Here is a 72,089-nt window from a genome sequence, read left to right as displayed (position 1 = left end):
CTACTCTCCTGGTGGGTGAGATACCCTATTTAGTGTGTATTTCACTCTCTCCTCAAGTCAAATTTAATGGGAATAAGGTTGACCCATTCCCTTTTGCCTTCCTATTTTTCCCCTCCATTGTAACGATTTTCCCTTGCCTCTTCTGTATGAGATAGTTTACCCCAATCTGTCTCTCCCCATATTCTCTCATTATATTCCTCTCACCTCTTAATTTCACCTTTTAAGTATCATTCCTTCCTGTTAAATTGGTCCTGTGCCCTCTATGTATACCTGTAAACATATATACACACATATACATATGTATTCATATGCCCATAAAGACATTTATATATATATATATATATATTTCTCTTCCCTTCAACTACTGAGAAAAGTTTCATAAGTTACAATTATTATTTTTCCATGTAGGAATGTTAATAGTTCAACTTTGATAAGTTCCTTATGATTTCTTTTCCCTGTTTACCTTCTCATGCTTCTCTGGCATTCCATTGTATCTGAATGTCAAATTTTCTATTCAACTCTGGTTTTTTCAGCAAGAATGCTTGAAAGTCCTCTATTCCACTGAATGACCATATTTTCCCCTGAAATACGATACTCAGTTTTGCTGGGTAGGTGACTCTTGGTTTTAATCCCAGCTCCTTTGCCCTCCAGAATATCATATTCCAAGCCCTTCGATCCCTCAGTGTAGAAGCTGCCAGATCCTGGGTTATCCGATTGTGTTTCCACAATATTCAAATTGTTTCTTCCTGGCTGCTTGTAATATTCTCTCCTTAATCTGGGAATTCTGGAACCTGGCTATCATATTCCTAGGAGTTTTCTTTTTGGGATCTTTTTCAGGAGGTGATTGGTGGATTCTTTCAACCTCTATTTTGCCCTCTGGTACTAAAACATCAGGGCAGTTTTCTTTGAGAACTTCCTGGAGGATGATTTCTAGGTTCTTCCTTTGGTCATGGCTTTCAGGTAGTCCAATAATTTTTAAATTATCTCTCCTGGATCTATTTTCCAGGTCAATGGTTTTTTTCCCATGAGATATTTCACATTGCCTTCTATTCTTTCATTTGTTTGGATCTTTTTAACAGCATCTTGATTTCTCATAAAGTCATTAGCTTCCGTTTGCTCCAATCTAATTCTGAAGCCATGATTCTCCTCATTAAGGTTTTGAGATTCTTTTTCCATCTGGCAAATTCAACTTTTTAAGGCATTCTTCTCCTCATTGCCTTTTTGAGCCTCCTTTGCCATTTGAGTCAGTCTGTTTTTTAAGGTATTATTTTCCTCAGTCAGGCTGTTGACTCTCATTTCATAATTTTCTTGCATTGTTCTCATTTCTCTTCCCAATTTTTCTTCCACTTCTCTTATCTGCTTCTTAAGGTCCTCTATGGCCTGTAACCAGCTTGTATTTTCCTTTGAAGCTTTTGGTGCAGGAGTTCTGACTTCACTGTTTTCCTCCTATTCTATGCTTTGCTTCTTTTTGTCCCCAAAATAGGAGTGTAATGTTGGAATCTTCTGTCTGCTTCGTTTCCTTTGCCTGCTTATTTTGCCACTCTATTACTTGACTTTTGGGCTTTTTGCCACAGTAGGACTCAGCCACCAGACAGGGGAGCTTTTGTCCCAAACACTGGGGTTTTCTCAGCTGCTGGAGGTATTAGATGGGTGCCATATCTGATGTCTCCACATGCTCTGGCAAGCTGGACACACACCCCAGGACCTCCACCCAAGACTGCAATCCAGATCCATGAAAGTTAAAGCAAGAGCCATTACCCCTCAGACTGGTGCTTGGTCCCCCTACACTCTGCAGGCCAGGAGCTGAAGCTGCCACGTGGCACTGGCTGGCTGTGCCAGTGGCTCAGCGGCCTCTCGCCTCGGGGGTAAAAGCCATGCACTCCCACTTACTGGTCGCAAAGTCCAGACTGCAGTGACCTCTCACTTTGTCCTTCGCATCTATGTGTTGATAAATCTGGAAATGGCCACAGCTGCTGCTTATCTGGAGTCCCTCTGGCTGTGGCTGGTTAGGCCCATCCTGGGGCTAGGCTTGGCTCCTAGAGTGTTGTGCTGGATTCCTGCCAGCCTGCTGGGATGTCCTCAGCAGGAGATTAGCTTCTCTGTGTTATTTTGTGGGTTCTGCAGCTCCAAATTTTGTGTAGAATCCCCTTTTTACATGGATTGGGGAAGGTGGAAGCCCAGCAATTGATGTTTTTCCAATTAGTTAGATCTGACTTTATTTGTGTGAAAAGTGTTTTGTAGTTGTGTTCATATAGGTCCTGGGTTTGTTTTGGCAGGTAGATTCCCAAATATTTTATAATGTCTATAGTAACTTTAAATGGGATTTCTCTTTCTATCTCTTGCTGTTGGATTTCATTAGAAATATACAGGAATGCCAAGGATTTATGTCGGTTTATTTTATAACCTGCAACTTTGCCAAATTTATTTATTGTCTCAAGTAGTTTTTTACTTGATTCTTTAGGATTCTCTAAGTATATCATTATATCATCTGCAAAGAGTGATAACATGGTCTCTTCTTTGCCTTATTTGATTCCTTTGATTTCTTTTCCTTCTATAATTACTACTGCTAACATTTCTTTTTTTTAAGCAATCAGGATTAAGTAACTTGCTCAAGGTTACATGGCCAGTTATTTGTGTGTGTGTGTGTGTGTGTGTGTGTGTGTGTGTGTGTGTGTTAAGTATCTGAGCCCTGAACTGATCCCAGGTCTCCCGACTCTGGGGCCCATGCTCTTACTCACTGTGCCACCTGACCCCCCAACTGCTAACATTTCTAGTACCAGATTAAATAAGAGGGGTGATAATGTACACCCTTGTTTCACCCCTGATCTTACTGGAAATGTTTCTAGCTTATCTCCATTACATATAATACTTGCTGATGGCTTTAAATAGATGCTACCTATTATTTTAAGAAAGGCTCCATTTATTTCTATACTTTCTAGTGTTTTTAATAGGAATGGATGTTGTATTTTGTCAAAAGCCTTTTCTGCATTTATTGAGATAATTATGTGTTTTCTGCTAGTTTTATTGTTGATGTGGTCAATTATACTGATAGTTTTCCTAGTATTAAACCATCCTTACATTTCTAGAATAAATTGTACCTGATCAAAGTGTATTATTTTTGTGATAAGTTGCTGAAGTCTTTTTGCTAATATTTTATCTAAAATTTTTGCATCTAAATTCATGAGGGAGATTGGTCTATAATTTTCTTTCTCCATTTTATCTCTTCTTGATTTAGGTAGCAGTACCATATTTGTGTCATAAAAAGAATTTGGAAGGACTCCTTCATTAATTTTCCCAAATAGTTTGTAGAGTATTGGAATCAATTGTTCTTTAAATGTTTGATAGAATTCACTAGTAAATCCATCTGGCCCTGGAGATTTTTTCCTAGGGAGTTCACTGATGGCTTGTTCAATTTCTTTTTCTGAGATGGGGTTATTTAAGTAATTTACTTTCTCTTCAGTTAATCTGGGCAACTTATATTTTTGTAAATATTCATCCATTTCACTAAGATTGTCAAATTTATGTGCATACAATTTGGCAACATAATTCCTAATTATGTTTTAATTTCCTCTTCATTGGAGGTAGATTCACCCTTTTCATTTTTTATACTCATAATTTGGTGCATATATGTTAAGTAATAATATTGCTTCATTCTCAATGGTGCCTTTTAGCAGGATATAGTTTCCTTCCTTATCTCTTTTAATTAGATCTATTTTTGCTTTTGCTTTATCTGAGATAAGGATTGCTACCCCTGCTTTTTTTACTTTAGCTGAGGCATGATATATTTTACTTCAGCCTACTTTTACCCTGTGTATACCCCCCTGTTTCAGATGTGTTTCTTATAAACAGCATATTGTAGGATTATGGTTTTAAATCCATTCTGCTATCTGCCTCTGTTTTATGGGAGAGTTCATCCCATTCATGTGGAACTCAATGTTTTGAAAACAAATGTTAAAAAAATGTTTTTAGTTGCAACTAGGAAATAATATATACATGCAATGGGGTGTAAAAATCCATCTTGCCCTACAAGAAAGTAAATGGGTAAGGAGGTAAAGATGGTGGGGTGGGATAGGGGGAGTTATAAGAGAACATAGACTGGGGGAAGGGGTATTCAGTATGCTTGCCATCTTGGGGTTGGAGGTAGGGGAGAGATGGGAAGAAAATTTGTAACTCAAAATCTTGTGGAAATGAATGTTGGAAACTAAAAATAAACAAATTCAAGAAAATAAAAAAAATTTATAAATCAATGTATCCCAAAATGTCAAAGTCTGATACCTAATGCATTACTTTTTCCAGATTACATATCTACATTTTAAAAGGTGTCTAAGGACCTAATTGAAAGGAGTGAAGGAATGATAATAATTTTAGATAGCAACAGCTCCTCTGTGGAGTGAGGGGCATTTTGAATCCTTTCAAACTGGATCTTGTGAATGACCAACTATACAGTCTTTAACCAACAGCTGAACCCTCACATCTAGTTTTTAATAAATTACGAAGTTTCTCCTCAATTTGTTGTGACATTTCAGTCTAACCACCCATTTCTTCTTTAGCTCCTAGCTCCTGGTCAGAATATTGCCATTTTGGGTTGTTTCTTTCCTGTTTGTTGAGGTAGAGGCAAGAAAGGAATTCTGAGAGCAGACTATTTGAGAAATATTTCCATATTCCACTTTCTGAATATACTGTCTTTTGTCTGGCAGACTGTACCCATTAAATGTTCTAATTTGGAAGGGGTAATCAAGGATCTCCATAATCCAAAAGGAACAATTTCCTAGCTGTGCAGAAGACTAATAAACCTCCATCCTCAAGACAAAAGTAATTTTACAAAACTGTGTGAGGTTTCCCTTGAGAGGAATGTTTTACAAAGCCCACTGGTCACATAGCTATGCTGTTGAACTGCACTGTCTTTAATCTGTGTCAACAGGGAGAAGAATTGTAAAATTTTCTGCTAAAAGAAATAAGACCTAATTAAAACTCCCAAAACATACAGTAAACTTCACTCTACCCAATGGTCATTAACATAGGCAATGGCTTCTGGCTCCTACCTCTTAAAACTTTACTACCCCATGGTGTTTCCTCCAATCCGTTGACACTGAAATTCCAGAATTCTTTTGCTCCTTAGGGTTTGAGTCTTTGTGTATAGATATTGTAGAATTATCATCCTTCTGGGGCTGTGTGTTGAGTGCCTCTGGATCCATAGTATTTCTTCATCACTGTTTTCCTTGTTATTAATTTTTCTAGCCCTACTTCAACACTGGATCTTTTCATCAGGCCAAGCTCTGTGGAGCTAGAAGGAACTCTAGGGTATTGTTTGGTCCAAGTCAGTATTGCATGGGATCCTTTCATTGTTTCCTCTATTTCCTGAGAGCAGTGTTCTTGAAAGACCTCAGAGGTGGCTCAGACCAGTAAGCTAAGCTGTTATCATATGATCCCAGAAACTCCCTGTTTGTTATTATACACTTAGTCTATACAAACTTTTGACCTCACAGTACCAGGTCAGGTTGCTGTAGGCTCTACACCTCCCAGCTTCTGTCTTCCTACTTCTACAGTGCCCCACTTCAGACTCCAGGTTTCCCAACTTATCTGTGGTCCCTTCACTCTTAGGCTTCTGTGTTCCCCATCTTGGGCTAGGCTTTTGTTGGACCTCTTTCCTACTGCCCAAAGACTTCTAGCTATTTTTTAGCATGAACCTAAGCTGGAAAAATATATTTGCTATTGTTTTCCATAGATTTATTGATCATTGATTGAGCTAGTAATTATTTTCCATTCTTTCTAGGTTAGTTGTATGAGAAATCTGGTCTGCTTTCATTCACTCTGCCATCTTAGGGAGATTGATCAGAAAAGGCATTTAATCAGCAGATCTCTGGAACCAAGATTATACATTGAATCTGAAAGCTGATCTCTTTTAGATTTGTTTTGATTTACATTATTGTGCTTACTGGCACATTTTTCACTTAGTTCTGCTTTTTTCACTCTTCTTTTTTTCACTTTTTCATTCGGCTAAAATACTACTGAGTCATTCCCCAATAGATAAATGTTCAAAGGATATAAAGCATGTAGTAGTTCCTAAAGGAAGAAGTCTGAACTATCAGTCATATGAAAGAAAATTCTCCAAATTACTACTAATTAGAGAAATGAAAATTAAAATAATTATGATGTTCCAACTCACACCCCATCAGTCTGTCAAATATGTCAAAAAAGGAAATTAACAATTGATGGAGAACTGATAGGAAATTGATAGGAAAGCAAACACATTCATGTACTGTGAATTGGTCTGACTATTCAAGAATCAATTTAGAACAATGTCCCCCCAAAGTCACTAAAGTATTTGTATACCTTTTGACCCAGAGATACCAGTACTAAGGTATACCATCAAAGAAATGAAAGAAAGAGGGAAATAATACATTTTGTATATAAATATTCACAGAATATCTCTTTATTACAATAAAGAACTAGAAATTATGGGAATACCTATCAAATGGGAAATGGTTAAACATATGGTATGTGAATGTTATTGAATATTATTATAGCATAAGAAATGATGAAAGGAATAGTTTCTGAGAAAGCTGACTCATGAAATAATGAAGAGTGAAATGAACTAAGATAGGAGAAAAATGTACAATAACAACATTGTAAAAAGCAAAATAACTTTGAAAGACTTAAGAATGCTAATCAATGTAGAACCACTATTCCAGAGGTTCTATAATAAAGTATGCTTTCTTCCTCCCTTGCATAGAAGTAATGGATTAAAGGCACATAATATGATATATTTTTCAAATCCAGCAATGTAGGAATTGGTTTTGCTGGATTTTTTTTTATTATTACAGGGTTTTGTTTTTTGTTTTTCACCAATCTGGGAGATGGGGAATTAGAAGGGAAAACAGTATGATAGCCAATAGAAAAAAAGGGGGAAAAGAGGTCATTGAAGTATTTTTATGTGGATAAAAAAGAACAGAAAGAAGGCAAAAGGAAACATAAACTTAAGAGCTTTGGAAGCTATATGTGGAATTTATTCTATACTAAAAGAAGGAAATAGCCGTGTATAATCAAGCTCTACAATTTCTAGTAAAAATCCTATTTGTTTTCTTTTGTATACAGAAATATTATTTTTATTTTGTGTTTAAGTTCAGAATACATTTTTTTTTGCTTTTTTTTTTTTTTTGGAGGGGGGAGGGAAAGGCAATTGGGGTTAAGTGACTTGCCCAAGGTTACACGGCTAGTAAGTGTTAAGTGTCTGAGGTCATATTTGAATTCAGGTCCTCCTGACTCCAGGGCCAGTGCTCTATTCACTGTGCCACCTAGCCACCCCTAGAATATATTTTTAAAAGAAAATATACCTATAGTAAAGAGAAACTTGCTAGTTCACAAAGAAGCTTACTTCACTGTGTGATAACTCAAATTGGTAAGAAATTTTTTCATATATCACATTTTTGATATTCTGCATTTCCCAACTTCATTTCATGTCTCATAGGTCTGCCCTCTGAGACCAAGCAAAACAAATAGAATTCATCTTCCTGATTCCAGTCCTTCAAATTCTAAGATAGCTACCATGCCCCTCCCCCAAATCTAATCTTCCCCAGATGGAACATCTCAGTTTTTCAGCTAGTCCTCAAATAGCATGATCTCAAGATTCTATATTATCCTGTTTCCCCTCATCTGATGTAGGAAAGAAGAGAAGGATATATCTGAATTGATCATCCACCTATTCTGAATTGATTGTTCCAAAAGTGTCAATGAATATACATTAGGTCACACTCTAACCCAATCCCCCCTGGAGACAAGTGGTACATACTTATAAAATGGCCGATTGGACTGTAGGTACAGACAGTGACTGAAGTACTTATGAAATATTAAGAAACAGACTGACACGTGTAGGAAGTAAAGTCACCATCATATACCTAAATACAGAAACAAAAAATTGTTAAGGCTTATGGTGTTATACCATTCTAGTGTGCCATATATCCCTTGATTGAGGCACCTAAGCCATCTAGCTATCTATACCTCATTTGCATTAGCATGAATAAAATAAGAAAGGTTAGATTTCTTGCCTTATCTTTACTCATCTTTACTCATCCAGTTTCTCCTGCATCCTCACCCTAATCTCCATCACTGTTGATTGAAATTTTCATCATCTTTTGAGGTCCAATTAAAAATCCAAGAAGTCCTCCAAGAAACTTTCCTTGGTCATCTCAGCCAGAAGTTCTCTCTTCCCCCCTATTCTTGTACACTTCTTTTTTGTGCCACTCTTATTACTCTTAATATGCTGCGTTGGATTACAATATTTTCTGCATCCATTTCTACTTACCCTTTTACATAATAACATTCTTTGAGGTCAGAGACTATTTTAACTATCCATTTCTCCCTCACATTGCCTTGCCTATGGTAGAAACTCAATAAAAGGGAGGGAGGGAGGAACGGAGGAGGGATTTGTGATAACCATTTTTCATTTACCCAATATAAGTAACTCTTTAAGTCAGCTGAATGGCTAGTAGTTGAAAGCTGATGTAATTATTTTTGTTTTCTATTTGCACCTTCTCCTGGGAGTAGAAATCTAAAAAATTAATGGTCTATATAAATGCTGTTAAATTGTGTTGAAGTAAATTCAAACTGGAAAACCTTTTAACTTTATATTTAAGTATTTTGAGCTCCTAAAAGGTAAATAGGCCACTCTCTTCAGTGTCTATCTGTAACAGTACCTAAAGAAATAGTCATTATCCCTGTATAGCTGTTTCCATGTACTCTTGACAGAGGTCTGTAACTTGATCAAACTACCAGTTTTCCCTAGATCAGACAACTGAATGTAGCCAAGAAATCCTAGGTGACTTTCACCACATATTTTTCCTCTCTTCAGTTTCCTACATAGTGCTAATTCATTATTGAACTGGACATATTAAATGAAAAATACAAAAACAAAACACCACCCTGGTGATAGCACAATTGACAATAATGATGATAATACCTTATATTTAGCTAGCACTTTAAGGCTTATTTGATCCTTTCAACAATCCTGCAGAGATAAGAAATGCAAGTATCATTACCTCTATTTTACAAATGAAGGAATAGGGTTCAAGACTAATAATAATCATTCACAGTCACATGTCTATTAGTGGGGCCAGGTTTTCTAATGCCCATTCCATTGTTCTATTTTACCATGTTTCCTCTACTTAAATTAAATCTGTAAATTCTCGAATGACTAAAGACCTTTTTAACAAATGTATTTCATACATTACTACAAACTCACAGAGATCACTGGAAGTTAACAAGAATCACTCTGGCATAGAGATGATTAAATTATTCAATTTGAAGATGGATATGCCTTTAAAAAAAAGAGTAGAATCAAACACAACATCTGTTAATAAAACAACTTCACCCTGCAGATTAAATAGATCCATAAGTAGTCACTGATTGAAGAGAAAGTTTGGCAATTTCCAAGAAATTGCAGGTGATATATGCAATTAAAATAAGTAATTCAGGCATGAAGTTTTAAAAAATTAATTATCTAATAACTACAGAATATAGTAGTCTTATTAAGTACTTCCAAATACTTTTAAGCACTATTAAATTCTGTGACATTTTCTCTAGAACCTCAATTGGCAATTTGTTTTGCAACCATCTAAGAGAGGCAGAATGAGACATTGCATAGAGGGCTGGCATTGGAGGTGAGAAGACATGGATTCAAGTCCTGACTTGTATATACTAACAGTATGACCATGGGCAAATCACTTAACTTCCCAGTGTCCCAAAGAAATCTCTTGAGGTTATAAGCTAGAGAAGAGGTGATGAACTGTATTAATATAAGAAGTTTCCATACCAGGAGTTCCCTCTACAAAAGAATGAGCAATTCTTTACAATAATAATAATAGCAATAAAATGTGCACTTAGCAAGGTGCCTGTTACATAGGTATTTAATAAATGTTTATTGACTATTTATGTCTTATCTCTATGTTAGACTTTAAGCTAGGCAAGAACTGAGGCTTGTCCAAACTTTGTATCTCTCTCTGGATGGACCTAGCCTGATGTTTTAAATACAGTAGACCACTTAAGAAAATTTTATTGAATGAATAAATGGGTACATGAACAACTTTCTACTATTGAGGATGCTGGTGCTGATGGCTTTTACTTCCTATTGGTGTGACTACAAATTGGGACAGTCTGGCACCAAATATCCCAGACTGTCCCATATTGCATATTTCCATATTGCATATAGGAAAGTTTGCCCTGTTGTTGCTTTTGTTTAGTTCATGGCTAGAGCTATCTGCAGAGCCTGTCACTGATCCCATTTCTGCGTTTTAGGCTGAATCTGCCTGACTGCAACACAGTCGGTTGAAAAAGGAAAGGAAACATGCAGTCAAGTGTCCATGTATACTGCTATATGTTGTCAACTTGTTGTTTAGTCGTTTTTAGTCATGTCAGACCCCATTTGGTGTTTTCTTGACAGATATTAGAGTGTTTTGCCATTTCCTTCTTCATCTCATTTGACAGAAGAGGAAACTGAGGCTAACAAGGTTAAGTGACTTGCCCAGGATCACATGGATAGTGTCTGAGGTCAGATTTGAACTCAGAAAGAGGAGTGGTCTTGCTTCTAGGCCTGGCACTCTACTATACTACTGAGTTGCAATTTGTCAACTTGATATGTTATCAATGACTTGACTGATTTATTGTCTGGGTCTCATATTTCTGGTCTGAAGTCTATACCTAAAAAGAACTCTTCCAGCCCATGCTGGTTATGTGTGTATGCATGTATTTATGTATGCATGTGTGTATGCATACACACATTTATATACATTACATATACATAATGTATACATTAGCTAGTATTTATATAGTGCTTTAAGGTTTGAAAAACATTTAATCTTTACAATGACTATAAGGTAGGAGCTACTATTATGCACATTTTACAGATAAGGAAACTAAGGATAAAAGAGGTTAAGTGACTTATCAAAGAACATGCAGCTAGTAAGTGTCTGAGGCAGGATTTGAACCCAATTCTTCCTTACTTTAAGATGATGATCAAGAATCATTAGCTATATATCTGATTTATGTTCTTCCTCAGGGAGCCTTTACAGTTAGTCAACTTACAGTGTCTACTATGTGCCAAGCCCTGTGCTAAGTGCTGGAGATACAAAAAGAGGCAAAAAAAACCCAGCCCTTGGCCTCAAGAAGCTTATAATCTAATGGATATCAGTGAATTACAGAATTTCAATGTTGGAAATAATGTTGGAGGCCACCTGGTCCAACCTGCACATAAAGAGGAATTCCTCTACAGCATAACCAGCAGTCCTCATCTGGCTTTTGCTTAAAGATGTCCAGAGAGGAAAGTCAAAGTCGGAAATCACCTCCTTTAGAGGCAGCCTGGTTCGTTTGTGGATAATCTGAATTATTCCTTACTTAGAGCCTCAATCTATTATACCCATCATTCCCATCTACTTTTCTGACTATGCCAAAAATAAGTAGGATTTAGATAAAGAGGCTTGAGGAAGAAGGGTTTCCAGAACAGGGAAACAAGATGAATTGGTCCATAGCTGGAATAAATAGGTTTCCTAATGCTTGTCTTTGAAATGGCAATAGTTAATGTAACAGGGCAGCTATGTGGCATCTGGGGCCTGGAGTCAGAAGGAGCTAAGTTAAAATCAGGCCTCAGATACTTACTAGCTGTGTGACCCTGGGCAAGTCACTTAACCCTGTTTGCTTCACTTTCTTCATCTGTAAAATGAGCTGAAGAAGGAAATGGCAAACCACTCTAGCATCTTTGCCAAGAAAACTCAAAATGGGGTCACTGACTGAAATGAATGAAAAACAATATATTAGAGAAATCCACAGTACTCATATCATAATTTATCATAGACAGTCTTCAACAATTTAGTTAATTTGTTTTTCTATTATTGTTATGTAACTTTTCTTTTTCATTTCTAGACTTATTTATTTTAATGTTTAAACTCACATTAGATTTTATGAGCTGTTGAACAGTGGCAAATTATTTCTCTCACAGAGCTATAACCACATATTACCAAGAGAGAATAAATAATATAATAGAACTCAATAATACACCACCATTTTATCAATTATGCAATAAAAACAAATTATCACATATCCAAATATTACAAGTTACATAGCTCAAAAGGCAAAGTACTGAGCTACTCACTTCATATCAGCAACCTATTTTCCCCCCTGAAGAGGGGAAGAGTGGAGAAAGAGAGTAAAAAAGCCAAATTAGTTTTGACAAAAGTTAATATGCAACTTCCAACAGGTACATTAAAGCAAATTACAAGATTCTCAGAAATTATATGATTAAGAATTGCTTTAACTGCAATACCAAAACATCTCTAATTTAAAAAAAAATTGCTAAAGTAGCAATCATACACACTGGAAGGCAATTGCTACATAGGCCTTTTCTTTAATACTGAAAGAAAGGAAAAAAAAACCTTCAGATTATTCTCTGCAGTTTCCAGGATGTGCTGGGTGTTTAGATACCCACACTCTCTAAATTTCCTATTTGCTGATAAGATCCTGGTATTAGGTAAAGGATTTGATTAGGATTTGGAACTCAGTACTGAAGAGAAGTCCAATTGATGCAAGTGATAAACAAGAAATTCCAATAGCTGAATAGCAAAAATCTTTTACTGTGTCCAAAAATGCTGTTAATAAACCAAAGACAAAAGTTGCGTTTCTGACAAGCTATGCCAGGCCTATGATATGATGTACTGAGGGCCTGGCCAATAGAGCCTCACCCTCATAGGTGTGCTTCATCTATGGCCAGCCCTTTTGGAAGAGGCTGGAGAACTTTCTTCTAGAAAGGCTTGAGGATGTCTAATGGAAGGGGAAGAAAATAGAAATTTATTAAGCATCTACTATATGCCAAGCACTGTATTAAGTATTCTAGAAATATTATGTTATTTGATACTGGGAGGTAAGCATTTATTAAAATTCCCATTTTAGAGTTGAAGAAACACAGAAAAACAGAGGTTCAGTGATTTCTCCAGGGTCACACAATTAGCGAAGTATCTGAAGTTGAATTTGAATTCAGGTCTTCCTGACTCCAGGACCCAGCAGCGCCACCTAGCTATCCTGATTCCTTATTTGGAGCACATGTAGATAGTTTGTAACTTGTTCCATTTATAGAACCCTAGTAAGGGCAATTAGATGGTGTAGTGCCTCAGTCAGGATCTTCAGAAACTTCCTAGCTGTGTGTCCCTGGGCAAGTCACTCACCTTCTGTCTCAGTTTCCTCATCTGTAAAATGGGGCTAATAATAGTATTTACCTTCTAGCTTGTTATGAAAATTAAATGAAATAATAGCTGTAAAGTGTCTGGCACATACTTAGCATTACACAAATGTTGTTCTTATTATAACTAGCCATGTGATGAAGAGATGGATTGTTGTATTGATTGGCTGCCAAACTGGAATTGGGCTGCATTCAAAAAGATGCTAACTAGCCAAGGCAAGGCTTTCTTTGTTCTTTCAGGCTAACTGTGTTCAAATGAAGAGGCCAGAACTGCCTAAAATCCTCAAAGGGAGAGAAGGCACAGACCTTTATTTTCCTGCTGGGGCTGCTCTCCTGTGACCTGTGAACACATAATCCTGTAACTGCTTCTGTCTATTTTGTCTTTCTCCCCCTGTTTTTAATTGAAGTATTGAAGATGGATAAGATCTTGTGAGCTTCCAAAGGTTGAACTGATGAGTCACCAGAGGTTGGGAACCAGAATTCCGTTCCAGATTTTATGGCCATCCCTGAAAATAGAAGTGTCAAGTAACCTCTTTGGGTCAGTATAGACTGAAGGCAGCCAAGAGGATTGTGATTCATCCATCAGCTAGGTTTTATTTGGAGGTGAACTCAGTGGGATTAACGTTTGTATAGCAGCTGAGTTAAGTTTAAGACACAGGTGATATATGAGTAGAGCATGCCCCCCAGATGTTGGGGAGAAAACATTAATACTTCTGCTCTTACTGTATCTTCAAAGTAAATATCCCTTTGTAAAAGCTCATTAATTTTAACTAGATAAATGAAACTGGAGCACTAATTATTGGTGATTTACATTGTAGAGAACACACCAGAATAAGGGTTTGAATCAATAGCATTGGGAAAAAAAACCACACCCTTCCTTCTCCCTGCCCCTCATGTGGGCCTCTACAATCAAAAGGGGAAGATGTAGCTTTTGGGGAGGAACTTGACTCTTCAGTAAGAGTGGGCTTAGGGAAGTGGAACTTTAGATTCTATAATGGCTACACAAATAGATGTGTACTACCCTGGGGTGGTCACTACAGTACAGTAATCAACACCCATATTGTGTCAGAAAGAAGTCTGTTAACAACAACAACACTTTCTCTGTTTTGGCTTGCTCATTCTAACCCTTTCTCACACTTACAGGTTAGGGTACCCAAATACACATACCTACATCACTACAACATTACTACTTTCTTTTTTTTTCTAAGCAATTGGGGTTAAGTAACTTGCTCAAGGTTACACGGTCAGTTATTTTGTGTGGGTGTTAAGTATCTGAGGCCGGAACCGATTCTGGGTCTCCCAACTCCGGGGCTGGCATTCACTGCGCCACCTGGCTGCCCCACTACTTTCAAACTGTCTAGAGTCCTAAGGGTAACCTTTTTGATGGGAAATACAGTTCTACATACCACTCTGGCACTTGAGCCCCTATGCAGTGCATTTTTACATAAATAATCAACCATTCATAGATAACACAACCACAAAGTTCACCAAAGCAGCTCACCAGTATACCAGAGCAACTTCAAAGGCCCCTCTGCTTTTCCTTCTCCAGCCAAAAATGGTGGTAATAGAAAGCAACAAGTCATTATGTGAAGAGTTAATCTTCCTCCTAGGTGGTGCTGTCAAAGGAGCTCTTGGCCAATGGGTGGGTTGGGGGGGGGGGGGTCCTAATCACTCACTGACCAATCAGGAGTCACTGAGTTGAAGCTTTCCATGGTTACCTGCTTCTAAACTGATGAAAGCTTTGAAAGAGCATCTTTTTCAGTGCCCCCCCCCACTATATCTTTGGGGTTAAGGGTTGGGTGTGGAGAGTTCCTCCATTCTTGGTTATTATCTTGTTCTTATCTATTCTACCTCAATGACCCTCTGTCTGTGATTCACCTTTCATTTAAAAAGTCACAACTCCTCAAATTTCTCCTTTGGAATCAGTAGGCAGTGTTTAAATGTTTTTATAATTTTTAAAAGTTTTACCCTTTTTTGACATAAAATAGCATATACAAATTAGCTATGGTACCCACCATATTTACAGCTCTGAAGTCGTCAGTATGGTCTATGTCTTTGGTATGATTTAAACTGTTTCTTTATACTTATGTTTCTCTATTTTTAAGTAAATAAAAGATCTTTCTCTGCTTCTTTATAAAATTAGACTGTTCTTGCATGAGCAAGGCATCACTCTCATATAATTCACAAAGATTCACAAAGAGTCTTTATGTTTTACACCACAGGCCTTTTCCTCTCCAAAACTGTCTAAAAGCCATTTGAAATCTGTGTTTCTTCAAACATATATATTAGCAGTGCATTTTAAAAGGATATTCTTTTTCTAATCCTACTGAGCATCAAAATGTTCATTCAAAACAGTGGCAATATGTCACATCCTTTGATGATATAAATCCCTCCTTTACAAAAAATAAAAGATTCTGTCACTTTCAATAACTACACTGCTCCATTTATTTTTAAAAGTAGCTTTATTCTACAAAAGCTTCATTAGATTTGTTCAACAAACCTACACATTAGATAGTATGAACAATTTTATCATAGATTCTTTCTCTAATTTCTGTTTCCCAGGCAATAATATAGGCAAGCAGTCCAGCTTTACTGAATGCAACATGTCTTTCTGTGTCCTTGTGAATCTTTGAAGTATAGCAATATTTTAGGAGGATACTTTTCCAAACAAATGAGTTGCTTGCTGTTAAAGGTTCCCAGACATTTTTGCCCTATGTCTTATGCACTGCATTATACTTCATACTTCAATTAACACAAGGGTAGTGACCAGGGAGATTACCCAGGCATCTGCAAAACGGTGAACAGCAATGAAACAACCAGCTCCTTTACAACGTTTATTTTTTACTAAGTTCAACAAGTAATGGACACTCTGGTCAGATTGCAGTGCTCCATCATCGAAAGCTCATTCTAGAAACTGGTTGTCTTCTTTCTCCACTGAAGCCACGTCCTAAGTAGCTTCACATAATTTTATCCTTTTAATTTTCTCCATAAATTTAAGATTGCACTGGGTTGGACTGTACATAATAAGAAAAAACTCGTGTTTTTGTTAGATAATTTCCACAGAAGCTGAGCAGTTCATTTAAGTCATCTCAATTCAATTTTTTTTCAACCTTCAATATAGTTATTAAAGGATTTAAAATTTTGAATATAGAAGTAACATAAAGAAACTGGTTTTCTCTATATTCAACTAGAAATTCTTAGTCCTATAAGTATAAATATGAGGACAATGAGAAATGTAATGACCTTCCCAACAAGCAGACATTCTTCAATCCAGTAATACTGAGGCGAAGAGTCAGCTCACAGAAGTTTATTCCCATCCAGGTAAGACTCTTGTAAAATGTTTTGCCAATTTTAGTTCAATATTTCATGTCCAGGTTAATGTGGTGGTGGTAGAGTGGGGGTGGGGGCTGCAAGGGGGATGTCATTGGAAGTCATTTTATGTTAACATTTTGTCTTTTTGCTTCTCTATCTACACCCCAGTAGAGACCATATCTTTACTCATGATTCTATCTCTACAGGGCCCAGCAGAGTGTTCCTTATGCACATCAGTTAATCAATAAGTATTTGTTGAGGCAGTTAGGTAGTACAGTGGATAGAGTAGGGGGACTGAAGTCAGGAAGACTCCTTTTCCTGAGTTCAAATCTGGCCTGAAACACTTACCAGCTGTGTGACTCTGGGCAAGTAATTTAAACCCTGCTTGCCTCAGTTTCCTCATCTGAGAAATGAATTAGAAGAGGAAATAGTAAATCAGGCTAGTGCCTTTGCCAAGAAAACCTCGAATGGGGTCATAAAGAGTCAGACATGACTGAACAACAACAAAATATTTGTTGACTGATTGAAAGCCTTTTATATTAAACCCTAAAAGGTGAGACTATTTTTGATCTTCAGTTACCTTCTTACCTTTGCTGTTCTCAACATCTGGTAATAGATGTAATGTTAAAGGATGGTAGATGGATATGATTAACTGACAAACCTCTATCTTTTTGACATGGATCTTTCCCTATTGATCAAGAAAAGCACCAGAAACCCAAGTGGAATTTTTTTGTTGTTGTTGTTCAGGAAAAATCCCATTTGGCATCGATATACTATGTGTGGGTTCTCTGCCAAAGTACTCATTTCCTGTCTATCAAAAGGGAAATGGCTGGTATATAATTGTAATTGAGTACTATTATGCTATATAAATGACAAGCAGAATTATTTTAGAAAAAACCTGGAAAATTTATGTGAACTAATGTAAAGTGAAATGAGCAGAATCAGGAGGACATTGTAGACAGTAAAAGCAATATTGTATGATGATCAAATGTGAACGACTTAGCTATTCTCAGCAACACAGTGATCCAAGATAATTCCAAAGGACTCTGGATGGAAAAATGTTACCTACCTCGAGAGAAAGAACTGATAGAATCTGAATGCAGATCAAAGCATAATATTTTTCACTTTATTTTTTTCATGGCTTTTTTTTGGAGGGGGTAGAAGGGGTTATGTTTTCTTTCACAACATGACTGATATGGAAATATGTTTTGTATGATTGTACATGTATAATCTATGTCAAATTGCTTACCATCTCAGAAAAGGATAAGGAGAGGGAGGGAGGAAAAGAATTCAGAACTTAAGACTTTAAAAAAAGAATGTTAAAAATTGTTTATATAGGTAATTAGGAAAAAAATAAAATAGAAAAGAAAGACAAGCAAATCATACATATTAAGGACATGCAGTTTCAAATACAATATTTTTTGTTTCATTATATATTAAAATGTCCATTTTATTTAGTGCTTGTTAGGCTCAGAATAAAAATATTTTTTTAAATGTACTCCCTTTAAACATCACTATCTCTATGAAAAACTAGGATATTTATTGAAGAATATTTTTACTTGTACCACTTGGAATTATGAAAACAACACAAGGTAGTTCATAGGAATAAAAAAAAAACACTTTAGGAAAGGAAAGATTTATGACTTTAATAAGGCCTTCTGAATCCCAGGATTTAGTGCCAAACTGGGTTTTAGCAAACAAGGCCAGCTCCCAAAGCAAGTTATTTAAAAGGGAGAAAATATCAAAATTTAATTCTTCAAAGAGCTCTCAGTTTTCTTGGGGGATACTTAATGATTTATAAGTGAAATCAATTTCTTCTTCTGCCCCACTAGTATTATTAGATTATACTGTTTGACAGTGCCCAAGAAAAACAATATGTTTTCTTCCAGTTTTCTGATTTTTCCATTCAAATAACCTCTAAACTCCTTTGCTTCCCAGGATGGAGACAATCCATTAACAAGCATTTATTAATCACTTACTCAGTGCCAGGAACTGTGCTAAGTTTTGACATGCAAGGAAAAAACAGAAACAAAAAGCCAGTCCCTGCCCTAAAGGAGTTTCCATTCTGTAGGAAGAGAGGACATATATAAATCAGAGCACATAAGATGAGGACAGAGTAATTAGAAAGTAACCTTTAGAAGGGGATGACAGTAGCAAGTGAAGGGACAAGGAAAGGTCTCCTGGAGAAAGCAACTCTGAAGCTGAATTTTAAAGGAAGCCAAGGATTCTAAGTGATAGAAGGTGGTGGGAAGAGCATTCCATGCATTAGGAATAGCTGCTGCAGAAGCTCAGTGATAGGAGATAAACAGGTGCTGGAACTAGCTCATACCAAAGTCCAGTGATAAAATTCTCAGTGGGAGCATCTCAGAAATCAACAAATGCTGTAAATCAAGGCTTGGTTTATTGTTTTGTTGTCTAGACTTAAGAAAGTCATGGAGAAAATGTTAATAATGCAGATCAAATTTTAAAATGTGCTGTGCATCCTATTTTTTTCTCTTAGAGAACCAATTGTTAAACATTTGTCAGGGTATTCCTGAGATAGCAAGTTGACAGAAAAAAAATTGCAAAACAAATACCAAATGTAATATGGACTGTCACTCCCTAAAATGATCCAAATAAAGCCAGAATTTCAGTAATGTCCTTACATTCCTACTTTTAAGATATTTACTCTTGATTAGGTTAAACTGAACCACACCTTAAGTCCCCCACCCAGAGATTTTACCTCATAAAGGAACCTAGCTCAGCTTCTAATGTTCTTGCCCCCTTCCATTGGGATTCATAGCATGAAGGGCAAAACAGGCAGAATGAAGAGGTTTTCCTTGCCCAGATTGCCAAAGGCCACTGGGGTCTCATGACTAGGCCTTGCTACCTCCATACTTCCTCCCCCCCTCTCTTCCTAATAGGTACAAGAAGCTTTTGAATGGGTGGTGTAGTTGGAAAATCCATTGTGCTCTGCACTCATGGGACATCCCCCAGGGTGGCAGCTTTGCTACCCTGTTTTCTCAATTAAAGGTGCTTTACTCCTCAACTTATAGCTCTGATTTATTTCAGGACTTGATAATGTGATAAAGAAGAAACAGTCAGCATGCTCAACCATCAAGTTTATGAAGGGGAGTAGAATGTGAAATTATTAGAAAAGTAGAAATAGGTCAGGTTGTGAAGCATTTTAAATGCCAAAGGACACTACCCTGAAAAGAGAGACAGACAGACATAGAGACAGAGACAAAGTGATAGAGATAGATGGAGAGAGGCAGAGAGAGACAGAGAGAGAGAGACACAGAGAGAGAGAGACAGAAACAGACAAAAAGGGAGACAGAGAGGGGGGAGAGAGGAAGAGAGGAAGAAGGACTGAACAAGAGAGAGATGACAAAGTGAGGTTTCAAACTCCTGTGAACTTTGTAGTACTTTGGAAGTTCCCCATGGTTTTATCGGCATCAGGGAATCATGTTGTTGTTCTCTGGGAGTGGGATAAAAATGAATTAATCTATTGGAGCTTTCATTGGAACAACAATACAGATGAAGCAAAAATATGGTGAATTATAAACTCTCAGAACTGGACAGGGCCTTAGAGATCATCAAATACAATCAGAGATATTCTAGTAAATGTTTAACAACTGACCTTCCAGGAAAAAAAAAAAAATACCCATGACACACTTTAAAAATGAATCTGAATCATTAATATTTTTTCCATAATGTTCTAAGTCTAGGCAATCAACAAAATAACAAATCAAGCCCTAATTTGTAGTGTTTGCTGATTTCTGATACAAATACTCACACTGAAAATTTAGCAATCTGTCCTCTGGTTTGAGCCGGCCTCAACAGACCCTTGAGCACAACCCATACCTATAACAATTCCTGACAAGTGGGCAGCACCTGTGTTTTTATTACTTTTCATGGTCAGGGCCACTCTTATGACATAGGACAGCACCATGGAAGAGATAAATTAGACACCCTTTAGAATTAACCACTCATTTACATTTCGGGTGTCCATTTCTCTTAGTAGTACCACTCAGTAAAAACTAGTAATGTGGAACCCAGAATGTACTTTATATATATGCAAACAATGAGGCATTAGGGGAGGAAAGTTCCAATAAAGAGAAGACTAGGGCTTCAATCACAGGTACTTGTGACCTTGTGCAAGGTCACACATCTGGGACCTTAGTTTCTTCATCTATAAAATGAAATGGTTTGATTAGATGATTCCTGACATCCTTTCTAGCTCTCAGTCTGTGCCCTTACTGTATAGCAGTACAAAGCCAGTCTGTTACTGACATTTTCATGTCCAAGAAAGGAATTTTGGCCAGGAAGGTAAAGTTTTTGGCCTTGCACAGATTAATTTGTATGCTGATCCTGAGAGGATCTTGGGAGCAAATTAGATTTCATAACTCAGCTTCCACACAGTTTCTTTGGGTTTAATTTGACTGAGCTGCCTAAACCAGGTTTTGGAAGCATGGAATCTCCATGAGGAGTTAAATGAATTTCTAACCCTAAGACAGATAGTTGCCTGTGACAAAGGACTATGATAGAGTCCTAGACAAAGGCAGTTTTTAAAAGAATAGGTTTAATATTAGGCTAGGGACACTTTGCCTGCCTTTTGCTCAGCAGCCGTTGGTTGAATATGATGGCTTATAGCCTCAGATACTATTAAAATAGAATCAGCCCAACCTTCTCAGGCAGATACTTTTTAGTCACTATGAGAGTCAGGATGATGAGCCAATATCCCAAAGAAAGTGATTGTGGAGAAAACATTGGGAAACAATAAATATAGACAACATGGTGAGGAGGACCAAATATGCAATTCCTAGTAAGGGCAGAAGAGGATAATACCCAGACAGGTCCAGTGTGGGAAGAAAATGCACTCTCCAGAAGACATCTATAGCTTTCCAGCACTGCAGATACAAGTTGTCCTTCCATGTGCATTCCCAGGACATGTATTCCCTGTATGTGTCACCCTTACATAAATACCCTCACCACAAACATTCCCTAAGTACGCACCTCTAGGCACAAGTGTCTTGACCCTTCCACATATGTCCTTCCATGTCTACATGTTGGCAACACATGCCCCATACATCTGTCCTACCTAGGTCTGTCTATTCTGCCCTTTAATATATGTGTACTTGTGAGAAGTGTGTCTTTTCTCCCCTTATGGGGGAGTGTTTTATTGCTCTTTTTTGTTTATTTTTACTAAGCCTTTGCTTTAAATTAATTATGCTCTCTGCATTAATAGTAAAAATAAGACTATCTGCTATTAGATGGTATCCCAGGTGTTTTTTGTTTGTTTGTTTACCTGTTTTACAATACTGTCTATGATATTGTGAAATTTCTCAGAGACCTTCAGACATGGATACTATAAGTAACTCATATATGTCCTCAATATACTGATGAAAACAAGCCCCATCTCACAAAGAAGCAAAGCTTACTTTTAAAAGAAGGCCCCCAGTAGGCCTCCTTTAAGGAGAAAGGCCAAATCAAGAGTCCTCCAGTTTCTTTTTAGATGTCAGAAGGCTCTCCTAGGATTGGTTATCATTGGTGCTGTCCTTGTGTCACCTGCTATGCCATGCCTTACAAACCTTGTGGATCCTGGCTTTCCCTGTCCATGCTACCTTATGACTTGTCATGCTCTCACCTACTTTATGACTCTGACCTTGACTGCTCCTGTGCTACTGAGACAGAAAGACGGCACTGTGGTAGAGCATTGAATCTGGACATAGGAAGGCCAGAGGTTTGAACCCTGCTTCACACACTAACTGTGACCCAAGCCAAGTCATTTAACCTCTCTCAAGCTCAGTGTGCAGAGGAATATCTGTAAAATAAGGAAAATAACAGCACCTTCTTTATGGGGTTGTTGGGAGAATCAAATGAAATATCATATGTAAAATACTTTGCAAACCTAAAAGTGCTATATAAATGCCCACTAGTAATAACAAAAACAATAATAAACCTTGAAGACACTAGCCTATTTACTTCTATCTTAACCTAAATGCCTTCAGATTTTCTGAATGTGCTACTCTATGTTCCTTTAAGTCTATACAACATCATTTACTAAGAATCCTACTTGTTCCACATGATACAAACAGGCTTTGGGGGAAAAAAGGGCTAAATTCCATCAGTGCTCCACTCTGACCCTCAGACTACCTCTCACTACCACCTTCTCAACTACCTTCCAACAGAAGGCAAATTAGAATCTATACACACACACACACACACAAACACACACACAAACTGTTGCATAGGGTATACACAGGTGTGCACACACATAGACACAAAATGAAGTGAGAAGAAAAGCAAGATTACCTATTTCTAAGTCCTGAAAAGAAGCTTTTCTCTTGCTTTTTTGACTGAAATACTTAAAAATTACAAAATTCCTTTTTTATTGCATCACAATAAGTGTGTGAGTCCATAGAGAAAAATGATTTTAATTTGTTACCTTACATTTTCCATTTGGGTCTCTGTATTCCTTATTTTCATTCTTTACAGAATCTGAATCTACAGCATCTGTACAAAGATGAATCTCAAAAATCATAAGCAGCTGGTCTGTTTCATTCAAACAGTTGGGAGGTTTCTCTGAGTAGGTGCCATTATTAATAGATACAAATACCTCTGGCTATTTAAGTAATGCAATGAAGTGTCTAAATGCCTTTGAAACAATGACTTAGGATATGGAAACATTTTACTGCTACTACTATATCATTATCATCATTATTTTTATGTATATACAACCTAATAACCATGTTTTTCAAAAAGCAACTATAGCAAGCTAATAGTCCCTCTAGACAAGTGAACTTTTTCACCAAACACATCTGTCAGAGTAATGAAATTAACAATGTGAAAACAATATCAAAATGTAATGCATTGGTTTGTGAAATTGGCTGTGACTTTAAGTGTGGTTTTATTCATTACATTTACACTGGGAGTTATTTAGAAGAATGGAACATAAGCTAATTTTATAGGAAAAAAAAGCCTGAAAGAAAGGCGGAAAAAGGACCCTGAGGGAAAGCCTGGAAAAAGGAGACAAGGGAGTGTATCTAGGGTTTTGTTCAGATCTCTATGACTTCTGACCTATTAATATTATAAAAGTATGTCGAGTTGGACAGTAGAAGTAATTGGGGAGTCATGGGAGTGAGCTAGCAGATGGAGGGTTAGAAGATGTTACAGGGACTTTGCCAGTTTTCTCTCATCAATAAGTGTAATTCAGAGGAAGCTCACAAGTGAAATATTGAAATTAAGTCTTTAATTTATATTATTGTGCATTTTTTTTCATTTTTCAAATGCTTTTTAAATTTCTGATTTACATCATTCATTTCCGCCAGATTTTGAGTTGCAAATTTTCTCCCTGTTTTCCCCCAACCCACCACCCAAAAATAGCAGTCCCATAGGATATCCCCTCCTCCAATCTGTTCTCTCCCATATTTTCTCCCATACCCCTTTCAACTTTTCCAGTAGGGCATAGTGGATCTCTATGCCCCAGTGCCTGTATATCTTATTTCCCAATTAAATGTAAAGTATTACATATAGTATATATATATATATATATATATATTAATAGTACATATATAATAGTATATATATATATAATAGTATAATATATTTAAACATTTGATTTTAAAACTTTGGATTCCAGATTCATTCCCTTCCTCCATTGTCCCCCATCCTTACTAGGAAGATAAGCAGTTCAGTATAATTTGTACATGTGTGGCTAATGCAAAACAATAACATAGTAGATATATTGTCAAAGACTGACTATATTTCCCTCCCTCCTATCCCACCTCCCACTTGTTCTATTCTCTACTTTGATCCTGTCCCTTTTCAAAAGTGGGTGCTTCCAACTTCCCTCCCCCCCCAGCCTGCCCTCCCTTCCATCATCCCCCTCTCATCCCCTTCCCCCCCTACTCTCCTGTAGGGTGAGATACCCTATTTAGTGTGTATTTCATTCCCTCCTCAAGCCAGATTCAATGGGAATAAGGTTGTCCCATTCCCTTTTGCCTTCCTATTCTTCCCCTCCATTGTAACCATTTTCCCTTTCCTTTTCTATATGAGATAGTTTACCCCATTCTGTCTCTCCCCGTATTGTGCATTTTCTAAGTTATGCCAGTGAATCCCACCATTTACTCCCTCTTCCACAGAAGTATACACATGAAGGATACTGGTCAGGACGGAAATCTTCAGTTTGTTTAAAACTCACTAAAGGGAGACTGTGCTTGAAAGAGGGAGTGTTTCCTTCCCCTTGCCCTAGAAGAAAGGCTTCATTAGGGCAAGAGATGCCCAATGCAGAGAATTGTCCTCATCAGAGACTGGAATGGGCACAGAGGCAGGGGTTGCTGATGGCATCTGAGTAACCAGCTGAGCTAAGCCATGGCCACTACCCATTCCACCCACTGTGACTGGGGGAGTAGCTATGGCTTTCTGGTCAGACTAGCTATAGCTGATTTTTCCATTCAGGAGAAATGATATCAGACAATGACTTTTTTGCCTATCTCTTCTCTCCACTTCCTCTGTTCAGGAAAGTTTATGTTATATCCAAAGGTTTCTTGTTCTTTTACATTTTGTTTATATTTCTGTTCAATATAAAAAGGCAGCATAAGACAAAACTATGGTCAACCATAGCAATTGCTTATTTATATTTGTTTCATTACTGGGATTGGAAAGTGAAGAGATCTGTGCTGAGCCCCCTCTTTAGATGGAGGCCCTAGAGCCCATGGCCCTGCTCTCTAATCAAAGAGTTCAATCAGAGGAGTAGAGAATACCGGCGAGAAGTGAAGGACCAACAGGTTACACAGAAAACAAGAATGAGACAAAGAAAACAGAAACTGTGGAGATCTTCTGGGGCGGGGGGGGGCACCCTCTGGGACAAAATGAAAGAGAATCTTATTGATTCATGTTCCATAATTCCCCAAATGCAGGGGATTTAATGACTATGGTCCTACGGTCCTAGGCAAAACGTGAGCCATAAGTAATCAATTTTTATTGGTTGGAGAAGGTTTGGTGAGTTTGGGGAAGTAAATTCCCTCGCAGATAGTGCCCTCAGACAAATTTTGTTTGGTGTCTTTATCCAGGTTGTTGTTCATCCTTCGTTTGGAAGAGAACCAATGACATCATGAGGTGATGTCTCGATTCCAGCATGAACTGGATTTAAGCAAGACAGAGTTGCACAAAGTAACCAACCTCTCCAGAGTCATCGAAGTCCAGTGGCATAACATAGGTTAAGACACCTGACAAAGTCTCAGGATGCAGTGGATGACCTTGGTGTCTTCGATATCTGACCATTCTCTAAGCAGTCCACAGCACTTGCCTTAGCTGCCTAAGTGGCCATTGCAACAAATTGTTCTTATTGGCCCGTTCATTCTTCTGCAGGAAGTCTTCACATGCTTATGGCTCCAAGAAGCTGTAGTATACACAGCAGCCACACCCTGGTAAAACCATCTTGGCAGATGGGCTAAACCACGCTGGGAGTAACCAACAGGCTTCACACCCGTGGGTGAGTTAGGAGGATGTCCACTCCAAGCATGTGGAGACTTCCCTTTATCCAGCCATGCTCAAAGGAGACTCCCCTATTTGGGATCAAGCTGAGGACAGTTACAAGAAAGAAAGTCTCTCCCAACAGAAGGATAAGGGAAGTGTCTGGAAAAGAATGGCTCTACCCACAGGAGGGTGGGGGCCATCCAAGGGGGAGTTTCTAGTTTTCTTCTTCAGCTAAACACGTCTATAATTATAACCTGTGACATGAATTGAGGATTGGAGAACCAAATCTTCTCCCCTTACACTAGTGAAATGTCAAACCTTAACTTTCTTCCCAAATAAAAAGAGAAAAAAAAATTCAGATCAACACGCTAAAAAATGTTTACCAATATTATAAAACTAAATATATCTATTTTAGCAAAAGCGCTTTTGTTTAAGGGAAATAATTTGATTTAGTTAAATGGGGAGAGAAGGGACAGAAGTGTGGCTTCAAAAAATGGAAATTGTACATCAAATAATACTTTTTTCTTCTTTTTAGTGCATTAACAAAGATTTGGAATAATTGAAAAGATTAAATTCCAATCAATGGGGAAATGCTTCTGATTTTTTCCCACTTCTTAAATTTTAAAACATTTTCATAATTTAAAATACTCCTACTTTACCTTTGTACTTTCCCCCCATCACTTTCCCTTTTATCTCTGTCATCATCTTTTTTTAAAGTAAAACTCTGATAAGTTAATATCTGTACAATGCTACAGAAAAAAAAAATATTTATAGAACAACCTGAAATAGTGATCTCTTCTCTCTAGGAAGTTATTCTGATTTCAACATCTCTCTGAGTTGTGAAAATTAATAGAAAAAAATTATAAAGAAAGATGGGAAGGAGGATAAGCTTTTATACAGTACCCATTCTGTCCTAGTATTGTGCTAAGTACTACCAATATTTTCTCATTTGATCTTCACAACAACTCCTGGAGGTTAGAAGCTGTTATTAACCTCATTTTGCAGTTGAGGTTAAGTGACTTGCCCAGGGTCACACAGCTAATAAGGAACCGAGGCCATATTTAAACTCATGTCTTCCTGACTCCAGGACAATTCTATATACATTGCTTAACAGAAAGATACCTTTTTCTTCCCTCTAAATAGTAGGGTATTATTTTAATATCTTCCTAGACAGTTTCCCTGCTTCAAGTGTCTTCCTTCTTCAATCTATCTTCCCCAAATTTATCAAAACAATCTTCCTCAGACAAAATATGACCTAGTTACTGCCCAACTAAAAAACCTTCAGTGTCTCCTTATTGCCTCAGGGATAAAATAAAATTCCTCGGTCAAACATATAAGACTCTCCACAATGTCAATCAGCCTATTAACATTTATTTATTAACCACCTATTTATATACCAGGCATTGTACTGAATACTTAGGATACAGATACAAATAAAAACAAAAAAAAAAAGTCCCAGTACTCAAGAAGTTAACAATCTGACTGAGAAGCTAATTGTAATGGTAATTTGAAGATCTTCCCTGCTCTCTAATAGGCTGAATGTAATCACATGGAGCCTATGGTGGGAGGAGCTTGCTGACAGGTGGAATAGAGTCCACAAGAAGCTGGGAGCCAGAGCAGAGCTGGAGAGAGGAGAGAATGCACCCAAAGAGACAACTAGGCTTGTGAGTGTTTGCCCTCTGCTGTGACAGAAGGGCTTGTGTTTGTTTGTGGGAAGGCTAAAGGATGGTGTGGCTCCCTGCTGTATAATGGTTTATTTAACTTCTTTATTGTTATGATGGATTCAGTTTTCTGGTGTTGGGATTTGATTTTCTGGTGTGAATGTTTTGCTTCTGTCTTCTTTATGGAGAGTCTGCTATATTTTGCCATTGAGAACTATGCTGGTACATTCATAGTCACCTTAGGTCCTGTGAATATTGCTTTGGAGCTATGACAATACACAAAAATTAAATGAAAAAGTGAAAGGGGCTGGGGGATGGTGTCTGACTCAGGGGCACACTGGGAAGTCCCAAAGAAGTCTAAAAGCAGTGTAGCTGGTGGGAAATGGGGAGATCTGTGCTGAGCCCCCTCTTTAAATGGAGGCCCTGGAGCCCATGGCCCTGCTCTTTAATCAGAGTCCAGAGGAGTAGAGGATACTGGTAAGAAGTGAGGACCAGGTAGACTGGAGTTTGAAGCATTAGGAGATTACTCAGTGATGAGTTTCCCGGGGAAGGAAGGTATTGGTAGACATGGTTGAAGAAATCTAAAAGCAGAATAAATTGTGGGGGGAAAATGGCTCCCACCTATCTTTTCTGGTTTCATTCCACATTAATCAATCACTATCACAAAAATTGATTTTCCAGCCAACTGGATAATTACCTGTTCCCCAAATATATTCTTACTCTTAGACAATAACTTGCAATATGGAAATGTCATTAATAGGTATAGTTGGGGATTCTGAACCTCTGACGGGGTTATTAAGACAAGCTCTCATTATGACAGTCGTCAACCTTACACAGAGTTCGGTCTAAGAAAGATATGTGGAATTAGGTTGCATTCATTGTTTGTTTCAAAGCAAAGCAGGAGGCATACATGCATAAGAGCCAAGCAAGAACTGTGTTCAATTTGGGTGTGAGGCTGCACAGTTTAACTACCCTTCCAACAGGGGCTGATGTCACCCCAGCAACTCTGGACTCAGAAAATATCCCTATGCCAGATCACTCCCAGCCATACCAAATCACTACCAGCCTTGGGCTATCTAAACAGAAGAATCTGTCTCTACCCAACACAGAGCAGAATACAATGGGGCTTTCCTACCTTAGATTAAATTACTAGGGAGTTTGGGGTTGACCAGGATTAGGAAAGTCAAGGCAATCTCATTATCAGTAACATACTTCAGAAATTAAAAGTAAAACTAAGGACTTTGGAAGAAGGGGGCTGGGGAAAGCTCTGAGTCTCATTTTTCAGTTTCCTGTCAGGACCTTTATCAATTTAATCCTCAGGTTGTTAATCAAGGTCAAGAGAAATGAGGGCTCAAAAGACAATGAAGTTCTAAAGGGGCAGCCAGGTGGCACAAGGAATAGGAAGCTGGACCAAATTCAAATATGGACTCAGACGCTTGCTAGTTGTGTGATCCTTGGCAAGTCACATACTCTCTGCCTGCCTCAGTTTTCTCATCAGCTAGGTGGTGCTGTGAATCAAGCCACAGGCCTTGGAGTCGGGAGGACCCGAGTTCAAATCAGCCCTCCAACACTTAATACTTACTAGCTGTGTGACCTTGGGCAAGTCACTTAACTCCAATTGCCCTGTCTTCCCCTTCCAAAAAAAATAATAATCTCCCTTACCAGGTTTATTGTAAGGATCAAATGAGTTAATATTTATGAAAGTGCTTTGCAAACTTTAAAGCACTATTATATATATATATATATATATATACACATATATATATATACACTACCTATTATTGTGTGGCTAATAATAATGAGAATAAAGATTTAGCCTTCTTGAGTATTTTTCTAATAACATGATACAACATAGCATCAATTACCAATACAATGTCATAAAGTTACTCCAGTATATTTATCAAGAAGCCACAATGTGCTAAGTTTCATTTTTAAAAGCCACCCACATCCTTTGACAATTGTCATTGCTGTTTAGTGTTATAGGAAAATAATCAATATTTTATATCCCATAATGAATTTCAAACATTCAGAGATTATGACAGAGACAGGAAGGGAAGCTACTTCCCTTATACTTCTATAGTAAAGTAGTTTGGTGTTTATGCCATGTGTCATTACCTAATTTTCCTTGTGCTAGTTCATTTCCCCCATTTATTATATTTTAAGTAAAAAAACAAAAGATCTTAGCTGATGAATAACTTATAAATTATAAAAATAACCTCTACACTGAAAAACTATAATGGTGAGACTTAATTGATTTGGAAGAGGTAGTTGGTATAAGTCATTGGAAGCATCTGTAGATTATTTCAAACGATTTATTTTTAAAATTGTTTTAATATGCAATTGGTGATTCAGAATTTAGGATTCAACTGAATTTTTCTCTCCTTTCCCCAAACCCTATGGAAGTTGTTTTATGACTAAGTCTGATGTCATTATAACATTCTTAGGGCAGAATCTTAATCTAGTGACTCAGAAGTTGCGAGGGGAAGAATTTCAAAGATTAACATCAGTGGCATTTGAAATATTTCAATACTGAGAATCCCTTACTAAAAATAAGGACAAATTAATAACTTCACTCACTGATGAAATCCTTAGATCAAAACTACTATGGCAGAGCATAGAACAAATTCGAATAATTTAACAAATTATCATGATTACTCATAATAACCTTAGCATTTGCCATCCAATTTTTCTTGTCAAAATACATTGTTTCTTATGGGCATTCACACCCTCAGTTTGTAAAATTACTTTCAATAAATATTCTGATGCTGGCTAGATCCCTGAACTTGTTTCTGCAGGAACAATGATAAGGAAGGAATTGGATTTGGAGGCAGGAGAGAACTAAGTTCAAATCCTGCCTCTAATATTGAACAGATCTGTGACCGTGGAAAAATCCTATCTGTTGTCAAATCTTCAGTTTCCTTATGTGTAGAATGGGGATAATAATCTCTGAAACACTAAATTCAGGGAATTATTGTGAAGATCAAAGGAGACATGTATGTAAAGTATTTTGTAAACCTTAAAAGACTAATAAATGTTATCTCTTATCATATTAGCTAGCTGGGCATCAGAAAGTCTCATAGCTGAAGAAATTTCCTCCTCCCCCTATTCCCCAAGCAATATAATTCCTGAATAGGAATCCCCATCCCTACTATATTGTCATAACATCATAAATTTAGACTTAGAAGGAATCTTCTTAATATATAGCTCAACCTCACCTTGCTCTGTTTTACAGATGAGGAAACTGTGACCTAGAAAGGGGAAATGTTACACCTATGGTCACACTAGTCATTCAAACAAGCATTTATTAAGCATCTAGTATTACCAGGCATTAGGGTGAGTGCAAAGAAAGGTAAAAGACAATCTGATCTCAAGAATCTCACAGTATAATTGAGAAGACAATATGTAAACAATTATGTAAAAACTCCATATAGGAAAAAAAACTGTCATGATTAACAGAGGAAAAGCACTGAAATTACAGGGGTTTGGGACAGACTTCCTATAGAATGTGAGATTTTAGCTAGGACTTTACCAAGGAAGCCAAGAGGCAGAGATAAGGAGTGTTCCAGGAATGAGGGATAGCAAAGTGAAAATGCTGTCTGTAAGGGTATAAGGTTATCTTATTTGAGGAATATCAACGAAGCCAGAGTTAGTAGATCACAGAGTCTGTGAGGGGTGATGGTAAAGAGTAAGGAAACTGGAAAAACAGTCAAGGGCTGGGTTAAAAAGGGCTTTGATTTTATATTTGATCCTGGAGGTAATAGGGAGCTACCATTTATATAGGGTGATGACATGGGCAGGTCTATGCTTTAGGACAGCTGAATGGAGGATGAACAGGAGTTGAGAGACTTGTGGCAAGACCAACCAACAGGCTAGTTCAGTATTCCAGGTGTCAGGTCTAAGGTGATGATGGTGCCAGTGTCAGAGGAGAAGAGATGTATGCATAAGAATTTATGGAAATAAAATTGATAGTCCTTAGCAAGAGATTGGATTTGAATGGCAAGAGATGAGGTGTCAAGGATAACATGTAGGTTGTGAGACTTATTCCTTTAATGAACTTTCTCTTTTGAAGCTGAAAGCTTTTTTTTTTTTAAAGCAATCAGGGTTAAGTAACTTGTTCAAGGTTATATGGCCAGTTATTTCTGGGTTTGGTGCTAAGTATCTGAGCCCAGATTTGATCCCCAGGTCATCTCTACTCTGGGGCCGGTGATCTTACTTGCTGAGCCACCTGGCCACCCCTGAAAGCATTTTTTTTGCTAGGGCTCCATGATCACTAGGAATTTCAGAGGATTTCCTTCATTAGGCATGATTAGTTTGATTTCCTTCAAATTACATTTGCTTAATTTGTTTTGTTTTCTCTTTTATGTTTTATTCATTGTTCTTATTGTTTTTAGGATCATCTCTCAATTATCTGCTTATGCACTGGACTTTCAGTACAATTCTGTTATTTTTCTTGGTGTTGACCATTTTCTTGTATTCCTCATCACTGTTGCCTTTTGACCCCTCCCCTACAATCTCCTGAGGTTGGGCTGCTTTTGGCCTCAGTCTCACTGAGGAGAGGGATCAGCCCCTATGGTTTTCCACTACCCTCTTTTTTTTAGGCTTTTTGCTATCCTCCCCAGCATGTGACTGAATGTGGTCAAACATATTGGCATGTTTTTGCCCATCCAATTCCTTTTTCCCTTTCCCTACCTTGAGTTGGCTGGGTAGAATCAGCACCTGCTATTTCTTGTGGCGTGGAAGAAGGGAGATGACTATTCAGTAAGTTAATCACTACAATGAAGTGAAGCAGAGTTCTGTTCTTGCTTCCACACTCTTCAGCATGTTTTCTTCCATGTTGTCAGATGCCTTCAAGATCAGTTTCCACAAGGATGGTAACCTATTTAATTTGAAAAAGCTATAAGCCAAGACTAAAGGGGAGGGGGAGTTAGTGGAAAACATTTTGTTCACAGATAATACATCCAATGCACCCTCTGAAGCTTAGATTCAAAGGAATATGGATCGATTCTCTGCCACCCGTGCTAATTTTGGCTGGACAATCAACACCAAGGAAACAAAAGCCCTCTACCAGCCATCTACATGTGGTCCCAGTAAACAGAGAAATTTTGAATGCTGTGGACAAATTCACTTTCCTTGGCAGTGTACTCTCTAAGGCATAGATGATGAGGTTGATGCATATATTACCAGTTAGCTCAGTATTTGGAAGGCTCCAAAAGAAAGTGTGGGAGAGAAAAGGTATGAGGCTGCATAAGAAACTGAAAGTCCAAAGAAGGCTCTGCACTCCATGAATAACACAGAATCATAGAAGCAAGCAGAAAGGAAATATAAGCTGAGCAAATCCTGAATTACTTCCACTCTCCATGTTCTAACAGAATACCACCTGTGCCCAGACTTGTGGTAGTGCCTTCCAAATTCATATGGGTCTGATCATCCACAGTAAATACACCATACCTTGATTCCAACATTGTGATGTCATGGGGCTTCAAAAATAAAGGATGAACAAAAACATCACTACAGTTAGAAGCCTTATAGCTGAGCCTCCAGTCAAAACCCTGTATGTTTTCTTTTATTCGCCACAGAAGATGAACTTAGGTGTTATAAACTTTGTACAGGGGTTCTGTTATCTCATGAAATAAGCTAGTTATTTATCTTTGGTTCTCCAGTGCATAATTCTTTTTTTTAAATTGTTACTATTTTGGGTTTTCAGTTGAACAAATTTATATAAAACATCTATTCTGTTGTGGACATCTGAGAAATAACAAGACAACAGTGCCAATTACAATTGATAGGAGTGTTTATTAACTAGCTGGTGACTGCCTCCCTAATAAGGAAGCCAGCCCTGAGCCTTACGCAAGATGCAATTTTATAGAACTAGGTGTTGCTAATCAACAAAATATGGTTCCAAGGGGGGGTGCCATTTCTAGTAAAGTCTTGGGTACCTAACAAGAACAGACTTGTATCTGGGCTAACAAGAACAGACTTGTATCTGGGGTATGTTTCCAGCAACACAGGTGAAACGTTCCCTCACTATTATGGCCTATTAGGTGTTTTCCAGGGACCCTGGTAGGGGTCCCTTTCTAGCAGGTTTAGGGGGCTTTGGTGTATAATTTCTGGTGGGCACTTCAGTTCTAGCCTCAGACCTACATTCCCCCTGAAGTTCTCCCTTTCCTGTTGCCCATGGGCTTCTGGCTGACTTTCTTGTGCATTTCTGGGGTAGAAGTCATCCAATTTTTCACTGGATTTCTTGATAAGTATTTGGCATGCTGTGAATTTCAGGTTTGTGCTGAGTAGCTCTGTGGGAACTAGGCTGTCTATCTCCATTCATGCAGCTTTCACGGCTGGAAGTCTGAAGTCTCCAAGGTAGCAGCTGGGGCAGAAGAAAAGACTGTATGTAAACAATGCTGTTCTAAACTCCTTTTGGAAAGTAGTAAAATCTGGCCAATTCAAATTGGGAAGATCTGATTTGCTTTTCTAATAAAAAAAGCAACCTTCAATACAAAATGCTAGAAGCTACTAATATCTTTAAGGTGTAAGTCACATTTCATTAATTCAATATATTACAATAATTCTCTTAATAAATCTTATGGAAGAAAAAAATGGCCTCTATTGGTAAATAACCACTATCAGGACATTGACAGATATTCAAAGGAAGAGAGAGAGACAATACTGAATGATGGTGGCAGAGTGAGAGTCTGAAAGTGGCAAAGAGAAGCAAGTAATATGTTTACTCAACCTTATAGTCCAGAGTATAGGAAGGGAATGAAAGGGGGGTACATCTGGATCCAATATTCTGGGGGGTAAAAGGTGACTTATATTTTTTTTAAAAAGTGCATGTATTTTTTTAAAGTCACAAATACATGCAATTATAACAGATATAAAGACAAATAACAGAACAAAGAAAAGAGGCTGCTAGATTTCTTTCAAAATTCAACACAGTTTAATAATAATATATTTTTTTTTTACAAATGCTTATTTAAATATATTACTTAGGACCCAACATGTCCTTAGGTTTCACCCACTCATCAAACTGTTCTGCTGTGAGATACCCAAGTTCAATAGCTGTTTCTTTCAATGTTGATCCATTTTTGTGCGCTGTCTTGGCAATCTTTGCAGCCTTGTCATATCCTGAAGGAAAAAATAAAGAGGAAATAAAGAGCTGTTTCCACACAAAAAATAATGCAGCTACAAGGCATCATAAAAATGTCTATTTAAGAATGCAGCAAAGTTAATCTAAAAAAATAAACAATAACTTTTTAAATAAAGCCTTCAATAACCCACAAGTCAAATTCTGTATTAACAGTGTTGCAGGGTACCAGACACAGGTGATTAGCTTCTGGATATGTTTTACAATTTACAATGTGCTTTACACATATTATCCTGATTCTCACAACAACCTTATGAGGTAGAAAATACAAATACTGTCATTCCTGTTTTAAAGATGAACAAATTCAGGTTCATGGAAGCTCAATACACAGCTGATAAAAAATGGAACCAGGACACAAATCCATATCCAAGTTCTTGGACAAGCTGTGCCAAAAGCCCTCTCTTTAGACTAAGCTTCACATTTTCTAAGTTCACCCAGGGTTTTTACAAATAACGCAAAACAACTCTCCTCTTTTCAGTTCCCTGTAGCTTTTAAGGAAGAAATAATACCTATACTATACAAATGATTTTAAAAAGCAAGTGTTATGCTAAAACTCCTTTTAAAAGGCAAATATAGTCCTTACACCTTAACCAAGGAAAGATAAAGACAAGAAACAATAGTAGAATAATCTAATGAATATCAATTATAAATTTTCAAAGAAAATCCTAGCAAAAACATATAGCAGCACTCATCAGAGTGACAAATGATAAAAGTGTAAAATGAAAAATGTTGGAGGGGATGCAGGAAAACTGGCATTCTAGTGTACTCTTTAGTGGAATGGTGAACTGGTCTGGCCATTCTGGAAAACAATTTAGAATTGTGTTCCAAAAACTGTTAAATTGTGTACACCCTTTAACCTAGCTATACTAATACTACTACTACTACTACTACTAGGACAACACCTCCAAAGAAATCAAAGAAAGAGAAAAAGGACTTAAATATGTAAAAATATTTATTTGTAGGAGCTCTTTTCATAGTCCCCAAACTGGAAACTAAGAGAGTGCCTACCTGTTAGGGAAAGGCAAAATTTGTAACATGGGTGGGGGTGATTGGCCCAAAATGGAGCAGTTTACTTTAGAAGGTGGGGGCCTTCATTATGCAAGATCTTCAAGGAAAAGTTACAAGACCCCCTTCAGTACACTTTGGAGCTCATGGTCTCTGAGCTCCTTTCCAACCTTGGGAGATTCTCAAGGTACGAATTTTCTCCACTCTGTTGATGGGTCTCAATATCCACATCTAATTGAGGCCTGCCCTGCTCTAATATGGGAGGACTGTGGTCCCACACACAGATCTTCATAGTTTAATTCCTAATTCCTGACTTTATAGTTCAATAATACTGTTTCTGCCCCCCCCCAACACACAGCTGCTAAAATTCACAAATCCAAATTCTATACTTCTTTACAAGCTCAGCTCAAGTCTTTTCTTCCTTCATTTTTTTTCCAATCACCCCCACCTATAGTGATATCTAATATCTCAGGATTTCTAAAAGTACGTATTTGTATCACACAATCTAGAATTAGTTTTATTCCTTCTTTTCAATTAGATTGTAAGCTCCTTAGGGCAGGGATAGCTATATATTTATCCCACATAGCAAACAATCCCTCCTTGGCATAAAGTTGGGATTTAATTAATGTGATTAAAATTCCCTTTACAATGAAGAAACAAAACAAAATAACTAGAAGGATATTTAGTTGGCTGGACTATTTACAGAGTCAGTTTTGCTAAACCAATAAAATTACCAAGGGCATATTTTACATAGCTATACAAAACAAAAAAAATTCATCTGGAGGGGAAAAATTTCTAGACTATTAAAGGAAAACAATGGGGGGGAAAGGTAGCAATGAAGGAGGTGGGAATAACATTTATAACTACATTGTAAAGTAGTAATCACTAAAAATATTTGGTACTAGTAAGATCAATGGAACTGACTAGACAACAAAGAATTAAAAATAATTAAACTCAATAACTGAGTGTTTGATAAACTCCAAAATTTAATTAGGAAAAAGCTTTATTTGACAAGAATTCCTGTGAAAACTGAAAAAAGTTATGGAAAGAAACAGATTTATATTAAAATCGTACCAGACACTCTATATAATAAATTCAAAATGGATACATGATATGGATATATATGAATATGTATGTATGTATATAGTCCTCATATCTTAACCAAGGAAGGATAAAGACAAGAAACAACAGTAAAATAATCTAATGAATACCAATTAGAAATTATATGTGTGTGTGTGTGTGTATAATATGATTATACCATAAAAAAGAAAAGCAGAACATACTTTTTTTTTTTGCTTTTTGGAGGGCAATTGGGGTTAAGTAACTTGCCCAAGGTCACATGGCTAGTGTGTGTGTGTGTGTGTGTGTGTGTGTGTGTGTGTGTGTGTGTTAAGTATCTGAGGCCAGATCCGAACTCAGGTGCTCCTGACTCCAGGACCAGCGCTCTACTCACTGCGCTACCTTTGCCCCTAAAAGAACTCCTTTTTTTTTGGAGAGGGGAAGGTAGGGCAATTGGGGTTAAGTGACTTGCCCAAGGTCACAAGGCTAGTTTTTGTGTTGTGTCTGACTCCAGGACTGGTGTTCTATTCACTGCGCCACCTAGCTGTCCAGAACCTATTTATTTTCAGTTATGGGTAAGAACCAAACAAGAGCAAGAGTTAAGACATGAAATTGAAAAGCTTTTGCATGAACAAAATGAATGCAATTTCATTAAGAGTTCAACAAGGGGGGTAAAAACCCTTTGTATCAAATCTCTCTCATAAGAATATGCCATCTAAAATACAGAGACAACTAATAGAAATATGTAAGACAAAAAGTCATTCCTCAATAGATTCAATAGATGTGGAAGTAGTTTTCATCCCAAGAGATCTTTCTCTTATTGGCTGATGCCTTCTAGAACCACCATTTTAAGTAAAATGCCCATATCAGCCATGTTTTCCTTCCTCTCTGGACTCTGCTTCTGACTATCTAGACTTTTTCTACCATAACCCCCACCTTCCCTCTTTTAAGTTTCTATGTAAAGTGCTGTTTTCTCTTATCAGAATATAAATTCCTTAAAGGTAGAAATAGCTTTCTTTCTGCTTGTATTTCTATTCGTAGTCCTTAGTAGTATATAGTGCCTAGTATATAATAATAAGTACTTAATAAATGTTTTTTTGAGATGATTCTTTCATTTACTCACATCTTTCCAGACAAAAGTACAGGCTGTATAGTGATAAAAGAAAGTAATACTATATATTGAATACTCTTTAAAAGCTAGCATTTCCCCCCCTTTTTAGCTGACAATAAGCAATTTATGCTGACATTCTATGATAAGATTTGTTTCTACTTAATGTTAGCAACAATATAAAGATAAAAGCAAGAAAGGCTTAAGAAAACTAGATCAATGTGGTTGTGAGAGATACTAAATTAAACTATGTCACCGTTTTACATCCTTAGCTAGTATACATCTCTTTGTACCATTTCTTAAGGAACATGCAGTGTGCAATTTGGAGTGGGAAAGACCTCGTTTTCCAATAGACTTCAATTACTTATTAGTGGACTGTGTAACTATGGAAGTGTTTCTTAACCACCTCACCTCCCCCAGGTTCTTTATCTGTAAAATGGGTATTATGATATTTGCCTCACAAGACTGTTGTGAAGTTCAGATAATACAAAAGATACAGAGAGGTTTACAAACTTTACAAATGCCATTTATGTGCCAGCCATCATTATTATTACAAAGAAATAAGGGACACAGGGGTATACAAAACAAAGAAAACAGGCACCAGCTAGAAATCGTTTGTGACATATATCATATATAATACACAAGGCACACAAGAAAGGATCAGAAGAAGGGAAAGGCTTCATAGAAGAGGGAACAACCCATGACATCAATCTTGAAAGTAGAAAAGGATTCTAGTTATAGACAATGCCTATGAAAGTGAGCAGAGGTAGGCGATGGAATGTCAAGTCTGGAGAACAAAGTGTAGGCCAATTTCACTGTCCTCAGGCTCCACTCACCATCCCTCTAACTTCCCAGACAAAAACTTATCTATGCCAACTAGAAGATAAGCTCCTTGAAAGACAGGATTGTCTCACTTTTGTATTTGTACCCGTAGCTTTTGGTACAGTGTTTAGCACACAGTAATACTTTTATCGTTCATTCTGATTTGAGTTCATGAAGGGGAGTAGTAGTAAGAAATAAGCCTGGAAACACAAGTGGGAGTCATGTAGGGAAGGGTATTAAGGCCTAGGCTAAGAAGTTTGTATTTCATCCTACAGGCAACATAGTAGACTGCAAGGAGCCAGCTTTGAAGACTGAAAGACCTGGATTCAAGTCTTGTCAACATATATCATATCAAATGAGCACATATTGACCTTGAAGCCCCTCAACAAAGACTATAAGCTGCATAAAAGGTGTTGACTTGCACTGGTAGAGTTAATTTCCTTATCTGGGAGTTCTTCTAAAGTAATAAAAGCACAAGTCCTATCCTTATAGGCAATGAAGAGCCACTGAAGGTTTTCAGCAAGGGGATTCTAAGAGGATTGCTTTGATAAGACCCGTGGAAGATGGACTAATGATAGAAAAAACTAGAGACTGGGAATCCATGAGGTAATAAACTAGGGTGGTAACCATGTAAACAGAGAGATAGAGAGGGATTTGAGAATAGATGTGTACAAGACTTTGTAACTGACAAGATACCAGAGAAGGAAGAGTCTTGAAGCAAGGAAAGTGACTAAGAGAATGAGCCTGTCATCAAAAAATTTGAGAGGAGTGGGGAGTGGGAGTAGGGGGAGAGGAGGTGAAGATAATGGGAGTGGGAGTAGGGGGAGAGGAGGTGAAGATAATGGGTTGAATCATTTATATTTTGAGTTTGAAAATTCCATGAAACAATTCAAGAAAAGATATCCATGAGGAGATGAACAAAGTGGGAATGCAGAGAGATTAGAACTATATTTGGGAGTCACTTATATGGGGATAATAATCCAAAAAGTCTTGAACATACAGATTCTAAAACTCAAATGTTTACAAGATAACTCTAGAGTTTTGAAGAAAATAAATCCTGATAGTCTTATAAAAATACAACATACCCACCAAAATGCCAAATGCTTCTGATGACTGTGAGATCAGGAACACAATATTAGTTGTTAGAAAAAATTAAAAAGTATAAAAATCGCTGCTGTAACAGTGTTTAAATAAAGTAGAGATAAGATTAGGTTGAGATGCCTAAACCAGATTACTCTATTTCTGCAAAATTAGTTTTAAATTGACATTGAAAGGAATATATAATCTGCTTAGATAATTCAGTATTATAAAGGTGAGAATATTTACAGGTAGTCTAAATACTAATTTTCACAAGAAAATGATATTAAGATTTGACTCATTACTATGAAAAAAACTTCTAAATTCCCCTAACAACCACAACACATCAGGGTGAAAACATTCTTTCCTGATCCACAAAATCCACAAAAGTCAAAAAACAAGTATCTGGTAAGAATTATATGGCTTGTCCATGTACCATGTTTTACATCTTTTATTCCTGATAAAGAAAGGAGAAAGTCTGAAGGAAATGAGTTTAGACAAAAATTAGCACATTTTAAAAAGATCAAAATAATATAGAAAAGCAGGAATATAAAACAAAACACATATTGCCAAAAATCTAGTCATTGATCAATGGAGAACAAGTGCCACCTAGTGACATTTCCATGCAGGTATTATTCTGAATCATCCTTTCATAAATGTTAGCTATATAAATTCCACTATGATAAAATAATCATAAAAAGTTTTTAACCAAGTTTAGTAAGCTATTTGATTAAAAAAATTTTTATTTAAACAATGGAATTTTGACCAATAAATATAGCATTTTCAAAATACTATATATAAATTCTTGGCATTTACTATTTAAATACAAAAAGTTTTGAGTGTTTACTTAAGTATATAATGTTGAAAAGTTAATTGCTGTTTTGTTTTCTTTCTTTTTTGGCCTAAGTGTTATAGTCACACATTTCTTCCCTCAATACTTACCTATATGAGGATTAAGAGCTGTCACCAACATCAAAGATTCACTCATTAGTTTGTTGATCCTTTCTATGTTAGCCTGAATTCCAACCACACAGTTATCAGCGAAGGAAACTGATACATCCCCCAGAAGCCTTGCTGAATTTAAGACGTTTTTAATCTACAAAAGAAAGGAACGATAAAGTGCCAAAATTACATGCTCATAAATAGTATTTTACAAATACATATATGTATATATACATACTTAAACACCCTACATAACTTCATACTGAATGGACCCATGACAAACTTATAGGAGTTTGTGAACAATGGTCACACCGGATAGGCAGACGGGGATGGGTTGTAATCTGAACTGGGAACACAGAGTCATTGTGGCAAAATGGATTCTCTGTCTCTCTGACTGTCTCTAACACACAGACACACAAACAGACACAGAAACACACACATACACAATCATTTCATAAAATCCTGACAGGAATTTTTTCAGAAATCCTGCTTTGCCTCATAAACTTTTGCTTTCTCTGATAGAGATTCAGAAATAGCTAATAAAATATACTCTGTGAGAAGATCTGGCCTCGGAGGGAGAGACTCAGTATAAAGGCTTCAGATATCTAAAGAACTATGTTTTTTCTTTAATGTAGGAGACACATACTGAAAAGATAGCTAAATAGTTTCAAGTTGTAAAGGACCAGAAACAACTGAATCCTAACTCAAAAAGGTTGCTGTTTCTTCATAATTGCAGGCAAACAAACAGTAAAACATGACAGAAAGAAATCAAAGAAAGACTTTGGACTTAAAAAAAAAATTGGGGGGGTGGGGCACGTGATTGAATTATTAGGGGAAGAAGGGAGTTCTTATGTATTCTGCTAAGAAATTTATACTGAGGTGAAAATGGACTATAGGAATGAATTTGGTTAAAATCTTTTTCTCCTGGATTGTCTCTGGGTGCTGTAGCCAAGGGTCAAGCTATCAAACCTTGATAGAATCTTTCAGGAAAAATCAGGTCATCCTATGATTTGCCCAAGCCAGCCACATAATAGAACCACTACTCTGTTTATAAAATAGTATCTTTCACAAATCTTCAGATTTCTATTATAATTCCACTACATGGTATCAAAGCACCCCCTGGGTTTTCAAATGCCATGTCAGTGAACCATAAGCTGCGGCAAGTGTTCCTAAGCTTTGGTCTTACTATAGGTTCCATGATAGATTTACATCTGCTGCCTAAGGCCCAAGATGACAAAGTTTTGACCACAGAAATTCAAGAAAATTGTCTGCTACATACAGAAGGGTTGCAATCTATAACAGTAAAAGGAAAATCCACATGGATGAAATTATAGATCCTTAAAATACTGAATTTCACAAAATACCTTAGAATGTTTTACAGATTAAAAGTGAATGGGTGATGCACATCAATTATAGTCCTCTAAAAAAAAAAACTTCAAAGATTTTGTTATCAGATCCCCATTTGCTACTGTAAACTTAGGGTACATGATTTTCTTTTTTTGTCCAGATCAAGGAGGGGAAATATTTTTTTCTGAGCAATCTTTATTAGAAGGTGTGATTTGAAAGAATACTGTATCGAATACAGACATTTTCAGAGACTAAAAGAATAATTAAGAGTTGATGGCAAACCCTTGGTGATTTACTTTTTAAAAATATTTTACACAGGGCAGAAAAATTATGAGCTATTACCTTCTCTAAAGAGAGACCATAAACATCTGCTTCCCAATGTAATTCAATTTAAAACTTTTTCTATATAAAACAACTACAAGTCTTTATGCCAGAAAATTCAGGTTATCTGGCAGGTGAGAACATGAACATATCAGGTAATTTTATATTTGTGAAGTTCTTGAGATACTAGTTGATATGTTCCATGATTATCTTGCAATGGTTGGTACTAACATCCTTATACTTTATGAAATAGCTTGTCCAGGATCACAAAGCAAGTTAACAGCAGAAGGAGACATGAGTCAGGACCCTAGAACCTCAGTTTCCTCCTCATAAAATGAGGAAAATACTCAATGTACCAACCATACTAAATTGTTTTGAAGATTAAAAAAGATTATATATGAAAAGTGATTTGCAACCATTAAGTGCTATGTAAATGGCCAATTATCTTCATATCAACTAAACTTTTAAAAATGAGCTGTATTTTTACAGAACACATACTACATACAAAGCACTAAATATTTAAAGACCTTAGATGTGAATATGACTCATCTAAAATATTTTTTAAATTATATTAAATATAATTATGCTAACTGGATGCACTAGAGCATTGTTCTAAGGCATTAAAATCAAATCACTTGAATTATGTACAAGAAAGACACCAACATTGATACTTAGGACTAATTGTTTAACATTAATACTCTTTTTTTTTTTGCCTTCTGGAGGGCAATTGGGGTTAAGTAATTTGCCCAAGGTTACATGGCTAGTTTTTTTGCATTAATACTCTTTTACCTGTATTTGCTTCCTGAATACATGATATGGCATTTCAGGAATAATCTATGAAAGATATACACCAAAATAAATATCAAGATACATTAAAGTCAAGATACACTGAAGATTAAATTTAAAGCTTACTATCATTGGTTTGAAAACATTCAATTCAAAATGTCCATTGCTGCCTCCAACTGTAACAGCAACATGATTTCCCATTACTTGTGCTGCAACCATGGTAACAGCCTCACACTGGGTAGGATTCACCTTTCCTTTGAAAAGAAAAAGAAAAATGCTGCCAATGAAAGAGTAATTTCTAACACAACAATAATTATATTACTTGTTATCTCCTTTGCTAATCCCATTCTTATTTTGTACTCTCCTAGCTTATTATGCCTTTGCTCCTGTCATATTCCTCCTTTATAAAGAGTTTCCTTGACCTAACTGTCTGCTGAAATCCCCTTACTTCTTCATGACCCAACTCAGATGCTACCTCCTACATAAACAGCCTTCCCTGAGCTTTCCTCCCTAAAACTTATTATAGTAACTTTAATAAGAAGTTCTACTTTACTCCCATTACAGCATGTTGTTGCTGTTGAGTCATTTTTAGTCACTTCCGACTCTTCATGATCTTATTTGGGGTTTTCTTGTAAAAGACACTGAAGTGGTTTGAAATTTCCTTCTCCAGCTCATTTTATAGATGAGGAAACTGAGGCAAACAGGATTAAATTATGTGCCTAGGGGTCACATAGCTAGCAAGTGTCTGAGGTCAAATTTGATCTCAGGTCTCCCAGACTCCAGTCCTGGTTCTCTGTCCACAATGCCATGAAGCTGCCATTACAGCATACCTTGTATCATATTCTTTCCTTTCTCATTAGATTGTATTCTGCTCCTTGAGGGCAAGGGGCTGTGCACAGAATAATAATGCCTTTAACTGGAAAGGTATTTGATATTTGTTTTGAGATTTTTTTTAAAAGTTAAATAATTTAAAATGAAAATGTAGACATAATCCTAAAAACTTCTAAAACATATAATAAAGACGAGACCTTTATATTAGTGTAGAATCAGTAATACAATGGAAGGAGCCAGCAGTTTCAAACAGTACTTCCCAGTGAGACAAGAAATCAGTCTGAGGTGTTAGTCTATGGCAAAGGGACACAGTAATTTAGACATTTACAAGCCCCTGCTTCCTGGCTGCCACAACCCTATGAAGACTGTTGCACTTATGGGTGATGCAGAAATATCCAACAGTAATTTATACAGTATCTTGATAAATTTCACCATGATGCAGTGGGAGGCTTGGCTCACATCACTTTTGGAAGGTCCTTCCATAATATGACAAGGTAAATGAGTAAATGCTTCAAACAGCCTGTCTGCAAAATTTCATACCTTTACAACATCCTAATAGAAACTTTAAGCATCTCTTGCCTCACCACTTTTTGAATTATGTGGTTACTGCTTCTAAAAATAAGCTGGGGCACTAAAAAGACAAATTAAAAAGCTAGACTGAAGTTCTACCACTAAGTTTGTTACCTGGCATGATACTGCTTCCTGGTTCATTCTCAGGTAAAATCAGCTCTCCCAGGCCTGAGCGAGGACCAGAACCCAGAAAACGAATATCATTTGCTATCTTCATCAGACTACAGGCAACAGTGTTCATGGCGCCACTGAGTTCAACTAGAGCATCGTGAGCAGCCAATGCTTCAAATTTATTTGGAGCAGTAACAAAAGGCAAACCTAAGAAAAAGAAGAAAAAAAAGGATTTAAGAATCAGTAGGGACAAGCGAAATCAAGATGTAATTTCTTTTTTAAAAGTCAAAATCTGACCAGAACTAAGATATCAGAATATGTGAGAATTATCTCATTTCAAACAGCTGAACAAGTGATTTATAAATGTGTTTCAACCAGTGTTGGTTATAGGTATACCTCAGGTGCTTGGTACCTCCCTAGGTACATCTAAGCAGAACAATGAGGTCCAGGGTTCACATTGAAATTAATTCTGTCAGCTAACCTTTTCCTCTCTCAAAACTGAACTGAACTAAATGTCATTTTCTCAGAATTCCACTATACACACTACTAATCTGATAAATGCATCTGTTAAGAGTAATAATGGTTCATGAGTTATCATGCCCCATACTTCCTCAACCCAACAAATACTACCTACATTTTTAAAAAGTTTCTCTGGAGACCACTACTGATTAAAAGAGAAGCTTAGGAAAGCCAGTATTTTCTGTAAAGCAGATTTTCCTATACTCCTAAAAATATACATACATAAACTATATTTGTTCCTTTTATTTATGAGACTGGCTTCGATTTTAATGTTGCCTGTCACAAAACAGCATAGTAACAAGAAACAACAAAACAAAAAGAATATTAATTCATGGTGCCTTCTTTTCTTTAACAAGAGAGGGTATAACACTGTAAATGAAATTTAAGATATGAGATGAGAAAATGGAAAAGAAATTAAGCAATTACTAACTAGCATCTAAAACATCACATTTATAACACAAGTGGAATTCCAACTTCCCCTATCATCCTGCTCTCCTTTGAAACTTGGGGGAAAAAAATCCTTATGGGAAATATAACTGAATAACTATTATAATAGAGTTAATGTGGTTTTCACAAGTAGATGTTAATTAAATTTTCTAAGTACTCATAAAAAAGAAGATTAAAAATGATGAGGATTCTCATTAATATCTTCTGAGGTGGCTAAGATATGTCCTTAATACATTTATTAGAACTTGAAATTAGGAAGCATTCAAGAAAAAATGTTTAATACTGATATACTAAGCAAAAGCAACAACCACCCAGACTGACACAACATAAGCCAATATTCACTCCCACATTCATTCCCTCACCTGTAAGGGTGGCCACCTTTGCAGCCACCTTTTCTGCAAAGCCAATCCTAGTGTTTAGTCCTGTACCAACGGCAGTGCCTCCAGCTGCTAACTCATAGACTCTTGGCAAGGCTGCTTTGATTCTTGCCATTCCATATTTTAGTTGTTGAACATAAGCACTAAATTCCTTTGAAGATAGAGAAATCAAGGTGAAAACAACCTAAGATACATACTAAATCTGTTCTCTAGTCCACCCCAATAGCATTATATATAGATTATATATATAGACATAGGTATAGATATAGAGATTTGGCTTTCAAACAAACTTTACAGAATTTGCCTAGCCAAATCTTAGGTCATTTTGATTACTTTGATTAGTAAAGAATTGTTTTGTTTTTGGTTTTTTTTTTTGGGGGGGGGGCAGCAGCGAGGTGGCGCAGTGAATAGAGCACCAGCTCTGAAGTCAGAAGGACCTGAGTTCAAATGCGGCCTCAGACACTTGACACACTTACTAGCTGTGTGTCCTTGGACAAGTCACTTAACCTCAATTGTCTTGCCTTCCCCCCTCAAAAAAAATTTTTTATGAGGAAGAGAGGAAGTCCAAGAATTCTTATATTGTGAAACAAATTCATTGCTAAAATTATCAAAAATTTCATAGTCCAAAGAATAGAGAACAAAAACAAACTTGGCATAGGAAACAAAAACCAAAATGAATAGCCTAACAGTATACAGAGCAGTAAGAAATTTTAGAAATCATCTATTTCAATGTATTCATATTACAAATTAGGAAATTGAGGCATTGAAAATAAACTGAGGTCAACTAATTGAAAATTCAGTGCTCTTTCCACTAAATCATAATTTTTTATTTTTATCTACAAAATTACATTTTAATTTTTAATTCAAATCTATTAGGTTAAATCAATCAATAAGAAAGCATCATTTAACAATTTACAATGTATCAGGCACTCTGCTAGACACAGGAGATAAATCAAAATCCCTGACCTCAAAGAGATTGTACTTTCTTGGTGGAAACATGTACATATATAAAAACATATATAATGAATACAAAGTAATTTGGGGGCAGAGGGTAGCACTAGTAGTTGGGGGAGAAGGAGAGTAGGAAAAACAGTTAAGGCCCTATATTTGAAGTGGCCTTGAATTGAGCTTTAAGGAAACTAAAGATTCTAATAAGTAGAAGTGAGAAGGAAGAGTATAGAGACATAGCTGATGTCAATTTACTGAATATACTAGCAAAAAGTTAACTGGTGAGTCTTGGCACACTTTCATAGTTGAAAGAAAGGCTGAATAACTAGGTACACAATAATAATACCAATAATACAATAATACCACAAGCTGGCATTAGAGGAAAAATCGTCTGCTTTTGCAATCTTTTTTCTCTACCTATTAAAAGTTACCCCCATCATATTCCTTTCAAATGTTTCTATCTTTGAACTAACACAGAGAAGCATGAATATTCAATTTGTACTATAATTGACATATAAAATATAACAAGATTGGGGGATGAAGTTCCAGATCTGTATGGCAAAGATGGTAGCCACTTTAACTCTCTCATCTCTAGATCATATCTGCCAATTCATATTTTGTATAGTAATAATATACACAGTATTTTAAAAAATGTAGATGAGGCGGCTAGGTGGTGCAGTGAGTAAAGCGCCGGCCCTGGAGTCAGGAGGACCCGGGTTCGGTTCCGGCCTGAGACACTTAACACCCACACAAAAATACTAGCCATGTAACCTTGAGCAAGTTACTTAACCCCAATTGCCCTCCAAAAGGCAAAAAAAAAATGTAGATGGTATTATAAGAGCAATCATTTATAGAAAGACTGTTGATAAAAAGATTATGGCAAAGTAGATAGTAGTACACAATCTCTAAGCATGGATGATCATTATTGATTAAAAAAAAAAGCAGAATAATGGCCTAATGGAGTAGGAGTTTTTAATGTAGGCATCTTCAATATCTGACACACACAAGAAAAACATGTTCTTCACTGGCCACTTGAACTGGATCTCAATTAAAGAAAACTTCAAAACCTCAGTGATTCATAATTTCACTGGCATGGGCACATCCTCTAATAAATAGATCACACCCTTTATACATCTTAGGAAATAATCTTTATAAGCACCTGCAGTTAAAAATTTATCACCTGGTGGCCAACCTTCAGATAATGAGCCTCTATGCAGTTAGCTAAGCTATCCTAAGGCAACAAACCTACCTATATTCAAAATCTTTCTAGTAGGTAGGATCTACCAGAGCTTCCATCCTGTTGGTGCAGCCTTTGAGAACTCAGGATAATTTCAGTCTGTCCACAAAATATTTATTAAGTGACCACTGTTTGCCAGGCACCATGCCATGATTAGGCAGTGAAATAAGAGATCTTTCTCATACACTATTGCTTAGCATGATCTGGAGGGTGAGAAAGAAGTACTTTAAGAAACTTTCACAATTAACATCCACTCCTTTGCCCCCTGTTCCTTTCATCCTCTGAACTTCTAATAGGTAGCTTATAATGCCAGTAATCCATTTGACATATGTAACTATATGGTGTGTGTATATATTTGCATTTATATATATGAAAATATATATACACATATAAGTATATGTATATTTATATTCTTTCCCAAATTAGATTATTAGCCTTCTGAGAGCAGCTTTTCATGGAAATCATGGAATACAGACCAGGAAGGCATCTTAGAGAGATCATCTTGTCAAGACTTTTCATTTTACAGATGAAGAAATATGGGGGCAAAGAGGTTAAGTATCTTACCCATCCAAACCAGGATTCTAACCTCTAAATTATCTTTTAAGCTTAGAAGCTCATGCTTTATACTTTAATATTCCTCACATCCAGTAGGTATTCAGTAAATACATGAAAATAACCTAGCAAATTATAGTGCTTATCCTTCCACATGTGGTCAGAATAATACACAAATTGAGATTCAGCTAGAATAAAATAAAATGTATGCTTATTTTTAACCTATTCAATGAAGGAAGAGGTTGTGGAAATGTTTTAAGTAGCAAAAGGATTAATATCTAAGAACTTCTCAGTGACTATAAATGCAAAAGCAGAATTCTTTGCTAGTGAACAAAAATTCTCTTGCTAGTAAAAAGTGATATAAACTAAGCCACTGAAATAGTGTTAACTTAAATACAGTGATAATTAAGCGGTACAAAATAACTTAGTAGTGCAATGCATTTACAAATCTAATACATTTTTGTTGTTGATTTCTTACCTGCCCAAGAGTGAGTGGAACAGCATCTTGGGTATGAGTACGTCCAATTTTAATTATTTGGGCAAACTCTTTGGATTTGGCATCTAGAGCATCATGAAGCTTTTGCAATCCAGGTAATAATACTTCATGGACTTCTGTTGCTGCAGCAATATGCATTGCTGTGGGGAAACTGTCATTTGAGCTCTGTTAAAAAAAAAGGTTAAAATCAGAAGTAGTGGAAAAAAATACCTGAAGTATTGAGTTTCTGAGGAAATGTAATGTATCACTACACAAATGTAAGCCCACCTAAAAATGTATTCATGTTTAACTGATCATCTACCAATGGCGGGAGATCAACACATAAGGAATAATCTGGTATGCTGTTCCTTCCATTGTACCATTCACTAGCTATTAACTTCTTGGGGGACATGATCCTTTCTATTTCTTTTAAGTTTCTATCTAATTCAACTTCTTAAAATTTAGCTGATCTAGAATTAAGTTTAAAATGGAAAAATCTGAGGTAAGTTCAGTAGTTGATGTCTCTGTGTATCAATTCTATTTCAAAAATACTGAATACAAATCTTAAATTCTAAAAATTAGTTATGATGTTTAAATATTTCTTTTAAGTATCCTTTAAGTATCCAAAGAATATTAAAAATAAAAACACTAAGAAAGTAATTTTTAAAGAAGAAAAGAGCCACCTCCATACCCACCCAAAGCAAATCTGAGAGAAAGGAAGAACTGGCTTTGCAATTTAATACTCTTGATGTGTCCAGAGTACACTCTTCTTTAAATTCTTCACTAAAGTGGTGGTTTCTAAGTGCTGACTTTTAGAAAATCTTCCTAACCTATATTGTAGCCTCTAGTACTGGTACTTTATGAAGTGAAGCCAAGAAAAGGAAATGCATATATACATATTTAAACTTTTAACAGGTTTGCCTTTTTTGATCCAAACAAACTTGTGTCCACATATCGGTAAGGGAGCATGTGTAAATGCCTTTTAGCCATTTTATAACATTTTCCATTTTAACTGGTGTTCTATTTTAAAATCCCATTAAATATTTTACTGATTTTATATCACTCTGGCTGCCTCTGATTTAAAAGGCTAATCTAGCCTCTTTCCGTTGCGTTTAAAAGACGCTGAATTTATGCAAAATGCATCATCCTTCCTTAACAGTGATTTCTAGGATATCTAAGGAAAACATAATCAGGACAATTTTTTTACATAAGATGCCCAAGGAGAAGTCCTACTCAGAGAAAGGAGTAATATAACCCGCCTTGTCCTTAAAAAGGCTTAAGTTTTGCTTCCCAAAGACTTTGTGCTGTCCCTTTCATCTTACAATAAAAGAAAACAGTTGAAACTATATACTGACCTGGCTTTTATTGACATGATCATTAGGATGTACAGGATCCTTACTCCCCAGTTTTCCTCCTAGTATTTCAATTGCCCTATTGCTAATAACTTCATTGACATTCATATTTGTTTGGGTTCCAGACCCAGTCTGCCACACCACAAGAGGAAAATGGTCGTTTAATTTACCATCTATTACCTGTAAAAAGTTTAAAAAAAAAAAAAGGGGATTAATTGTAACAACAAAATTAAATGCCAAATATTTTATTTTTTTTTCATTCTGTGACTAACTACTATTTATAATACTTTTTCTTATTTATTATAAGTAAGCTTATCTTTTTTCTCAACTGTTATCTATACTCCTTCCCTTACCCCTTCCAAAATGTAACTTACACTTTGTACGGCATACAATATATATGTTAAATGCACATAAACTAAAATGACCTGAGACTTTCCTTGGTATGAAAGTTCAAAATAAGTACACTGTGAAACAGGACAATCCAAAAAGCTAACACAATCTTAGGCTGCATTAAGAAAAAAGGAGGGAGCTGATAGACCTACTGTATTCTTTCTGTGCCAGACAACATCTGGAGTACTGTTTTCAGAACTGGGTGCCCCATTTTAGAAAGGACACTGACATGTTTCCAAAGAAGGATGGTTAGGATGTTGAAAGCCCTGGAGACCATGCAATATAAGGAGAAGCTGAAGGATGGAGGCAGGATAACGCAGGTAGAAAGGGGGCTGGATTTAGACCCAGAGGATCTGGATTTGAATCCTAGCTCTGCTACTTTTACTGTGGGCCCATGAGCAAGTCATTTAATATCTCTGAGTCTCAATTTCCTCATCTGTAAAACAAGAGACATTTAAAGTCCCTTCCAGATCTAAGTCCTATAATTCTATAACTGAGGGATATGAACAGACTTAGAAGGATCATAACTGTTTTCAAGTGCTCAAATGGCTGTCATGCAAGGGGTAGCAGATCTGCTCTGCTTGAACACAGGCAAAACTAAGCAATGGATAGGATTTGCAAAGAGGAACATTTTGACTCAATATGAGAAAAAAGATTATTAAAAATCAGAGCTGAACAAGAGTAGAATGGGCTTCCTCAGCAGGAAATGGCTTTTTTTCCTCTGTTGAGGATTATAGAGAGCAATGATTCTGAGTTTATCAGCAGTAGACCCTGAGGGGCTACAAGGTTATTTATTATAGAAGGTTCACATAGTCCATAGGTAAATAAAAATAAGTAAACATTCTTTTTATAAAGTGAATACTAGGCACTTACTACATCCATTACTGTTTTTCAACTGTGATCTATGTTGCGATCATACAGGTGCACTTCAAAGTATCAACTAAACTCAGTGATTTTTTTTTTTTGCTGTTATACATATTCTCAGTCAACAGATACCAATACAACCTAAATTCTATCATGTTGGGGGTACATAATTTTTCAACAAACATCTTTTATAAAAGCCTTCATTCTTGTAAAGGGTGGGAACCACCTGATGGAGTGGAGATTCCTCCTTATCTACAGGTCAGACTAAATGGTCTGTCTTATTTAATTTTGAGAATTTTTAAGTGAAAGTAACAACAATATTGTAAGAATGATCAGCAGTGAGAGATTTACCTACTCCGATCAATACAATGATCCACGACAATTCTATAGAACTCACGATGAATAAATGCCCAGAGAGAGAACTGATGAACTATGAGTGCAGTGAAGCAGATTGTTTTTTACTTTGTTTTTCTTGACTTTTTTTCAGCAACATGGCTAATAGATAAATGAGTTTTGCATGACTGTGCATGTACAATGAATTTCATATTATTTGCATTCTCAGTGGATGGGGAAGGGACTGGTGGGAGAATTTAGAGTTTAAAAAAAACAAAAGAAGTTGAGAATTTGCAAGTGAATCAGAGTCAGGAAGGAGGTGCTAACACTATACAAATATTTTGTAACATAAAAACTAATTTTCCTGCATAGAACAATTATTTCAAAGTTACAGATTTAAACAAGTAATTCATGCAAAAACCTACCATTTCAGTATCCATAATGTCTAACCAAGAAAGAGATACCCTACCTGTTAAGGGTGAGATTCATTTTTTCAGCACAGGTATATTTGTTTTTAGCTGATAGGTTGAAATTCAATGGATAGATCAATTAGGGTCAGCCTAACAGTGGACTAGTAACCTAAATCATAATTCACAGATAGGTATTTCTTCATGCCATGAGTCACCTAACAGATGCCCAGCATTCGGCAGCTGCCTATGTTAGAAGCTGGCAGTACCCATGCTTTCCCTTGCCTCTCCATTTGTGTGTGTGTGTATCTGTGTTTTAAATTACTATAAGCCCATTAGGCAAAGAAGCTTAATTTCATGCTTGAGATTAATTTGAGTTGGCATATATTTTTAACATGAACTATATACTCCTTCTACTTTTAAAAACACAAATAATTGGAGAAGTTTATTACTTAAAGCAATCAGGTCTTTGGATAAGAAAATACAAGAAAAAAGAAATTATCAGTGAAAAATGCACTGAACTTGGGAGTCACAAAAAGCCCTGGGTTCAAATCCCCACTCAAACACTTACTAGCCATGTAACCGGGCCAATCACTTAACATTTCTGACTCAATCTAAGAAAACTCTCTGAACCTCAGTTTCCTCATCTGTAAGAGATGATCACAATGGCATTAAATCACTGCTGCGAGGAAAGTATTTTTGCAAAATATTATGTAATGTCATTTGTTATTAAAAGTATACTGTTCGGGTAAGTTTTTTTAGAGTTACTAACAACTTAAAGTTAAATAAAGAAGGTCTGGAGACTGAAAAATAAAAGCTTAGGGGAGGCCAGGTAGCACAGCGAGTAAGAGCACCGGCCCCAGTGTCAGGATGACCTGGGGATCAAATCCGGGCTCATATACTTAGCACCACCCCCAGAAATAACTGGCCGTGTAACCTTGAGCAAATTATTTAACCCCAATTACTTAAAATAAATAAATCAAAGCTTAACCACAACATCTGGGGAAACTACCACTGGAAAACAAAAGAAAGCAAAAGTGAAATAGCAAAACCATGTCGTGACCCAGGAAAACAAGTCATGTATTAAAAAAAATTTATCTTCATAAAATAATGCCCTATAGTGGCCTTCTACCAATCTCCACCCAGTCTATGCAGATTTTTTTAAAAAAATCATTCACAGAGTTTGGTATAGGTCTGATGATTTAAAAGAAACATATTTAGCACCTCCTACCTCATCTGCCGCTTTCATGATTGCACCAGCAATCTTTGGATCAAGGCCATAATCTTGGTTTACTTCAGCAGCTGCCCGCTTGAAGATGCCAAAGGCTTTTATGACTGGGATCTGTAATTACAGTTAGAATATTTCTCAAAATACACATTATGTTTATTGGTTATGCAGGTTTAAAAACTGAGGCCAATAATAAAATTGGTATCAAGATAATTTCAAATATATTTAGAAGATAGAGACTATAGCTGTGTATAACCAATGACAGATCATAATAATGAGCTTATTTGTAGAGTATGCAAAATATGATTGCTTTAAAAAAAATTCAATATATGTGCCCCCCTTAAAAAAGCTGTCCATACATTTCAGTAGCTGATTTTATCAATGTGATTATTTCTCACAATGGTGCACAATTCAACTCATCCACCTCTTCTCATCCTTAGTAATTCTTGTCAATGTTCTCCCACAAATCCTCCAGAAAGAGTACACTGAATATGCTGGAGGCTTTCTACTAGATCTTTTAATATTTTGTGAACACTTTGGCTATCCATCATTTTACCCCTCTCTCTCATGACATGACCCACTTCAGGTCCTGATCACACATTTATCATCCCCTTCGGTTATGATCCTGTATTTCACCTCCCTTTTCATAGATGGAGTCCTTGAAAAAGCCATCTCCCCTTATTGTCTATACTCACTCACCTCCTACTCACTTCTCAACAGCCTAAAATCTGGCTTTTGATATCTTTACATCGCAATAGCTCTTTCCAAGGTAATAATTTCTTAATTTCTAAATTCTACCGTCTTTTTTCCATCCTTATCTTTCTTGACTTCTTGGTAACTTCTGAAACTACTGGCCTTAACCTTTTCTAGGTAGTCTCTCTTAGTTTCCAGATATCACTATCAGGAAAATCCTAGTATTTATTTTTGGTTTGTTTTGAGAAGCATCCTACAATGGAAAGAAGTGCATAATGTCCAAAATGCAAGAGTCCACTTCTCTTTCTCTTATTCAGTTCAGAGTTCAAGTCAGTGTCCATTTGCAGTATCTAAGACAAAGGTATTGATAAGCAAATTCAACAGACTGTACTTCTAATTCCATGTCATAGTATATACAATAGCCTTTATTCCTTGACCAACAGTTAATTTTTTTTGAGGTCTTGTGTTATCCTGGTTCTTGGTACACAATCAATGTATCATCCATAAAAGCATCTGAATGACTTCACCAATTATCCCTTTCCCACTTAGCCTCCATTTAAGACAGCAATTACAGAGAAAAGTATCTCAAAAAATATATTTGTAGTTTAGATCTCATTTGATGATGATAGTCAAAAGATCTTTGAATTAAGTATCCTGTTTTCATACCTATGAAGGACCCATGTTATCATAACATGACCAAAAGACAATTTATTGGAGGAGAAATACATTTTATTCTAACAAGTCAAATAATTTTTTGTTGTTATTGGTCATAAAAAATATCACACAGTAGGATCTTGTTAACTTCTGTAACATTCAGTAAATTATGTGACTCAAGATGCAGCCTGCTACACAAAATTGTTAAAGTCTTGACTGTTCTCTTTCCATACTTTCATCAAGGATACCCCTTGATAAGGCCATGGTCATTCTCAGGAAGATTTTATCAAGATAAGAAAGAAGACATGGGACAGAAGTTATCTTCTTTATCACTGGTTTTTTTTCAGTGGGGTAGGGTGGTATAAATCTGATTTTTTCCACTTGTTCCTTTTTTCAAGTATGTTGAAAATCAATCCCTCAAAATGTTTTCAAAAGCATGTTGTTGCCAGAAGACATCTATCTCTTCTAGCTAACTGTGGACATAACTTGTTCAGTCCAGCTGATCTTTATAATTTTTCCTAAATGTCATTTCTATTTCCTTGTATCTGCCTTAGTTCCCTCATCTGTGAAATGTGGCTAATAATGGACCCTACCTCCCAGCATTGTTGTGAGGATCAAATGAAATAATATTTGTTAAGATAACATTTGCAAACTTTAAAGTTCTATATAAATGCTAACTACCATTATTATTATTATTGTTGTTGTTGTTGTTGTTGTTGTTACATCACACAGCGTTATTTAGGACCTTGATATTAGGCCAAATGCTTTTGGACTATTCCAAAACAGTTTTGAGCAGTTCTACTGTCATCATGATGAAAACAGACCACTGTAAGGATAATAACATATTTGTTTTCAAATTTTATATTTATTATTATTCTCTAGTTTTGTCTTGGAATGATCTGATTTAATTTGTCCTCTAACTAAGCTTTTTCTATAGACTCATTTTTTTCTTCAAGTTGAGTATTGTTTTTTGAGGCAGCATTATCTGTAATCTAAAAATCCTCTTTCATAACATTTTACAAATGAACCTGCAATCTCAATTAGCATTCCCTCAAGCTGTTATATGTCTCCTCTAAATGAGGAGACTATTTGTTAGCTGAGATGGTTTGTTAGCTGTTTTGTTCTCCCTGTTGTGGTGATTACTTGATATCTGTTAAATGTCTATAGGAAATAGTGATAAGCAGTGGAAATGTCTTTTCCTTTACTTCTTTCCCATTTTTCAGTGCCAATACTTTTTTTTAATAGGTTGGATAAATTTATAAGCATTTATTAAGAGTTCACTATGTGCCAAGCACCATACTATGTGCTGGGGATAAAATATAGAAAAGCAAGATAGTTTCTGCCCTCAAGGAACTTAAGATTCTAATAAGACAAGACATTACATCTAGGGGACTGGTAACCAAGAGTTTTGGTCTCTAGGGGTAGTGCAGTAGTGAGGTAATCCATAGGTAGTCAATTAGCACACTCTTACATGAAGTAATGCTATAATTTATTTGATTACTATGCCTAAAGTAAGAGGTGTAAAGATGGGAGAAGAAAGAAGCAAGGGAGATAGCAAGATGGCCTGGGTGGATCTATAAAGGACTGGTGCAACTGTAACTGCACAGTGTATTTCCTCATGTTTCAGCTTTTCTTCTTGTGCACAAATGATTTTGACATTTGCTTTAATTAGTCTGGTTTAGCTGTACATTAACAGATGATATTAGGAATCAGTCATCATTTCATGAGTCAATTTCACTTTTTGTTGTGTTTCAGTGTTCAGTCTGTCCAATGCTTTCCACTTCTATTCTAAAAGAGAATATTTGTTCTACGTAGACACAAGGCTACTGTAACAGAGGTCTAATAGTTTTTAGTTTCTCTTCTTTTCTGAACAATAAACATTACCTTCCACTATATTTTTCACTAACCTCTCCTAAGACCATCAAAGCACACACTGAATATTAATGTATATACTGACATGCTTTTGGAAGATACTAAGTTCTACGCAGAATTTCTGAATCTCTCCTCCTCTGCAAGAGACATTCATATAAACTTTGGGGTGGTCTTGTTGCTTAGGCTTCTCAAGAGGATTCTAAGCATCTCAGGAAATATTTCTTGTCCTGCGGCACATGATGAAACCAAATCTTCAAACTCTTTCGTATGCCTCTGCAAAGCGCATCTGTAAGCGATCCTTCCATTCAGTCGCAACTTGTCTTCTTGTTTCATTTATAATGTGGTTCACCATTTAAATTTTATATTCTCCAATGGTCCCCCATTACCAAGTGCCTGCTTAACATCTTCACTTGGGTGTATTTTTTTTCTAGGGATATAGATTTAGAGCTGGAAGGAACTATGGAGGTTTAGTCCAACTCCTTACTTTATAAATCAGGAAATTGAGGCCCAGAGAAGGGATCTCTCCAAGGCCATCTAGATAGTAAGTTTCAAACCTGGGATTTCAGCCCAATTCCTTTAACTCCAGGCCCAGTGCTCCTTCCACAGCACTTGGATGTTCCCTGTGCATTTTAAACTCAACATGTCAAAGAACTGATACTTTCCCCTAAATCTCTCCCTCCTCTCAATTTCCCTATTTCTGTTAAGGATGCCATGATCTTTCCAGTGAAGTTTGCAACTTTAGTCATTTTGATTCTTTTGCCTTTCTTACTTCTCAAATCATCTGCAAAGTCTTGTCAACTTTAACTCTAAAGTGAGTCTCACATCCATTCTGTCACATAGCTGCCAACCAAGGTCAAAACTTCAGAAAAACCTCTCAGAGCAGTCACTACCCCTTCTGATACTATTGTAGCTTTCTAACAGGTCCCTAGGATTCTAATTTCTTTCCTCCAATCCACTATCCACTACAGCTAACATACTGAGATGTCTAAAGCACACATCTGACCCCACCACTCTCTTACCCATCTTTACAGTGGTTCCTTATTGTCTCTAATGTAAGATACAAATTCCACTTAATTGGCTCCCTTCTATCTCCCCAGTCTTATTTTACCTTAATATCTTTTATTAACTTTACATTTTATTTTCATTACCCTGGCACGTATGCAACATGCCTCTGCACAGACCAACCCAATGCTGGGATACATTTCCACCTCTAAGGCTTGGCTCTGATTTTCCTTTCAATTCTGAGATTCTATAATTGTTGACATCATTATGTATATGTAAAAAATAGAACCATATTAAATTTGAGAAAGCTCCAACTTCTTTTATTTGAACAGAGAGAAACAGATCTTAATCATTTTAAGCTTAACAATCCTAATAGATTTTCAGTTCAAATTATGATAATAATCTTCCAACAAAAATTACTCACTGGCATCCTTTCGGTTACACCTCCAATCTTAAAATTTAATGTAGATCTCACCGTCTGGGCACCATAATACTTATCACTTGGGACTTTGAGTTCACCAAAGGTATCATATTCAATCCGGAATGAGCCTTGACTTGCCTGAGGAACAAGATTATCAGACAAAGGCATTAGAACACAATATTGTATATAATGAAATCAACTGTTAGGAATAAAGACATCATTTTACAAGTCAGAAAAGGCTTGAAATTATATTTAAATTTTGTCTTGTTTACTCTTACACCTTGCTCACCTTTTTGTGAATAATTTCAGAAGTATTTCTTACATTTCAAAGTTCACATTCTGACTATTTTTTGTCAAAATAAAATAAGAACAAGATGCATAAGTACACTGGAAAGAAAAAGGTCAACTTCTTTATTTCAGCAGGCTGCCTATCAACTGTGCTTTGACCAATTAATGTTATGAAGAGATCTGCCTCTCATTCTACTTTATCTTAAAAAAAAATACCCAAACAGGACAAATTCCCAAGAATTTAAAGAAAGTGTAGTTGTAATCTATCCCTGAAAGGAAAGGGCCATTATTATACCCATTTGGAGGAAAGGAAGAAGGGAAGAGAAATCACCATTTTCCAGAGTAAGGATAAAGATGAGGAGTTTTTAAATGTAGAGGAAGGGATGGAATTCCACAAACGCAACTTTCATATGAACTGGATAAAAGGAAGCTGAAAATACAGAGACAGAGACAGAGACAGACAGACCAAAAACTCAACAAGGAAACAGTCAGGGAAGGGGGTGGGGGAAAAGAGAGGGAGGGTAGAACAAGCAAGGGAATAAGCAACACAAATTCCAAAGGAGTGAGGTGTAGGTACTAAACAGAAAGGAAGAAATAATATTATCATTGCCATTTTACAAATGAAGCAACTGAAGCTGAGACCAATTAAGTAACTTGCCCACGGTTATCTGAGGCAGGATTTGAACCAAGATCTTCCTGACTCCAAGTCCAACACTCTATCCACTATGTCACCTCTCTGACTCCAATTACAGAATACAAATCTGGAATCTGGATATACTAGTTTCTCTTCTAGGCAGGAGATTTCAAAAAGCTATGTGAAACTCAGCTGCCGAAATGGTATTTCTAAAGCTCAGATTTGACCATGTGAATCTTTCTATTGCCCCTATAAGCAAATATAAAATCCTGTTTGACTTTTAAAGCCCTTCATATACTAAGAACTTAATAAATGTTTAACTTGACCATACTTGTCTATAATTAATGTTTATGAATCTGATGATGTGATTCAGTGATATATCAAAGTGACTTTTAAAAAGAAAAATAATTTCACTCCTAGGGCTTAAAATTTACGAGCTACGCTGAGGCAGCAGGTAAAGCCCTGGACCTGGAGTCAGGAAGATCTGACTTCAAATCCAGCCTCAGACACTTATTAGCAATGTAACTCTGAGCAAGTCACTTAACCCTGTTTGCCTCAGTTTCCTCATCTGCAAAATGGACCAGAGAAGGAAATGGCAACTCACTTTAGCATCTTTGTCAAGAAAACCCCAAGTGGGGTCATGAAGAGTTGGACACCACTGAAAAACAACAATTCAATGAAATAGAAGGAATTCAAATTTTCATAAGGAAATCAGAATTAAACAAAAAAACTGATCTCCAATATTAAGATACAAGAGAAGCCTAAAAAGGGAAAAGAAAACATAAGGGAATCAATAGAACTAAACTGTTTATATACCTACAAGATAATACTTGTAATTCCTAAAAATTGTACAGTGCAGTTAGAAGGAATATAAATAGACAGAGGGTACAGGTATAAGGTGAATTTGAGGGAATGACATAAAAAAAAATAATTAAGGAATGAGAAAGAGGAGTACACAAACTAGGTATAGACCAAAACTCATATCATACACCAAGACAAGGTCAAATTCCATAGGTTTTTTTTTTGGATATCACATTCTTCTGGGATAAAGAAATCATAGATACTGTTAGAGTCAGTCAATAAACACTTTGTATACAACTGAGATTACATACAATCTCAACATTCTTTTGATAAATATTTTCTTTTTTTAAGGCTGCATCGTCAATATTTTCAATTATAAATAGAGAAACTAAAAAATGAAAAGGACTCATTGAAACAAATCAGTAGTAGCCATAGCTTGGACTTGGAACTCCTCTTCCACTGATTTTCTTCCAAATATTAACAGCTTTTACATTTATATGAAATTATAACTAAAAAACATTTTACATGATCTCATTTATCAAAACAAAACTATCATGATATGACCACTATGAATTACAATTAGTTCTTTCAATCAGACAGACAAAACTATTGTAGTCAACTTCCTTGAAATTCAGTAATACTCTGAAAGTCATAACAGGAGCTAGAATCTATGTAGCACTTTAAGGTCTGCCAAGCACTTTACAAATATTACCTCAATTGAACTTCACAACAACTTTGGGAGGTAAGTGCTATTATTTTACCCATTTTGCAGATGAGGAAAACTGAGGCGCAGATTAAGTGACTTGCCCAGAATCACAAAGCTAATGAGTATATGAGGCCGGATTTGAATTCAAGTTTTCTTGACTCCAAGTCTAGTGCTCTGGGCCACAAAATACTTTTATTATACATATCCTGGGGTTTAAATCCAGGTCACAGCATGGTGAGTGAGGAAGCCCTTAATTTTTTTTTTTTTACCTTCTCTTTCAGATTGGAAAAAGAGGGCACCACGGAGTAATAATATCATGACACACTTGTTCTCCAAAGGACCTTGGGGCAACCCAGTAGCTGACTCTCCTCGGCAGTCGTGCTCCCAGGTCTAGTTCTTGGAAAGGCAGCTCCGGGTGGGTCACTTAGCAATCCTGGGCTGTGGAAACCTGAATCCTAAGTACCACAACAATTTGTTGTGCATCTTTCAGATAAAAGTTCAGGTTTTTCAGGGAGAAGGATAGGGATGTGTACAAGCCTGGGGAGGAAAGAGAGAAAATGCCGAGCCTAGCAGTAAGTTTAATAGAATAATAATATAAATGGCTAGTATTTACATAGGCCTGCAAAGCACTTTACAAATATTATCTCATTAGATTCTAACAACGCCTCTGGGAGGTGCGTACTATTATCATTATTATTACTATCCCCATTTTACAGAAGAGGAAATTAGGAAAGACAGAACAGAGCGATGGTGTGTCTGCACATACTCGGAACAGCAGGGCCTGAAGCGGGCGCTACACGACGGCGCATGCGCACATACTCCTGGCTACTAAGGCCTCTCGGACTATGGACCAGAAGGTGTCCGAGAAAAAGCTACCCCACCGTCCCCGGCCCTGGTCGTGGGAAGAGATGCAACGAGGAACCTAACCTTCTCCCCTAGCTGGGAACCGCAAGCCCAGGACTCCAGCCTGGCCTGACCTGACCAGGCCTGGCCCGGCTCGCCTCGGCTCAGCCCATGGGTAGAGGGAGAGGGTGAAGGTCACCGCGGGCTAAGCCCCGGGACGGCAGTGGGAGCACAAAAGCAGCAAAAGGCCCTCACCATTCGAGCGGCGATCGGAGGCCGCCGCAGGGCGCAGGCAACGCAGGCTGGGCCCAGAGGAGAGGGCTGCAAAAGCCTGCTAGGCAGGACGAGGATCCGCAGAGAACGGTACATGGTGCTGGGCGAGCGAGGGGACGACTTCAGGGAACCAGGACCACGCCTCCCACCGGCAGTTTTACCCCGCCCACACCGCCTTACTTCTTCTTCTTACCCAATACAAAATCCTGTGCCAGGCCCTTGAGGTGGGACTAGTTCTTATTAGCCAATTAAAAGGAGGGCGGGTTCAGTGGCATTTCTCCACCCCTCCTCTAATTTGCGTCTGGAGTAGCCCTAGGAATTGTGGGAGTTGGAAGATGTAAGTGTTGGAAAGGGGATGGGAGGAGGGGCCGGAAGAAGAGAGGAATGTTCTAACTAGAGGTAGCGCTGAGAAGTGGTGCCTGTCATTCAGGAAATTTGTCCAGTTCATTGCTTTTATTACTGGATTTTATCCATGACCTTTTTCTTTTTCCTGTTTTTTTTTCCTCTTAAGAAAAAGGATGCTCTTTTGGGGGGCGGGTAGAGACTTTGACCTTTGTTTCTCCAGCGTTTAGCACAATGTCTGTCATATGGTAGGTGCTTAATGAATGTTTATTGATTGGAAGTTAATGAAAATGCCTTCTTGTATTGAAACTTTTAAACTATGAGCGAGGTTGAGGATGCTGGAAAATAGAAACCTACCTAAATACCCTTTTGAAGATCACCGTTTTGTCCTGGCCCCTGACCAGACCACTGGTTTCCCACTGTTGGGAAATAGAGGAAACCTGTATTTATCTTAATACTCTATACAGGAGGCAGATCTGAAGAACCAGCTCCCGGTGCCCAGCGCCGCTAAAATTCCAACTTCTGCCAGAAGTACAGGACTTCTCGACCAGTCCAATAGTCTGGCATTCCTGTGAGCTTCTACGGTATAATTTCCCTTTTGTTCATCTCCATTGAGTCTTGTTTATATCTTGGCTCTAAGAATTTTTCTTGGCTCAACTATTTCTTGACATATAATGTTTGAAAAAATAACAAGGTCAGGCAGCCCCATCTACCAAGATCAGGTTTCAAAACTAACCCTGGGTCTGGGCCAGCTGTTAATAATCCATTAACAACTTTTTTCTCCTCATTCTTGACTTCTGCACTTCAACCCCGTAGACCAAAGGATTGTAGAATTTAAAAGCTAGAATGAACTTTAGAGTTTTGATGTCCAAATTTTGTTGACCATGCACCCCTATAAACAAGATGTTTTTGACCCGTGACATAACCCAAATAAATGCTACTATACTAATAATTATTTGTATTATAAGGCACATAAAAATAGAATTTGGAAGTATAAGAAATTATATTTTGAAAAAAATTTTAATGATGCAAAAGCCTTTTTGATCTCACTAAAATATTGTTTATGATGATATTTATAGTGAATACGGTGTGATAGACAATGCTTTCTCTCTGTACTCTGACCCTTAGATCTACTCCTCCATCCCACTTCCAGTGGTGGTAGGGCGTTCCTAGGGGGCAGATGTCTCTATACTTAAGTTCCTGTGCCTTGTCAGTGGTCCAGTAGCTGCATCCATAGGACATTGTGTTCTTTCCATCTACTCTGGAGCTGAACTCTCCCACATGTGTTGTCTTCACAAATTTAGAGTATGAGTTTCTTGAGAGCAGGGACTGCCTTTTTGTATTTGTATCCCCAATGCTTAGCACATTGCTTGATATAATGGTAAGCACTTAATGTATGTTTTTTTTATTCATTCATTACTTTTAAAAATCTTGGTTTAATATTTTGTGGTATAGCAATCCAAAGGTCTGATTTCAATTTCAGTTTATTTTTATTTTTTATCTTATTGGTTAATAGTTCTTGAAAAATATGCCTCACAAAGATACATAGATCTTTGGAATAAGATCTTACTAAATAAATGTACTTACTAAATCACGATACTCATTTTTTTCCATTCCATTATGTAAAGGTTTTTCTGGTAAATTTGTTGCAAATTTCCTTCTTCCCTGATGTCTATCAGTTGTTCCTATAAACCTAAGCATGTCTTGCATTTTTATATGTTTAACAAATAGATTCAAAACCCACCAACATTCTTCATTTGGAAGATTATTAAATAAATTAAAATGTATGTTTACAAGTTCTATAAATGTGCAAATATAAGTTATTATATGTGAAAAAACTTAACATTGTTTTCATCAACTCAGAGAGTAGAGATTAAGAAGCCAAGAGGAGAGGGTAGTAAACTGTCATATGTATAGAGAGGTCAAGAAGGATTAGAGGTGAGAAAAGGCCTTGTGATTTGGCACTAAGATGCTACTGGTAACTTGAAGACTGGGTACATGTAAGTGTGTTTGTAGGCTAAGGGGAAATAGCCAGTAGACAGGGAGCAAGATCCTTGAAGAAGCAGAAGGATCAAAAGTAACGTAAAAAGATTAGCCTTGACGAGGAGTAGCGATACATTTTCCTCTGAGAGTAGAAGGAAAGAACAAAAAATAGGCCGGAAGATATTTTAAAGTATTTAGGAAGAAAACTGAGGGAGCTTCCACAAGATGGTCTCAAACTTCTCTGTGAATTAAGAAGCAAGATCATTTGCTGTGAGTATTCAAGGGAAGGGTGTTATTGGGAGCATGAGGAAGAAAAGAGCAAATTTTGAAGGATTATGGGAAATGGGATAGAGAGTCAGTCAGCAAGTGTTAAATAGAAAGTTAATTAAGCAGTAGTTTGTAGTTTCTTGTTGTAGTACTTGGCACACTTGTAGTGTTTTTTTTTTTTGTGTGGGGTGAGGGAAGGAGATTGTTTCAATGCTTATATTTTTCCATATTCAGAGGTGGTACTGCCAAATTATTTATCCTAGCTCAGACAGAAAGGGGAAACACCAAAATCGTAGCCCTGGAAATAAGTAAAGACATCATGGCTGATGCTTTTGAGTCAAACAAATAATCCTGGTCATTGGACTGGCCAAGAGTCATGAAAAGATAAATGAAGGCAGGAGGTGGAGTATTTTGGAATGTGGTGATTTAAAATAGATGTGTATAAAGCTGAGAACTTTATAGAACACCTATTACTGTCTATGTCTGGGCTGACAATATATTTCAAGTATTTCAGATTAATGCAGTAAGCAAAATAAACTTGTGCTTACTTTGATGGCCAGATTGTTTCTGGATCTTTCCTTTTAACCTATGGGAGTAGATGAACTCTAGAGAGCTCCAGAAATCTTGGTTGAAATAACTAGCACAAAGTAGTTAGGAATTAGCTTACTACATTGCAATATTGAGTCTTTTGACTTCATCAGTTGATGTTATTCTTTAATGTTTAACAGTTCTCTTAGAGTGTAATGAACTCTGTCAGATGCAGCTATCTTTTATTGATATGTGGTATTGATTTGATTAACCCTAAGGGTTACTCCCCCCTTTTTTTAAAGAAGCAGACATTTTTAGATAAAATACTGAAATGATCAATTGTATAAAAAATTTTGATGAATATATGATGAATTTTATCATATTTATATTAATTATAATGTAAATATGGAATTTCTGTATCTAACTTACCATTTATATTTCCAGCCATACCCTGAAGTAATCCTCTGGGACTCCAGTATTCATGTTGATGATATCTCTCTTGAAATTCCTACATTTCAACTTGGATTATATCCTTCTTCAACCCATTTTAGGTGCACACTAGCATGGTCACACTTCATGCTTCACCTTCTCTTGGAATTGTGTTACTTATAAAATACGTTCCTCAAAATTGGAGGACAAACAACAACTTTGAAATTCTATTATCTAACCACAAACTCTTTGAATATCTCACTTACATTAAACCTACTCTTTGCCATTATTTTAACCTCGGATCCATTGAACCATCCCTGTTCTCCCAGTCCTTCTCTCTCACTCTGATGTCATTTTTCTCCATACTTACACTTGACCTCATGATCGGCCACTTTAATGTTTCAATAGCGATGTCCCTAGAGTATGGAGAATCCCCATCCTTGAGAAACTCCAACTGTCCACCTTGCTATCTTACACTCTCCTTTTTCACCACAAAGCTACTGAAAGCTGGAGAAAGTTATGAAATCAAAGTGAATTCATCTATTATAAATTTGTAGTACCTTACCTCATTTGAACCTTCATAATAGATAGTATTTATATGGCATCTACTATGTTCCAGGCATTATGTTAAGTACTTTACTAATATTATCTCATTTGATTTTTACAACGGCAAGGTAGGTGCTATTATTATCTCCATTTCACAGATGAAGAAACTGAGGCAAATGTAAATGACTTGCCCACAGTCACATAGCTGTAATTATCTGAGGTCACATTTGAACTCAGGTCTTACTGACTCCGGGTCCAGCATTCTATGCACCACAGTGGGTGTATACATACATATATATATATATATATATATACATATATATATATATATATATATATATATATATATATATATATATATACTGTGGTATATAGAATGCCTAGTTGACAAATGTTCCTTTCTACCTTATTGGCTTCCTATCCCAGTCCCTACATTGACTGTTCCAAAGCCTTTCTTTTCTCCTTTTACTCACATATGAACCACCTCCTCTTACATGTCATGTGAAATAGCACTGAATTTGCCATAAAAAAATCTGGGTTAAAATCCAGCTCTTCCCCTTATTTACCTATGTGATTTAGGGCAAGTTATTTAACTTCAATTTTCTTTTCCTCATCTGTAAGATGAGTGGGACTACATGACCTCGAATAGCAATGTTAAGTCTTTGACCCTATGATCTTTTGCTAACATGACCTATCCTGAAAAGAATAAGGCCATATGACATGGGCTTTGTTAGGGTCCCTTCTTCTGTTCTTTAAAGCTCAGGATCACAGTCAATCAAGTATGGTTAGTCTATCACTCCCTCATTCCTGGAAACTGTGTCTCTCATTGCAGCCCAAGATCACATTGGTTTTTTTTAACATATACTAAATCATATTATTCTATATAATATACATATTCTATATTATAATATATAACAAAGATAATATAATTTAGATTATTGTATAATTACATTATAGATTAGAATAGAACATTCTATTCTATAATGATTATAGAATATTCCAAATCATTATATTCTATAATAAAATCAATAGCTAATATTTATATAGTACTTAAATATTTGCAAAGTACATATATTAACTCATTTATCCTCATAACAACCCTATGAAGTAAGAACTCTTACTATCCCCATTTTATAGATGAATAAATTGAAGCACAGAAAGGTTGCTTGCTCAGGATATCATAGCTAGTGAGTGTCTGAGTCAAAGTTTGAACTTGGTCTTCCTGACTTCTAGTCCTGTTCTACCAACTTTGCCACCTAGAAACCTGTGGACTCATTGTGTTTGTAATCCATTAACCATCCCTCTCTCTCCAACTTTTTTCCAGATAAATTTTTATCTAACCATTCCTTCTTCATCTTGTATTTATAAATCATGAAACTTTACATTTATACCTACTACATCTACTACATACCTACACAATTGGATTCAGTCCAATATTCTCAACTTTTGAGGTCTTTTGGGATCCTGATATCAACCAGTGTGTTACTTATCCCTGTGTGTCATCTGACAATTTAATAAGGATGCTATCTCTGAGTTTATCCAAATCATTGATAAAACATTAAACAGCAAAGAGTCAAGCATAGATCCCAGACAGCACACTGCCAGAGACTTTCTTCCAAGTTTGTATCAAACCATTAATGAGTGTTCTTTGAGTCAGGCTACACAAACTTTTCCAGATTCACCTAATTGCACTACCTTCGTCCACATTTTTAATTTTTTTTTTCATGAGAAAAGTATGGTATAATTTCATAAGACTTTGTTCAATATGGGTAAACTATATCTATAGCATTCTTCTAATTTACCAGTTTAGTAAAACTATTTTAAAAAGCAATTAAAATTAATCTGATATGACATATTCTTGCTGAAGCCTTATTGGCTCTTTGAGATCATCATATCATCATCCATTTTCTCCTTGTCTCTAAGAACAGAAAATATATTCTTGCCCCTCAATTAATCTAATCTATCTATCTGGACCCTCCATTCTATCTACCGTATACTGGACTTTGCTCTAGCATTTTCTGTCTCTCTTCCATTGACTCTTTATTGAGGTCTTTTTTTTTTAAATATACAAATGCTCACTCATATGCTCAGATCTTTCCAGTCCTGGGGAAAAAATAAAAGCTTTTCCACAACCTAAATTTTTAGCTATTTTTTCTTTTTCTTTCTCTTTATAGCTAAATTTCTTCACCAAGATGACTGTACCCAATAACTACTCACTACTAGCTGTCTCCTTAACTCTCTCCAGGTCTGACAGAATATGTAGCCATCTGCCCCTGTGGTCCTTTACCTCTCTTCTGAGAGGAGCAAAGTATGTCTCATCCTATGTTCTCTGGAACCAAGATTTATGTTTTTCTACTATTATTTTCTTTTACATTATTGTAGCCATCATGGATATTGTTCTTTTGGTTTTGCTTTCTTCCTTCTGAATCATTTTGTAAGTTTTCCCATGATCCTTTGAATTTCTCCTCTTTGTTGTTTCTTATGGCAATATAATATTCATTCCATTAATTTATATGTCATAATTTTTTAGCCATTTCCTCAATTGATATACAACTCTTTTCTTTCTAATTGTTTTTTGCTAACAGTGACTTCTATGGATATTTTGTGATACAAAACATCTTTCTTTCTGTCATTGACTTCCTTGGGGTTTATGTCTCATAGTGGAATTGCCAGGTCAAAGGATTTGAACAGATTAGTGAGTTTTCTTGCATCATTCCAAATTATTTTCCAGAAAGTTGTACCAATTCACAGCTCTACCAACAATATATCAGTTCCATTAGTTTTTTTCTGTCATTTGCTCAGGCCTTTCTAACCTGGGGGGGAGGGGGGGAGGAAGGGAGGGAGAGGAGCCTTTCCACAACCTACACAATTCAGTCATTCTTCTGTCTTTTTTTTTCTTCTTGATAGCTAAACTTCTTGACCAAGCTGTTTATACCCAGTAATTCCATTCTTCCTTGCTCATACTCTCCTTAACTCTTTACAATCTGTTTTCCACTTGAACCATTCTACTGAAACTGCTTTCTTAAAAGTCACCAATGAAATCATGACCAATAAATCCAGTGACCTTTTCTTCAATTCTTATATTTCTTGACTTCTCTACAAATTGTGGCAGAAATACACAGCAGAAGACAAAAGAAAACTTATAAGCAAGCAAAAAAAAACCGGACAGTTCTCAACACAATGTGTAGCATTTGTGACATAAGCTTCCTTGAAATGGACATTTGTTGCTATATATTTTGAATTCTCTAATGTTCTACTGTGCGCATGGCAATGCTTCTTTTCCCCTTTTCTTATTGTGTATTTAAGTCTAAAATTATAAAAAAAAAATTTTTAAATTGTGACAGTATTTTGCCACCTGCTCCTACTAGGTATTCTCTTCTTTGGTTTCAGAGAAACTATTCTCTCCTGGTTCTCCTATCTCTTTAAGTGCTCCTCCTTTTCAGACTACAGGCTCTTCATCCTCTTCCTAACACATTAGTTGTGGAAGCTAGGGAATCAAAAAGACTCATTTTTGTTAGTTCAAATCTGGCCTCAGACACTAGCTGTATGACCTTGGGCAAGTCACTTTACCCTGTTTACCTCAGTTCCTCATCTGGAAAATGAGCTGGAGAAAGAAATGGCAAACTGCTCCAGCATCTTTTCCAAGAAAACCCCAAATGGGGCCACAAAGAGTTGAACACAATTGAACAACAAAGATCTTAATTGGATATTCTGGAAGGATCTGTCTTTGGCTCTCTTCTCGTCACTTTCTATATACTCTCCCTTGGAAGCATCTCTCACAGAATCAAAAAATCTGAAATAGAAGGAACATCAAATGCTATCTAGTCCAACCTATACCTTCCCTGTAATTCTCTCTACAACACTTGGGGAAAGTGGTCATCTAGCTTCCTTTTGAAAACCTTCAGCTAGGGGAGACCATACCATCTTCATCCTAAGTAAGCCCATTACACTTTGCAATTGTTAGGTGAATGTCTGCCTCTCTACGACTTCCCCCCTCATTCCTAGTTCTGCCTTCCTAGCAGAACATGTCTCTCTTATACAGCATAACCTCTCTGTTATTTAAAAGCAGCCATCATTCCCCCCTTTTTGTCTCTGGTCTGAATGTTCCCTTTTAATTGATCCATATACAGAGTCATTGTGGTATTTTAGAAGTCAATCATGTTGATACTTTGGAAGTCAACAACAAATCAATAAACATGTATTAAGCATCTACTCTTTGCTAGGTACTATTCTATGTCCTGGGAATTCAAATATGAAAGTTATATAGTCCCTCCCCTCGTGAAGCTTGTAATGGGAGAAGAATACACAAAAAGACTAGTATAACTTGAGATCTGCTACTGGTGGACCCCCTGCTTTGCCACTTTTTTCATTACTGCCCTTGAAATTATTCACTTTTGTTCCTCCAGATGAATTTTTATAATTTTTTTATCTCTATAAAAGAATCATTTGGTAATTTGATTGGTACAACACTGAATAAGTAAATTAATTTATATATTGTCATTTTTATCACTTTGACAATCCACTCATGAGCAATTAACATTTCTCCTGTTATTTAAATCTGTATTTTTGCAAAGAGTATTTTATACCTGGATTCATATAGTTCCTAAATGTATCTTGATAGATGTGCTCCCAAATATTTTATGATTTTCTGTAGTTATTTGGAATAGACTGTCTCTAGTTCTTCTTTCTGAATTTTATTGATATTATGTAAGAATTTGTGTATACTTGTTTTATATCTGGCAACTTTTCTGAATGTGTTATAATACTGTATAATTTTTAATACTTTATTATAGCCTATTTCAAATATTTATTTAAAATTTTTGCAACAATATTCATTAGGATATTGGTTTATAATTTTCTTTCTCTGTTTTGTCTCTCCTTGGTATAGGTATCAAAACTATATTTGTATCCTAAAAAGATATTTGACAGGTTATTTATTATCCTGTTATTGCAAACAATATTATTTGTACAATTATCTATATAGTATTGGAATTAGTTGTTCTCTGAATGTTTGATGGAATTAATTTGTTTTCTAAATATTGCACTGGCCCTACAATTTGCTGAGTTTTTTAAGGTTATGCCAATGGTATGCAAAATGAAGAGGAAAGGTTAGGGTATTCCAAGCTGGAAAAGCTTTAAATATAAAAACTATTTCTTAAGCTATTTTGTGGGGAGGGAAAGAAAGAAAGAAACATTTATTAAGTGCCTACTTTGTGCCAAGCACTATGCTAAGTTCTTTACAAATATTATCTTATTTGATTCTCACACAACTCTAGGAGGTAGGTGCTATTTTACCCTGTTTTACAGTTTAGGAAACTGAAGCAGATGGCAGTTAAGTGACACTTGTCCATCTAGTAAGTATCTGAGCCTGATTTGAACTGAGGCCACCTGACTTCAGGACCAACAGTCTTTTTACTGAGCCACCTGGCTGCATCTAAATAGGGATTCTTGTTGAGGTATAGTGTGACCTACATGGTTTCTGAGCTTCCTTCCAACTCTGAAATTCCATGATTCTTGCAACAGTGCCTGCGTGACTATCATCTGAGGACTCTCTTACCTGAGTTCAGAGAGACTCATTGCCAGGTTGGCTACAGAACAATTATTTATTTATTTATTTATTTATTTATTTATTTATTTATTTATTTATTTATTTATTTATTTATTTATTGCAACAGGAACCCCTGAAAAATAACGATTGAGTTTTAAAAGGTGCTAAAAGACTTCAGAGAGGAAACTGTCACTGAGTGGGAGTGACCAGGAAAAGCTTCATGAAGGAAATGACATTGAAAGATGAGTAGGGTTTGAATTGACAAAGAAAAGGAAAGTATTCCAGGCTACTAAAACAATGTGATGTGGAGGGATGAATGAACCAGTTATCTTCAGAGAACAATAGAAAGACCAGTATGA

The 72,089-nt window shown here is 36.5% G+C and overlaps 1 protein-coding gene across 1 annotated transcript; it reads right to left on the bottom strand.

Annotated features, from left to right (window-relative positions):
• Positions 1–34,562: 34,562 nt before the first annotated feature.
• FH (fumarate hydratase) lies at positions 34,563–62,246 on the bottom strand. Its single transcript, XM_069064479.1, has 10 exons — positions 62,070–62,246; positions 58,546–58,680; positions 53,904–54,014; positions 50,682–50,858; positions 49,330–49,512; positions 46,100–46,265; positions 44,775–44,978; positions 43,386–43,513; positions 40,806–40,959; positions 34,563–34,773 (listed from the first exon to the last, which is right to left on the bottom strand). Exons 1-10 carry the CDS (start codon positions 62,181–62,183, stop codon positions 34,631–34,633), a joined length of 1,515 nt encoding a protein of 504 aa, XP_068920580.1. The 5' UTR covers positions 62,184–62,246; the 3' UTR covers positions 34,563–34,630.
• Between the last annotated feature and the right edge of the window lie 9,843 nt (positions 62,247–72,089).

The sequence above is a fragment of the Petaurus breviceps genome, unplaced genomic scaffold (assembly GCF_028583685.1).
Source record: "Petaurus breviceps papuanus isolate PSGF00001 unplaced genomic scaffold, PetGlider_PUasm1.0 90633, whole genome shotgun sequence".
Classification (NCBI taxonomy): Eukaryota; Metazoa; Chordata; class Mammalia; order Diprotodontia; family Petauridae; genus Petaurus; species Petaurus breviceps.
The sequence above is the reverse complement of the archived record's forward strand: the minus strand, read 5'-3'. Positions and strand labels throughout refer to the sequence as shown.

Bases quoted from the DNA above. Each gene is read 5' to 3' on its own strand.
- FH (XM_069064479.1), bottom strand. From the start codon at position 62,183: ATGTACCGTTCTCTGCGGATCCTCGTCCTGCCTAGCAGGCTTTTGCAG. The intron at 49,513-50,681 runs GTCAGTATATAG...TTTTTTTAACAG, and splicing joins ATCATGTCAATAAAAGCCAG to AGCTCAAATGACAGTTTCCC. The intron at 46,266-49,329 runs GTAAGAAATCAA...CTATCTTCAAAG, and splicing joins TTCCACTCACTCTTGGGCAG to GAATTTAGTGCTTATGTTCA.